Source organism: Rhipicephalus sanguineus, chromosome 3 (genome assembly GCF_013339695.2).
Source record: "Rhipicephalus sanguineus isolate Rsan-2018 chromosome 3, BIME_Rsan_1.4, whole genome shotgun sequence".
NCBI classification, from domain to species: domain Eukaryota; kingdom Metazoa; phylum Arthropoda; class Arachnida; order Ixodida; family Ixodidae; genus Rhipicephalus; species Rhipicephalus sanguineus.
In genome coordinates, this window is record NC_051178.1 from 136,146,256 (window position 1) to 136,218,344 (window position 72,089).

The 72,089-nt window shown below is 47.0% G+C and overlaps 2 protein-coding genes across 2 annotated transcripts; both read right to left on the reverse strand.

The window, feature by feature from the left end:
* Nucleotides 1-24,886: 24,886 nt before the first annotated feature.
* Nucleotides 24,887-28,308, reverse strand: LOC119387231 (sepiapterin reductase). Its single transcript, XM_037654554.2, has 3 exons — nt 27,599-28,308; nt 26,509-26,655; nt 24,887-25,005 (listed from the first exon to the last, which is right to left on the reverse strand). The coding sequence occupies exons 1-3, from the start codon at nt 28,140-28,142 to the stop codon at nt 24,887-24,889; spliced, it is 810 nt and encodes a 269-aa protein (XP_037510482.1). The 5' UTR covers nt 28,143-28,308.
* An 11,989-nt stretch (nt 28,309-40,297) lies between these two features.
* LOC119387230 (sepiapterin reductase) lies at nt 40,298-45,433 on the reverse strand. Its single transcript, XM_037654553.2, has 3 exons — nt 44,549-45,433; nt 43,457-43,603; nt 40,298-41,110 (listed from the first exon to the last, which is right to left on the reverse strand). Exons 1-3 carry the CDS (start codon nt 45,090-45,092, stop codon nt 40,992-40,994), a joined length of 810 nt encoding a protein of 269 aa, XP_037510481.1. The 5' UTR covers nt 45,093-45,433; the 3' UTR covers nt 40,298-40,991.
* Nucleotides 45,434-72,089: the final 26,656 nt, after the last annotated feature.

The following is a 72,089-nucleotide window of genomic DNA, read 5'->3' on the forward strand; positions in this document are numbered from 1 at the left end:
AAGATTAATCGTCATCAATGTCCGCCTTTCCATTAATCGAATTAATCGATTAAAACTGTTCGATTAATCGATTACGGCATCCCCCGCCCCACCCCCAACTCCGCCCCTTGGCCGGAGCGCATGTTTGCGAGGCGAGCGATGTCGAGACGCAGAAGTCAAGTACATCTCCTCTTTTTCACTGCAGCGAATATTTGTACGCTAGTAGAACGAGCCCGGAGCCGGCGGTGGCCCTACCCCATAGAGACAGAAATGAACTCGCACTGATCTGTGGCGCCTACGGCGTCCACCTCCAAGCCCTCCCCAAGGCTTCAAGCCCGGAAGGAGGTGCCCCCCCCCCCCCCCCCCCGACGAGGCAAAAGTACACTCTTGACCACTTCTCTCCGGCTCACTGCCTTCACTGCCTTCACCTCCACTCGCCCTCCTTTCTTTTATCGTGTGCTGGTTAACCGTCGGCAAAGTACGAGTGGGGCTTGAGTGCTATATTGCGTTATTATTACGTTTTCGTGTGCACACTGTTTCCTTTGTCATTTCATAATGGCGAGTAACCGCAAGGTGAGCACGATGTGAACGTTGTTCACAGAAGATTCGAAAACGAAGACTGCGAAGTGCGATAAATGTGGTAAGAAGTACTCGGAACCGGCGACGGAAACTCTTAGGTTATCACCTGCTACACGACCACTTTATTAACGTGCCAGAGTCATCCTCCAAAGAAAGGTGGTCGTGACGGAAACGACACTGTTGAAGATCCCGTTCCTGAATGCACGAATCCATCTATTCAGCTAAGCGCCAACAGCCATCCACCTTTGTGCACCATGGCACCTTGTCTTGAAAATAAAGTCGCTTTTCAATTATGTAGGACATTTTCATGTTTCAAAAGGATGGATTGTTGGTAATTCATATTCATTCACAAAGCTGGGTCCTCTGCAAAGGGGCCTCTTCCTCGGTCCCTGCAGTGTGTTCTCAGCGCTATGGCTTCATTGAATGAAACAGCAAGGCGGCGCGTCAACACTCAACAGTGAAGTTTGTTCTTTTCTGTAAATTTCAGACGTGCGGGCGCATCGTCTTGTTGCTTATTTTGTTCGTGTTCGTTTTTGGCGGAGCGCTGTTTCATCGCGTTGCCGCACAAACTCAGCTCTCCTTGCCATTGACAAAGCAGTGGTTGCCCGCGCCTGCAGTGTTTATTTCAACTTTTTGGTATTTTATTTAACACTCAGCTATTACATGTTCTTTTTTTTTCTTTTTGTGTGTAACTGCACTATACAGTGGTCCAAGAAGTGCCACATTGTAATATTCGTCGTTTATTTATTGACTGGTTGCTGTTGCCTTTATATTTTACTCCTTAGCCGCGATATCGGAGGTCATGCTTAAAGGGGCACTAAAGAGAAAAAATGAATCGGTCTAGATCGATAAATTCTGCTCTGAGAACTCTAATGTCGTTAATTTCGCCATCATACGTTTATTAATAGAGGAGAAAATCAAGTTCAAAGTTTCATTTTTAAATTTTGCGCCGAAATCGCCCTGCGTGACGCCACAGATTTCAAAGTGTATTTATCGTATCTTGGTGCCATTGGCTCAACAATATTACCCTAAACCTGGTATGTTAAGTCTATGGCCCCCTCAGAGGACAATGCACTTCATTTTTACCGATTACGAACTACGCAGTCCCTAGTAGGCGCCGTCAAAACATGTGACGTCACGGCGAATGGTGCGGAAACTTCAAGGTGTCGTCGCCACCCCCATTTTCTTCTTGCGCTTTTTCTCGCTTACTTAGCTTCTACTCGCAGCAAGCGTGGTGTTTTTGGTATCGTGAAAGAGTGCTATACTAATGTGAGAAAAATCGTTTTGCTCTTTAGTGTCCCTTTAAAGCGTCTCGATACCAGCGAGGGACACTGGCCGCGCTGGCGTGTTAGCGTGCGCCGGCTCATCGGAGTATAGTGCGGCTTCCACATGCACAAACGGGATTTCTCCGCCGCCGACTGCTTCGATTGCGAGAGCACCGACTAACTAAACTGCTGCAATACGCGTTGCAGAGAGAACACGATTTCGACGGGCGAATGTCGTGGCTTGGTGGAGCGAGACAGACGCCAGCGGTACGCACGCGTTTGTGGCTCAAGCTACGAACATCTGCGAACAGCTACGGGCACCTGTGTTGCTGAAGCGCAGTGTGGTAGTGTCAAGGAGGTTAACTTGGGTAGTGTATGCATGAGCACAGGCGTCGGTTACCCATTACTAGAAAGCGCACACCGTGCCGGTTCTCTCCTTAATTGACGACGTTTTGAAGAAGTGCATATCGGATACCAATGTTGATTATGAGCTTCTTGATGTCATCTTTACGCGGGATTCACGATTCACTGTGTCCAAATATATGTTCACAACTTCAGCTACCACAACGGTTTAATCGTGATCACGGGCGTTAGTCGTCGCGATGGAGACATGCGACTAGGCGTCAACATGGGTGCATCCACGTCAAACGGTGTTATAGCTGCCAAACACGAATAGACATTGTACAAGCTTTCATATATCACTATACAATGAGCACTACTTCTGTGAAGACACGTTTCACTTTCGTGTTATACCGATTCCTATGACGGAGGGATCAGCCATGTTTTTTCAAGAAACCCGCTAGCAGACGCTGCCTGCGTCGGCGTTGTCTCTCGCGGGCGAGGGCGCGTTCTCGTTCCTCGCGAACTGGTCGTTCAGCGTTCATCGCAGAAAGAGCGTTTCCATAGTCAACGCGCGCCGTTCGCTCTCTCTCGCCACACGGCGAGCGCTCAGGCGGTGGCGCCCTCTCTTGCGCTCAAGCAAATGGACAGGACACGACGATGCACGCCGCGACAGCAGGCGACTATGCACGGCCGACAAGCCGAGACCCTAAGGTGCTTCGCCTCTAACAGACACAAAGAAAGAGAGAAAAAAAACAGAGAGCAAGTCAGAAAGAGAGCGAGTCGCGATTCGAGCCCGCATAACCACGGTCCGAAGACGAGCCTCTTAATCACTCGGCTATCCAGGCACGCTAGCAGAGCATAGCATAGCCGAGTATAGTAGAGTATAACAAAGGGGTAGAAAAGGAAAGTGATGGTGAGGAGGAGATATGTGAGGGTGAGGAGGAGGGAAATGAGAGGGAAGAGAGTAACGCATAGCATATAAAGAATGCGAAAGAGAGAAATAGAGTGAGAGAGAAAGAGATGGAAAGAAAGAGGAAGAGAGCAATAGAGATAGAGAAATAAAGGGATGAAAGAGAAAGAAAGATAGAAAGAGCGAGACCGAGAAGGAAATAGAAATAAACAGAGGCAGAAAAAGAGAGAGGGAGAAGAGAGAAAGAGAAACAAAGAAGGCCGCCCAGCCCTCCACTTTCTTCACGCTTGGCACCACTGGTGATCAGTGGTTTTCACGGGAGAAGCGAAGGCGTGTCCGCGCCAGCTCCTGCTTTTTGCGTCGTTTTGAAGTGATTTTTCTCTGAATGTGCCAGCAATTTTGGTCGCATTTGATCTGCGAAGGTATCAGGACTCTACAGATACTAAAAACCAGCTCCGTTCGCGGAATTTTGCCATTTTTCGATTCGTTTCGTCGCTGCCGCGCCGCCGCCTCGGCCAAGCCTAACAAGCAACGCCCACCGCCGGCGTGGTGCCGGGCCCGGCTCCTTCCCCAGGTACGTACGCCATCGCCCCAGAGCACGAAAGCGTGATCCAAGATGGAATATGCAGTGGAAGGAGAGGATATCACTCCGGGCGAGGTTTCTCAAGATCAGGGGTGGCAGTGCGCCGGCGCCAGAAGAACTGGCGCCAGAAAGGCGAGTGCAAACCCTACCGGGCTGCTGCCGGCCGATGCCCCGCGAGATAAACACGATGGTTCCAAGCTCAAGGCCAAGGTTCTACGTGCCGGGAGGATGCCCCATCTGCCCCGGGAGGACATCAAGGTCGTTATTCGCCCCCGTGGAGGCCTAGATATTGCCAAGGTGGGTGCCGTCGTGGTGGCTGGCGCAATCATCGCCGCCGCTGGCATCAGCAACGATTATCTACACCAAGATACCCTGTGCCCAAACATGCAGCAAAATATTATGGTGGCTAGCACTCCCAAAAGGGAAAATGCCGTCCGACTCGTCTGCGTACGTGAGATCATCGTCGCCGGCAAGACCCACGAGCTGAGTGCCTATGAGACTGCCCCACATTCCACGTGTAAAGGCGTGATCCGAGGTATACACACAAAGACGGACCAAATGTGATCGATGCCAAGATTGTAAATGAAAAAAAAAAACCACTTGCTCTCGCCGCCAAGCGAATTTCCCAGACCGGCACCGTCATTGTCGCTTTCGATGGGCACAAAGTACCAAAATTCGTCAAATACGGCCCACTTCTGGTGCGGTGTGCACTCTACCGCAAGCCGGTCGACGTGTGCTACGCGTACGGTCGCCTCGGACACCGCGCCGACGTTTGTCCCTCCCCGGGCGACGTCATCTGCCGTGGATGTGGCGCAACAAGCCCAGACGAGCAACATCAGTGTACACCCAGGTGCAGGCTTTGCGGCGGCCAGCACCTTACGGCAAGAGAAGACTGTTCCCAAAGATTCAAAATTCCATACGTCGTGCGACGCAGACGAGGCGAGCGTGCTCGTGCGGCTCGTAGCAAGTCCCTGGCAGCATCGCCACCACCTGAACTGGCCTTCGAAGGCAACCTCGAGTTCCCGGCCATGACTTCAGGGACGGAGGCCGATTCACAGTGCCGTTCCGGCTTTAGAGACCACTTTAGATCTCGAGGAAGTTCCAGGTCCCGAGGGCGTTCCAGGTCTAGAGGGCGCTCTAAATCCCGGGCTGAGGCCCGGTCACGGTCAAGGGCCCGCTCCAAGACTGGCTCCTCCACCGCTAGCCGCCAACACAAGCCGGCACTTTCCTGGGCCAACAAGGTGCGGATCGACAACGGCGAACCAGCGGAAGGTACTGCTTCCTCCTCCCAACAATCGGCTCTCTCGGGTTACGCACAGCAGTTTGAAAGACTTCGCAAGGAAAACGCGCAGGTTAAAGAAGAAATGAAAAAGATGGCAAGCGAAATCGCGGAAATCAAGAAATTCACGCTAGGACAGGCTTCCGATTCTTCCCCGGCACCGATAGCCATGCAGGTGCCGGAGGCCTCTACGGGCGTCTCTGGCGCCTCTAAGCGCCGTGCGATAGAAAGTAAGCAGTATGACGCGATGGGCAAAACGTTGGCCGTAATGGAAGAGGTCCTCGCCGCGATGCAGAGCACCTTAAGTCAAATACAGAATGCGCTTAGTGATCCACAAATAGGGCTTGTTGCAATTAACGAACGTATCGAAAGACTCGAGAGTGCGAGTAGGACAGCTCCCTCTTCCGCGACCGGACCAACTCCCGATATGAGGCTACCAAGAAATCCTCCGAGCTACATTATCGCACCTCCCACCGCTGGTGCCATATTACGCGCAGCCCAAGGCGGCCAAGCGCCAGATCAGCCTCATAATGGATAGTCGCACCGAGCACTTCAAGATATGGCAATGGAACTGTAGGGGGTTTTGAAATAAGAGACCCCCTCTTACAGCAGTATCTCAGGTCATTCACGAACAAACCACACGTCATTGCACTTCAGGAAGCGGGCGCCATCCCCAGCGCGGGACTCCTTCGCTATCAAGCAGTCTTCGGGCCCCGCGGGGGTCGGCGTTTCGATCTTTGTAGATAAAAAGCTTACACACCTACCTCGCGATCTCGGGCCGTTGAACGATGGTACAGAGTACGTCATGGTTGAGATTCTTCTCGATCCACCACGTCGAGGCCTGCGCAGGAACAGTCTTTACGTCCTGAACGTCTATAGCAGTCCACGCAGCCCTGCAGCCCGTTTGAAGTCTCCTCAAGAAGGCCGTTGATTTGGCTGGCACACGGCCGCTGATTGTTGTCGGCGACTTTAATGCCCCATATGCGCTTTGGGGATATGCACACGACACTCGCAAAGGCCGGGACCTCTGGCAGAGCGCCACCGAGGTCGACCTCACCCTCATTACTGACAACGACTTCCCAACTAGGATTGGTAATTCAGTGTGTAAGGATACCACCCCAGACCTGACGTTTGTCAAAAATCACACCATCTCCCGCTAAAGGGAACCATGAGGCGATGCGAAGCAGCGTTTCGGCATGTCGAGCCCGCGTTTCAGAGGGGAGAGGGTAAATGTGGAGAGGGGAAATTGAGAGGAGGAGGGGAGAGAGGATTGGGGAAAGGAAATGTAGAGGGAAATGGGAAAGGAGGTGTGGGGAGAGGGTTTGCGTAGTAAGGGTGGTCACGCCGCACATCACCACCACCGGATTGAACTCCGCCATAAGATGCTTCACATCTAAAAACGTAACCGGAGCCGAGTGGGAAAACACTGCCTTCGACTTTGGCAGTGATCATTACGTTTTGGGGACCAAGATACGAATAGCCAGGAGTAGATCCAGAGAATTCACGGTGACAGACTGGGATGTGTTCTGCAAACTCAGGGCTAACAAGGATCTCAACTGTGCCCCCGACTGAAAATTGGTGCAAGAGCATCAAGGAAGACGCCGCATCCGCTACCAAGAAAATCGTAACGGACCTGGACGTAGTTAAATGGACAGTAGGCTCGCCCACCTCATTGAGGCCAAGCAATCGCTGCTTCAACGATGGAAGAGCCAGAGGCTCAACAGAAGGTTACGCAAGAAAATCGCCCAGGTCAACAAGGCGATCGAGGAACATTGCCGCACCCTATGTAGACAACAGTGGGACGAGGTGTGCGAGTCTGTCGAAAACCAACTTCGGAATGCCAAGTCTTGGGGTCTTCTCAAACACCTTTTGGACGAGAACAGCACGAGGTCCAGTCAGAGACGTTCCTTGACCCGATCCCTGCACGACGCAACTGAGTCATGTACAGATGAGCAAGTCTTGAACGAGCTGATTCGAAAATATCTTCCAGTCGCTGAATGTGAGGACGAAGCCGATTACCCTGACTATGCGGGTCCGGAAGCCCCTGAGCTCGACCGTGACTTTACCGAGGCTGAAATCAGGCAAGTCGTTTTCGCCCTCAACGCTAAATCTACTCCCGTCCCGGACGGCATCACAAATAAGATACTCAAGAATCTCGATGGCAGGCCGATCGAGTACCTGACGGAACGATCGAATCAATGAAGTTTGGCGCAGCGGACGCGTCCCACCCCAGTGGAAAACGGCCTGCACGGTCCTCATTCCCAAACCAGGCAAGACTCCCAGTATTGACAACCTCAAACCAATATCACTCCTGATCTCCTGAAGTTGGGAATTCACAACACCCTTGAAGAGATTACCGAGGCTCAGGAAAGAGACCAACTACAAAGGCTCTCCGATACACAAGCCGGCAGAAAAATACTCGAAGAAATTGGGTTCAACTCCATCGCTCACAAGTCGCGAGCTACGCCCAGATCCCCGTGGAAATCAGAAACAATATTTACGTCGCCCCCATCCCACGCAACGTCTACCCGGTCCACAACGCCGGGAGACGCAAGGCCCGAGCTGCCGCAATCCTGGGAAGCTTGCTCCGAGACGGCACCGATGCCAGTTTCGTCGATGCAGCAGAATGTGTGGAACAAGATGCCTTCTCGGCCGTAGTAGTCAATGCGCAGTGTCAGGTGGTCAACTGTGCAGCGGTGCGAACCTCCAATCCCGAAGAGGCCGAGCAAGTTGCGATTGCGCTCGCCATGCTCGATGATCGCAGAGAGACTGTGTATAGTGATTCAAAAGCAGCAGTTGGGGCCTTCCAGATAGGGTGCATCTCCCGTTTAGCGCTCCGTGTACTACAAACCACCCAGCACCTTTCCTCTCACTCTTTACACTGGTTCCCCGCGCACATTGGGGAGGCACAGGGAATTCCCGCGAAACCCAACGAGGCCGCGAACGAAGCCGCGCGAGGATTGACGGACCGCGCCGCTTCCAATGCCGTCCCTCACCCAGGCCACAGGGACGCGCCGTACTTGTATAACGAAATCACTAAATTCTTTTACCTGGCACGAAGGGTTTACCCTCCTCCGCACCCTAACCTCAACAGACCCCAAGCAGTCTGCGTATCTTCACGTCAGTGAAGCAGTCAGGATACGCAGACTTCAAGCAGTCTGCGTATCCCAGTCCTGCGTATCTTCACGAGACATACCCGGACGTCATCCCGAACGGACTATGCTCGGCATGCGACGAGACAGCCACATTGGAGCATATCCTCGGCATGTGCCAAGCCATGGACTCAAGATTCACCTTGGAGGAGGGGGAGACGCTTCTACGCAGCCCCGCTCACAATGGTCAGCTCATGGCTGTCCAGCGGGCCCGCGAGGTGGCCGGCAGGCTCGGCTTTCCGGTCCCTACGTGGGACAGAAGCCGGGTGCGCGACCCAGTCGCGTTCTGCAGGACCCTTCCTTCCTTGGCACCACCGGTGCAAAGCTGATTTTTTGTCTGCTTTGAGCCAAGCGTTGCGAAATGGGTCGACGTCTTTGTGCCCTTTGAGCAGTTGTGCGCATATCGTGGGCTTACTAGGCACGTCGACTATACTATATATAGAACCCAAAGGTTAGCTTATGGTCCGAAGTAACGTCGTCACTCACGTTAGAGCACATCATCTAAACGAACTGTGCACGCTGCGGTGCGTGAACCTCGTGTATGTATTCGCCATCCCTGAGTTGACATAGAATATGAATCACGTATGACGCATACCCGCATTCCAAGGGCTTTGGTAAGTGGGGTATGTGCCACACGTGACTGAAGGAAAGGATTTCATTTCGCTCTACCAAAATTTACGGCTTGTTTCGGGTGGTCATCCCAGCTCATAGGGTTTCAGTACTACCGCGTTCTGTGGCTTATCTTAAGTCTTATACGTCATCTTCTAAAGAAAAGTGAAGAAAAACTGAAGTATAGCGGGAGCCTCGGCAAAATGTGTAAGCAGTTCTCTTTTTGGACGGCCGATATATTTTTGACGTACGTGACAGCCATGTCACGTTATTCATGTCATTACCTGTTAATGTTAATCGTTAGATAGATAGATAGATAGATAGATAGATAGATAGATAGATAGATAGATAGATAGATATATAGATAGATAGATAGATAGATAGATAGATAGATAGATAGATAGATAGATAGATAGATAGATAGATAGATAGATAGATAGATAGATAGATAGATAGATAGATAGATAGATAGATAGATAGATAGATAGATAGATAGATAGATAGATAGATTGTCTACAAGTGCTGCATAATGCTGGCAGTCCGCTTTTCTAACATTGCAATAAATTTTATTTGTGCACTACAGCGACTAAAAGTTCCTAGCGTTGCTCGACCCGCAAGAATGCGTGAACGAACGCTGGGCGTCAGCGCGTAGGAGTAGTTGACGTCGGCGCTCGAACACGAATACCGATGTTGCGTTGGACTATAATCTACTCTTCAGGCGTCACAGTGCAATCGACGTTCCTGGCAAGCACACGCCATGCACACTTGTCTACTCGATTTACGCTAAGACGTCGATCTGCCTTGGAACCTTTGGCTCGATCTAATTCCAATATTTCTTTTACGCTTATATTTTGCTGCTAATATTGTATGTGTTTATTTCTGTTTGATTTTATTTATTTATTTCTGGTTTTGTTCCATTCTGTTTATCTTTTATTCGCCATATTTAATACGGCGCTAATATTGTATAACACGTTACGTTTAATACGTCTGTTCATTACTATTATTTTCTGCTTCGGTTTTGTGTCATTCTGTTTAAATATTATTCCAAATTTTCTAGCGCTATTTTTGTGTAATACTGCACGTCTCTTCGTGTGTGTGTGTGTGTGTGTGTGTGTGTGTGTGTGTGTGTGTGTGTGTGTGTGTGTGTGTGTGTGTGTGTGTGTGTGTGTGTGTGTGTGTGTGTGTGTGTGTGTGTGTGTGTGTGTGTGTGTGTGTGTGTGTGTGTGTTGTAACCCACTCCCCTCTACAATGCTTCGGCGATTGGGGGCATGCAGATTAAATAAACGAATAAGTAAAAGTCAAACAATGTGGCATTGCCCTCGTTGTTGACTGCTTCGCATGACATCGACTCCCGCAGTGTGTGGAATCTGCCGGAATTTTTTTCTTCCCGCTATCCTTCGAAACTTAATGCTTTAGAAAGAAAAGATAAACCGACTGTAGGAAGCAAAACCCTTATATATAGTTTCGTATACGTATTTAATTCTGCAAAATTTGGCAAGAATCGGTATAGTTAATTTGGAATGAATGTTGCACGTCAGTGTCGATGTGTGAGGAACTTGAGAAGAGTGTATGTATTAAATCGACTATTAAAATGTGGTATTTATTGAAATGAATTTCTGTTTACTGTGTGCTTTGAAATCGCCAGTGCGATTGAATTATTTTGTTTGTCTCTTTCTTCCTTACAACATACACACGCGCACATATCTGAAACACGTACGCTCATATACGCACGCACAAACATAAAGATTTGCACACAATGCTCATAAACAGACGCACATACAACGATAAACGCGCATGCACATACGCACAAACATACTAACGCATTCACTCGCAGACGCATGCACATAAAACACGCACGACAAGGTAGCTGAAAACGTATTGATGAAAGGCATGCGGCAAACTGTAACAAAACAGCAGACGAACGTATACCAGGGGGAACCAGGCGTCAGCGCTTTCGAGTGTTGGCGAATACTTTTTCAAAGGTGGCTGTATGCATAGGCGTGCGCAGGGTTACTCATCGGGGGGGGCAGGTTCATCGCAGTGCCGCCCCCCTTCCGCACGCCTATGGCTATATAAATTGAACCAGTTCCTGCTTATATATATATATATATATATATATATATATATATATATATGTAGTTTTCATTTAAGTTTACGCTTACTTTACTTTCTGATTCCCAACTAGCGCATTTCGTGCTTGACCGACGTCAATAAGTTTTCTACGTTGACTCGCCTCACGTAGCCAACAGAAGCGACACCGCGCCCGGCACGGTGGTCTAGTGGTTATGGCGCTCGGCTGCTGACCCGAAGGTCGCGGGATCGAATCCCGGCCGCGGCGGCTGCATTTTCGATGGAGGCGAAAATGTTTGAGGCCCGTGTGCTTAGATTTAGGTGCACGTTAAAGAACCCCAGGTGGTCGAAATTTCCGGAGCCCTCCACTACGGCGTCGCTCATAATCATATCGTGGTTTTGGGACGTTAAACCCCAGATATTATTATTAGAAGCGACACCGTGGACGAAAAATTGCGCCAGAAGTGGTGCACCTCAGAACGCGCTTTTAAAGCGATGTTTTCACATGCATAATTTTTACCAATGTTCTTTGCATCCTGACCACTCTCGTCGTGTATTGGTAGACCCAAATGCCAGAAGGAAGTTTATGATCATTTTATCAATATGATGATGATCAGTTAGGCTATGAAACAGGTGGTATTTACCGAAGAAACAGTAAAGCAGTCAACGAAATTTTGGTCTATACAAAATAATCTTAATGCTAACAATAAATAAAGAAAATCTCGCTTGCTTTGTTGTTGTTTTTCCCAATACGTATGATGCTGCATATTTGTTCTTCTTGCTTCGTTCATGCATGAATGGCTCACACCCGCTATAGCAAACTGGCGAAGAATACAGATTCTTGGTCAAACCAAACCTAAGATAATTAAATGAATGCGATATGTACCATTAATGAGATATATGTTGGATGTATACATGCAAGAAATATGTAAACATATAGGTCTAAGAATTTAACGAGAACTTAGTCGTGATTCAATTAAAATATCTTTAACAGCTCAAGGCTTCCAATTCAGAATATCCAAAATGGAAAGGTTCAATTCAATGCGAGGAAGTGAATATTTTTTTCTTAGTGAAGAGTAAATTATGCTTCCCTCTCTTCTTCTTTTGTAATGCACCTGTTTTTGCACCAGCACGCACGCGTATACATACAGTGTGACCAACGACACAAATCCGTTATCGAAATTACAAAGCTTTTTGTTCGTATGAATCGTTTCCGGCCGCCGCGTCTGATGGTATCGGTAGTCACCAGTGAAATGATTGGCGTTGCCATTGGCGTGACGTTAGCATGAGACAGGAGCGCAGTCATGAATTTTTACAGCGAAAGCTGGCTGCTTGTTTTTTCTAGGCCTTAGCTATAGCTAAGGCCTAGAAACAACCTGCAGGTTCTATATGTTGCTTCTAAGTTGTTGCTAGGTTTAGTTGTATCTAGGTTGCTTCTCAGCGCAGAGAGGTTCGACTTAAAGCAGTCACAAACACGACACGGTTGTCCAAACTCCAGGGACAGAAACTCGCGCTGACACCAAGCTTTCGCACTTCTCATGGATCTACGGGCACGTCGTCGTTGGCGTATAGGCCTTTCATCGCTTCGGGGTCTTCTCGCAGCCGCCGTTGCCTTTCCCGTTCCTTAGTATTCTCTCCTTGTACATACTCGGGGTCTTCGGCTCGCCGCCGTCGCTTCGCAGCCATTTGTTCGATGGACTGTTACCTTCTTCATTTTTAGTGAACCAGTGGTGAATAGTGGGATTTACCCAATTTCTGTGGCACGTACCCGTTTATGAGGATGATAGTTTTCTGGATCGACACACAAGGAACGATTTGCTAAACAGTTTCGCCGTTGAAACGAAGGCAGCCATGCGCGGGTCGCGGGCCGCGTGCTTGAGACCCCTGGCATAGTGGGTGCTTCCCTATTTCACAAAAAAATATGATTTATGGCGTATTGGCTACCTTGCAAGTGTACTTGTATTAGTTGCCCCAAGAGAGTTTACAAGGATCGATAGGAAGGCCGCTCTTCCAGCTTTCGCTGTGACTGTGCTGTGTGTTCGACGCAGGCCTGGCAAATTTTTTCGGGAGGGGAAGGGGGAGCAACCACCTTTTATGTAGGTTCGTGCGTGTGCTTGGTGTTTGTGAGTGTATATATGCACATGCAAAATTGAAAAAATTCGGGGCAAGGGGCCTAACCCCTCCACCCCCCCTCCCGCCCCATGTGGAGACAGTCAGGAGTAGAAGAGGATGAAAAAAAAAAAAAGAATTGTGTGATTTCACATACCAATACCCCAACATGATTATAAGGCAAGCCGCACTCGGGACACCCAGAATTTAATAAACGCGCGTCTAAATCAAAGTACATGGGTGTATATGCATCTCGAAATGCGGCCGAAATTCGGTGCGACGGTTGTTCAATTGCGCTACGAAGTTATTACAGTTGACTGCGTACAATAACATAATTTCTGAACACCTCACTGAAGCTTTCGCGCGACGATGATTGCCAATATATGTGTACTTGAACAGCATGGTTCAAGTACATGCGCTTCCCATATATGCAGTGCAGTCATGATGACAGAAGACAGAGAGGAACAAAAACGCAGGGAACGGGACAAAAAAAAACGATAGAATTGCGTTTTGTTTTGTCAGCTTCTCATGGTGCCGCATGTCTATCGGTGTATTGTTCTTTTTTTTTCGGCGTGAATCTTCACCAACTATATATTAAATTCAGGCGCTTTTGTAACGTATGTTGTGCTTTATATATTAAAACAAGTCAGATATTTTCAAGCAATTGCCCTTGAAAGTGCGAAACGTTGTGCTCAGGTGGATTGATCTGAAAATCTGGACATTAATTACTCGAGAGATTACAGCACAAAGTACGCGATTAAAAAAAGATAGCTGACTAAAATGTTCGATTACTCACGTTGGGTTACGTGTTGAAATCGTAATGGTCGGGCAGCGGCGAAGTCTCGTCTGATTAAGCCAAAATCTTAAAACTATCTCCACTGGTACGAAATATCTGTAGCCAGGGGTCTCGCGTACGGCGTATTTTGCGGCAGCCACCAGATGGCAATAGTTGTCATGCGGCTTCGTTGGCTTTGCCACGCGGCGCTATCTGTGAGCTTCGGGCACGCTTCGGGAGCGCGGCATTATGTCGCTTTTCTCGCCGCCGCCATTGATCCTTCGTACCGCCGTTCATTTTGACGACTGCCTATAGCACAACCACTTGCGACTGTGCTGTAGGCAGATATGTGGCAGGATTAAATGGGTTTTTCCATACGTGGATCGAAAATTGAACAAAATTTTCACACTTCCGTGGAAGGACCGCAACCCATTAAAACCGCGGAAAAAGATGTGCGGCCCTTACGCGAGTGTGTACGGTACTTAAAGAATGGTTGACCCCCCCCCCCCCCCCCCCCCAAAAAAAAAAACAAATTCTGGCTACGCACCCCTGTTAGAAATACTCTAATTGTGCTTCTGTCAACGGTGTCTTTAAGGTCTTCCTTTAACATTTCCGAGCGTCAACGCATATTTTAACCCATGTTTTTAATGACGTTCGTAGTCTGAAAAAGATTTCTGCTTAGTTGATACAACGTCAATGGTGAATCTGTATGGCTAATGGAACTTCCATTTTGTAGTGAACGTAATGCATGTTTGCATGTTTAAGTCGAAGAAATGTTTTTATTTGTTCGACTTGAACAGGCCTGCATACAGGCCTGTTCAAGTCGAACTCCGCATACTGGCGTACATGCACATTTCCATGTAAACATGCTAATCGCTACATTGCCATTGGCGATGGTTGAACAGATAGCCTACAACACGAGCATATAGAATAACTTAATTTACAATTATCAGCGTTTTAAAAATATCGCCTCTGGTATACGCCTATACAGGACAAACCTAATTATTGAACTGGATTACCTGACGATAATGACGCTATGTAGTTGCACTGAAGATTGAAATGCACAATTGAACAATAATCCGAGCATCACTAACACACTGCTAATCTTATTATACACGTATGAAATGACGCCAGTGATTTCGCAGTGCGAATCTACTTACACTGAATTCTGAGCCCCCCCCCCCCCTATTTTTTTTTTAATGTGATAAAAAAGGTTCTCAGAGCAACAGTAAAAACGCACGGTTCTTCGTTTATTTGTTTTGTGCAGAAAACCGTCTTTCTGCGCGTTGGAGCTCAGTAATTTTTCGTACATTAATACATTGTCGCAAACTTTGCGAACGCATATCTTGAAACTGGTGTCATACTCAGAATTCCTTTCAAGTTGATGATACACGTAAACTTTCGAATTAGTTGGCAAGCATTCGTAAATTACATTTTATGCCGCATTGAGTAGCTAGTAAAGGGTAGTAAAAGTATAGCGAAACTTTGTTGCGCACGTTCCAAGCATTATTTCTTCTCCAGCTTTAACGACAGAGATTTCTTTCTTTCTTTCTTTCTTTCTTTCTTTCTTTCTTTCTTTCTTTCTTTCTTTCTTTCTTTCTTTCTTTCTTTCTTTCTTTCTTTCTTTCTTCTTTCTTCGTACTCAGAAAAATCTCACAGCATTTCTTACAGATGTCCTCAACTCCTTGACCAACAACAGACGGGACGACGAGCAACAGACAGGAGCAGTAACGGCGAATATCCAACAAAATTCGCCCGTCGTTTTATGACGGTGACAGTTACAAGCGCATTGTGATCATTTTTGACGCCCTTTTCAACTCCCCTGCGTTCTCGGGCGCCATTTTCTGACGTGAAAGTAGTTTGCTGACGTGAAACCAACTTCATGGCTCCACCACAACATTTTTTCCCCCTGTACCATTCAGACATACCGTTAACGTTTCGGCTGCCGTAATGGACAAACTCTCACAACAATGCGTTTTGCTTTCATGCGCTCTGTTCTTTTTCTGAACAGGAAGTCGCGCAAGGCGCCGATAATACAAAAATGGCAGTATAAAGAATACGATTCGCGCGTTCGAGCTTCGCTGTGCCAGCGTCAAAACAAGAATAAATCTGTATTCGCTATTTATACGCCCCTTATACGTATGCCGCACATGTGGCGTCCGTGGCATTGCGCATTGCTGCAGCTTGGTGGTTCTATACCAAACGATCCTGCATGGTGTCCTCCGGATAGGAACAGCGATGTCTCCAGTGTTCGTATTCGCTGTAATTTCCGGAGCACAACCCGCACTAAGTATCTATAGTCGGTTTCTGTCAGTATCACTTAAATACAGACATTTTCTTTGCTGGCTATAGAGTACGCGCCTGTTATGCGTACACTCTGTGGAGCAAAGCCTGCGTTGGGCTGATATGGGAGTCGACATCTAATCACGGCGCAACCACTGGTAATGCCCCAAGCTATATAGAATATATAGGCCCATTCCGCGACACGCAAGCGCTGAGCAAAGTTGTGTCGTGATCGTACTGCAGTACGTGACTTACTGGTGGTGCCACCTGCCCTTTTGATACGTCATTTATGTAAATAAAGGTAGTCTTCGTTTTGGTCTCGAACTGGCTGGTCGCTTCTTATCTCGCTTCCGGCTCGCGCCTCGTTAAGCCTACACGTCATCGTACCCCACGTCCCGACAAGTTGCATTCTATTAATTCCATGGAACTACGCTCACCGATACAGGTATAAAAAATGAGTGCCACTGTGACCACAACAACGTCGATTTTTGAATACCCAAATCATACATAGCCCGCGCAGCGTACTATGTATTCGACATTTAAGCGTGTATGCCCTGCGTACTACAGTCCGGAAAATGCGGAATATTTTGCCAGCGGCGAGTGTGCATTTAACGAGCACCATTTATGGCTCCATCTATACCGCATAAATCAGCTCACAACAGTTCGCGAACCATGGAACTGCAGCTGTTGTGTATCAGGGAGGAAAAAAAGAAAGACATGTTCAGATTCACTTTCGTCGCTCCTGTTATTTTTCTGGTTTGTTCTGCTGTGCAACCAAACGAGCAAGCTCGATCCCTACCTCGAAGCCACTAACGTCGCATTAGATTTAAAATTGCATACACGTCTCAGTAGGGAGTTTTAGAAGAGCGTATACGCAGAGCTATGCGGTAGCGTTTGTCGCGCTACTGCGCATGCGTCGAACGCTATCCTCTTGCGGGCCCCCGTTGAGTGACGGAAATAGCGGGCGTATACGTATCTTTGCCTACGCTATCCTAAAACTGCCTAATAATTGGGTTGTTTATTCCAACAGCAATGGCACACCGTTCGGCAAATGGCACGTGTTGGAGAGTGCGATCGAACATTAGGCTCTCGCTCGTTTCTTCGATATTAATATCATGAGGATGGGATAGCCGGCTCTAACGTAGCCTACATTCCCGTGGTTTAATAAATAAATAAATAAATAAATAAATAAATAAATAAATAAATAAATAAATAAATAAATAAATAAATAAATAAATAAAAATTAGCGAAACTAGCACTAAGCACTAGGCACTATCCTTGAAACCGCGAAACTGGACGATTCTGAAGACTAATCAGGTTGCTTTTAGGTTGTTTCTAGGCTTTAGCTATAGGTTGTGAGGGTTGTTTCTAGGTTCCTTCTAGGTCGTTGCTAGGTATTAGCTAGGTGATGCTAGCCCCGGCACGGTGGTCTAGTGGTTATGACGACTGCTGACTCGAAGGTCGCGGGATCGAATCCCGGCCGCGGCCGCTGCATTTTCGATGGAGACGAAAATGTTTGAGGCCCGTGTACTTAGATTTAGGTGCACGTTAAAGAACCCTAGGTGGTCGAAATTTCCGGAGCCCTCCACTACGGCGTCCCTCATAATCATATCGTGGTTTTGGTACATTAAAGGGACGGACAACCAATTTTCATGTTGCCCATTTTCTTTAGCGCAACGGAAAGCTTACCGGTGAGAGTGTGTAATCACGGAACGGTAACGTGGAAAACGCCGTGAAACATTTGTAATGACAATTTTTCAATCTGCGGCGAATATGAAGTCGTAAACACAAGTGACAACCCATGCTGCAAACAATGAGAGCGAGAGCGGTTCGTGTTCGAGCGCGGCGGTTTGTTGCGCATGCGTGCACTCCGCGCGCATGCGCCGCGACTCTACATGTTCCACTGGTTACCGCGAAGGCAGCGCCGCTTCTCACCGTGCAACTACTTTTACCTCGTAAGCAGCACAATTTAAAATAGAGCGGGGACAGATAGTAATACACATAGTCTAATTTTCAGGACTTATTATGGCGCGCATGACAGCATGAGACTACGTGATTAAGTACAGCAAAAAGTGATCGACTCCATAATCCAGCTTCAAGGCTCTTCCGCTAGGCTGCGCGACATACCGGATTTTGTTACTTTTAAACACGATTTTAAAATATAAATTCTCCTGACAACGCAAAAAGGATGCTGGAATTTGTCACTATGTTTTACTGTCTTTTCATTTTTACCAGGATCTAATCACACGTTGTGATCAGTCCATTTAAACCCCACATATTATACTAGGTGTTGCTATAGGCTCATTCTACATTGATTCTTATCGCAGAGAGGTTCGAGTTAAACCACGCACAGTCACAGACGCGGCACGGATGTCCAAACTCCAGAGACTGAAACTCGCGCCGAAACCGAGCGTTCGCAACTCTCATAGATCTACGGGCACGTCGTCGTTGGCGTAGGCCTTCCATCGCTTCGGGGTCTTCTCGTAGCCGCCGCTGCCTTTCCCGTTCCCTAGTGTTGGGCGAACTGTTGTCTGAGAGGTCGCACAAATTTCTGCGGCACATACCCGTTTGTTGGGCTAACTGTTCTCTTCTTCATTTTTAGTGGACGAGTGGTGAGTAGTGGGATTTACCCTATTTCTGTGGCACATACCCGTTTATTATATATCCGTTTATACCCGTTTATAGGGTCGCACACATTTTGGATGTATAGCTTCGCTGTTCAAACTTCATCTTCTCAGAATAGTAACTCGTCGTTCTTGTTGTCGTTGTTGTCTCAACATTGAATTTTGTTTACGATGCCCCAACAGCGTTTGTGGCACCAGGAACCATGAGCGTATACCCAAAAAAAACTAATAATGTTTGTGTTTGAAAACATGCGTGGGTGCATGGCGATCTTGAACGACTTCGTCCATTTCAAGCGCTTTTGATCTTAGCATGACGTTGCTCCCATTCTAATTGCGACAGTTAATATTGCTTAATTACCGAATGAGGAAACGCTGCCACAGTACACGAGTTGAATACCGACCAGGGAAACGAACCCGTGTCAGTTGTTGCGCCTCTGAACATAGCGGTTCCATCCACAATGCAAAGCCAGTGACACGACATATAACTGGAGTATAATACAATGTGCGCTATACATCATACGCTGTCTCGTGCGGTGTCGCTTGTATAAGTAAATATGCGCAGGTGTGGCGCGAGCGATCCTCCTTGCGGAATAAAAAAAATGCCCCCACCTCCCCGAAGGGAATCGTGAGGAAATGCGAATGCATTTCTTGCGCCGAGAGTACGCGGCGTAGTAATTTTAATGACGTAAAGCTGGACACATCGACGCGCTCAAGTGTCTCCCTTTTGGGCGCCTCTTTCAACGAACGCTTCCTACGTGCGTTCGTAATCACCTCAGGGATGTTGCCACCGCCTTCAATGCAGCACAAACGCGTTTAGAACGCGCTGTTTTCAGGCTGTGTCAAGGCAGCACAAACGCTACAAACGCGTTTCAAACGCACTGCATTGAGGCGGTGGCGCAGGGAGGAGAGAGAGCGAACGGCGAGAGAAGGAGCGGCGAAGCGCTGCACCTACCCTCTCCTATACTCTCTCCATCACGCGGGAGCTCCGCCGAGCTTCCGCGATGCGAGCGCCCTCACACGCCAGAGCGCGCTCCTCCTCTCCACTCACTCTCCGCTACTCCGCCCGCACCACCTGCTCCGGTTGCTAGGGGCGAGGATAAGCGCGCGCGCCCGCAGCTGTTGCGATGGCAGAGGGAGTGAGAGCGGAGAGGCGCGCGGACAACGCCGGATGCCTCACATAGCCCGACTAAGAAATGCATTCGCATTTAAAACGAAAGAATTCGTTCGTGGAAGTGTCGTTCTCCGGTGATGGAGATGTTTAGCAGCGAGGTGTTATTCGGCAGACATTCTCGAATTTCGCCATGCTGTCATCTCGGATTGACCCTGGGGGCTTCTTCGGTTTGTCCAAAATGCCGCCGTTACATAATCTGGCAATATGAAGGAATTTGCCAATGCTCTGTATAGTGTATACCTATGGGCGTCGTATGCATGCTACCAGCTCACCCGCCATACTTTAATGTCTCCATCATGTGGATATTAATTTATTTTCAATTAATATTTAGATCTTACGCCACGTTGGAATGTAAATGACGCTGACCTTAATTTTTTTAAAGGCGAAGCTGCTCTAGCTCGGCGTAAAATGTCCGTCGTGACTCAGCAACTATCATCATCATGAATCGGCACGCACTCTCGACATCCTCTCCTACATCTTCGCCCTCTTCTGCTTCACTACCAGAACACGTGCGCCGGTTTCTCCGGCGTCGCCTGTAATAACATTGACGGGTGAGAGAACGAGTACTGAGAGAAAGAAAGAGAGAGAGAGAGACATAAAGAAATACTTTTTACGGGCCGAGATTCGAACCCGCGTACCCTCGATCCGAAGGCGAGCGTCCTAACCACCAGGCTATCCAAGCACGCTAGCAGGGCATAGCATATCCTTGTATAGTATAGTGTAGCAAGGGGGTGGGAAAGGGAAGCGAGCGTGGGGAGAGGAGATGTGATGGTGAGGAGAGACTAAGGCATAGTATAGAAAATATGAGAAAGGGAGAAATAGATCTAGAGTATGAAAGAGAGAATCAAAGTAAAAGAGAGAAAGAAATGGAGAGATAGAGTGAACAAGGATAAAAAGAAGGAGGATAAGAGAGAAATAGAGAGAGGCAGAAAGGGGTGAATGAGGAAGAAAGATAGAGAGAGCAAGAAAGAGAGAAAATAGAGAGAAATAAATGTAGAAAAAAAGACATACAAAATACAGAGAGAAGAGAGAATAAGAAAGAAATAGAGGAAGAAAGCAAGAGCAAATTTGCAAAACTTAGCAAAACAGCAAAATCCAGGACTACATAGGTGCCCGTCGAGAGGAGGCTCCCCTCCTTTCTGGGCTGTTGCACGGGAGTACAAAAGCTGACGTCACAGCCTCGGCAGTGTATTTTTGGGGGGTCACGCATGTTAACAGCCCAGAGAGGCTTACGGCGGCTATTTGTTATATATATATATATATATATATATATATATATATATATATATATATATATATATATATATATATATATATATATATATTGCAAGATATATCTTGTTGGCACTGACCGACAGTCACCCGGCTCTGCTTACTTCTCACTCAGCTATCCGCCTTTGCATGTAGCTGAGTGAGTAAGCAGTAAGCCCTGGTGGGTTATCTGCCAGATTAAATTTTGTACGAACGTGGCGACGACAGAACACTCGGCTCGACGGCACGGCCGAATTTATGTCACAATTTTGAGGAACAGATAAAAATATTAAATGCGAAGCATTTCATAGCGAACCAAAGGCACTTTGACCGTTTCTATGTATCTATCTAGCCGCCTACGTCTGGGCACTCTTGTGGTCGTCGTCTTAACTTCGTATATACCATAATTGGCACAGGAGGATGTGAGTGTATGACGAACACGATTCACACAGGTCGCGACGTGAATAACATGAACTGCCTGCCGCGTACGTCATAAAACCCTTTCCACCTGTCACGCGTGGCACAGAGCACTGCACGGACCGTGACTCTCGGCCCGGGCCCGTTACTCCTTCAAGTTTACCCGCCCGAACACGGCCCGGTGACTCAAAACGAGACCCGGGCTCGGCCCGACCGCAGATCGGGCCCGACAGGGGCCCGAGCCAATAATATAGGTGGCGTTGCCCTAACATAGAATCGACAGCAAGGCGTTTTAAGTGCCAAATATCTACGCTTTGTTGGCGCATGATTCTCTATTGTACTTTAACCTACGGTAATTTCATGTAAAAAGGGGCTCACGGTGGAAACAGTTGAGTGGGCATACTAGGTACCAGGAACGTTTGCTCGGCAGTGGTATACTGCACCTATTTATTCAGCAAATGCAATGGGGGTCATCAATGGCATTTTGTAGCAGATATTGTAGCAAGGAAAGCGATCTGCAGCGCATTTTCAGTGTCGATAGGGAGCGCAATAAAAACAGAGGAGACAGAGAACAGAACGCTCTCTTCACATTGTTTTTATTCCGCTCTCTATTGAAATTTAAAACTTGCTCTAACGACAAAGCCAATCGTGCACCCTTCTGGATATGTAGCACCTGTCTTCAGCATATTAGCACCTTGCCACAGCAAGAGAAATAGAGGAAAAAAGCTAAATTTGTGACCTTTGTTGTAAATACAGTAACCTAGATAAAAATTATAACGAACCGCGTCCACGACGTGTACTTTCAGAAATACGTATAAGCAGCCGAAAAGAAGGAAAAAAATCTATTTGTTATAGCATTCTTGTCATTTATCACACCACTGCTAGTATATACAGTCTATAAGCTTTTCGTGGCAGAGTTTGTAGTTTATTTCTTCATGTGTTATTTTGTGAAAAATCAAATTATCAAGAGATTCCTGCTTTAAGCACGCCATGCGCTGTTGCATCACATATCCGGCCGCGCGGAAGCTTCTTGCGCTGCTTGCGCTAGCCGCAGGGGCGCACAACATCTGCCTTGCGAATCTTGAAGGCGTCTTAACTTTCACTACTGGAACAAATATGGAAATATGGAAATGTGGAATATGGTTCATAATAAGAGCAGAGAATAAAACAACGCGAGGAGATCTAGGACAACAAAGGAACGAAGCTTTTGTCCTATCGTTTTCGTTCCCTTGTTGTCTTTGTTCTCGTCGTGGTGTTTACTCCTCTGCCCTTGCGCAGTTCACCCAAAAAATCGTTTACCGAGGAGCCCAGCTTAAAATTGGATTTCGGGGGGACACACCTATTTTCGTGTGGTTTTCATACCAAACGCGGGTTGGCATGTATTAGTTCATGCTGGTTGTGTCGTTTATAAACGCCTCTCTCATATGCAAACACGTTTTGAAGCAGGGTGACTAATTCGACTTTTTTAGCCTTTATTTTCATACAGAGGTCGCAGAAGTTCTCGTCATAAATGTTCTGCATGATCATGGTGCCATTTCTTTTCGCCATTCTAAAAGCATGGCTCACTAATTTATTTTCAACCTTTCATTTTCTCGACCATCTTGGCATTACCGTCGGCAAAACGGTGGCTTTCTTGGCCAGTCTCTTGACAAACGTGCTCTACACCTTCTCCACCGACCCCGCGAGACCACGATCCATAGTTCAGTATAACGCTAGAGCAAGCGGCGCGCTAGGTTAGCGCGCAAGCACGCTCACATGAGCACCGCGAGCATGAGCACGCCCGCTGCTGCTCAGAACGCGCGCACGAGCGCCTTGCGTAGCGCGAGCAGAAAACGAGAGGGGGAGAGAAAGCACACGCGCGCGTTCAGCGAGACAGAATGCATGCAGCCAGGGGCGTAGCCAGAAATTTTTTTCGGGGGGGGGGGGGGGGGGTTCAACCATACTTTATGTATGTTCGTGCGTGCGTTTGTATGTGTGTGTCTATATACGCAAGCAGAATTGAAAAATTTCGGGGGGGGTTTGAACCCCCCCAACCCCCCCCCCCCTTTGGCTACGCCCCTGCATGCAGCCGCAATGTAAACAAACCTCCGGCGGAGCGCAGTGCGCGACCGCATAACGAGATTTCCGAAAAGGGAGGCGCTTTTCAGAAAGGCGCAGCTGTGCCCCATGGCCCAGGTTTTTTCGTCTATAGCAAGGGGGTGCGAAATGGAAGTGAGGATGAGGAGAGCTGTGAGGGTGTGGAGGAGAGAGTAAAGCATAGCATAGAGAGAAATAGAGAAAAATAAAGGGAAGAAAGAAAGCGAAAAAGAGGGAATTTAAGAAAGAGAGAGCGAGAGAAAGAGATAGAAAGAAAGAGGAAGCGAGAAAGAAAGATAGAAAGAGCGAAAGAGAGAAGGAAATACATAAAGACAGAGGTTAACATAGACAAAGAAGACAGAAAAAACAGAGAGATAAGATAAAAATAAAGAGAAACAAAGATGGCTGCCCTGCTCCGCACTTCCTTCAGGCTTGGCACATCTAGAGTGAAGCTGTCATTCTTTTTTTTTTGTTCTTCCTCGGAAGAAACAAACAGGCTAATTTCAGCACGAGATAAATGCTCAATTGTGAGGTCATTTGAGGCAACCTGCAACTTGAAATTGACGTATTAGCGATTCATACGTAATTAAAAAGTGGACCTATTAAAATTAATCTATAAATAATACTGCTTGTAGGTACACACGACTACCACTAATAAGCAGTTGGTACGATTTTTTAGAACTACAGACTTTGAAATAATGGCCAGTATGCAAATAGTCGTCCACATGTTTAACACATGCACGCAAGTTCACATGCATTTAGACCGCGAGTAGGCATTGGCACAATTTATTCGCACAGTCAACAAGAACACTGGAGGTAACCCCAAAGCAAGCTGTCACCTGTACAATCACAAGTAAGTCAAGAAAGTGTAGCATTGAAGAAACAGCGGTGTAGCAATGGCAGTCTGAAAGTAGCTAAGTAGCACAACAAGGTGTGGCCTAAAGCTCCCAATTGCATACAGCAGGGAGAAAGATTACACCAAGCAGGACTGAAAAAAGAAAAAGCGGTTCCGGCCCTTTAGTATTCACTCCACATAAAAACAGAAATGTGACTTTGGTCTATGTGCAAGATGGATATTCTTGAATTTTTAAAAGCAAAACAACAAAACAAAAGCACACCTACTTGTAAAAGACTGCTAATAAATGTTGCATTGCAAGGTTAATAACAATGTGGGATAGCGATCGATTAATAATGCCACTTCATACTACATGGAAAGAAAAAAAACCTGGTATTGCTTTTTGAACACGGCCCATGTTGGTGAGTATGCTTCTAATGCTTCATCTTGCACTATCAATGTGCATAACAGGATTAACGCACCTGAAATTAAGTTCAGAAACAGTGCTATAAATTTTAACCTTGCAAGAAATGCCATGCAAAACAAATGGCTGCAGAAAGCACATGCTTGCAATTCGCTAGGTTCGGTCGAAGTAGTCAACATGGCCACCAGAGTGGAAGTTCTGATCACTAAGAATTTTAACCAGCTTAAGAGATGTGGCCTCCGGTGTTAGAACCCTACCAGCCTCAACCGAACCTGAAAGGTAAAAAACAATAAAAAAAATCAAACTCATCCATTCACTACATAATCACCATCCTTTTATACATCAACCTAAGTACAAGTGCCTCTCCCAGTTACCCCAACACATGTTAAATTGTAAAAACAGCACCAGAAGACACAGACAAAAAAAAGTGGACAAAACACCGACTCTTATCTGAAGTTTACGCATGGGATTACGCATGGGCGCATGTAGGACATATACGAGGTATATTGTTTTGTACGTAACAGAGAGGCTTATTACAACAGAATCTAAGATAATAATAATTGTTGGGGTTCAATGTCCCAAAATCACGATATGATTACGAGGGACACCACAGTGCAGGGATTTGTAAATTTTTTCCACCTGGGATTCTTTAACATGCGCCTCAATCTAAGTACACAGGACTCAAGCATTTTCGCCTTCATTGAAAATGCGACCGACACGGGCGGGATTCGATCCCGCGAACTTCAGGCAGAGGCGTAGGCAGAATTTTTTTTTTTTGGGGGGGGGGGGGGGGCACCTTCTTGATCTGAAGAGGGGGCCGGGCAGGCAGATGTGGTCGAGTGTCATTTTGCGCTCTGTATGCCATGGCAAAAAAAAAAAAAAATCGGGGGGGGGGGGGGGGAGGGGTGGCACCGGCCCGGTGTGCCCCCACCCCAGGCTACGCCACTGCCTTCAGGTCAGCGTTTCAGCAACATAATATAAGAAAATTGTGAGATGAACGAACAACAAAAATTATATATAGTTGAGAACCTACATCACATGTGTCAGCCGTCCATATGGGGCAAAAAGGTTGAATTCTTTTCCTTACAAATCAATACCCAACAATACACCTAACCGAGCAACATCTTCACAATTTTCTCAGTATATGTCATTTTTGTTGTTCTTTTATGCCATGATTTTCTTGCAGTATTCTTCTGAATTTCGGCAATAAACCTCAGTTGAAGGTCAGAGCTTCGCCTGTCATCCTCTCTTGTCCCTGTTTATTTTCTACGCTGTTGATAAGATTTAACATATATCACCAACTCGCCCAAAGAAATAATATCCTAACACACATTAAAACACTGGGCATGCAAACACGGACGCAATAGATAAGTCAAGACACCACAAACACCACGGCGTTTGCGGTGTCTTGACTTCTCTCTTGTGCCCGTGTTTGCACACCCTGTCTTTTAACATGAATACTTACATTGCATCTAGCTCAGATCTCTGTTATTCTAATCCTAACACCTCCTAGTGCAGCCTTGCTTTATGTCGACCACACCCATCCTACGAACTCAATTTCATTATCTCATCACCCTGTCTAATCATCATTCAACTGTGTTCCCTTTCCCTTAGCACCCATTCTTCTTAACGAAGGAATTACTGCAGGCTTCACAATAAGCATAAATTTTAAGCAAACCTAAGTTGCATGCCGATATCCTTTAGTTAGCACAGATGTCAGTGCACATGAATGCGTTGAAGCACGTTTCCGTGCGTGGATGCATCCTTTCTGTTACCTCTTGCCACTTCAGCAAGCTCCTTTACTCCGTGGTGCAATTCTCGCTGCATTGCCGTGTCTACAGGGCCCGGTGAGTAGTTCAGCACCGTCACTGTAGGATTTTCTGCAGCGATAATCCTCATGTACATTTGTCGAGCAGCTTTCCCTGAAAGCATCGATATAAAAGAATATGTTAAGGAAGACACACACACGAGCATTGCATCTGCTTGCACGGGAGTACTAAGGCAAAGAAACAGGCTGCCCATGTTTCAGCAGTGTTACAAAAATCATTCACTGGTTTTGCAGCACCCGTATTTATTGAAGCCCTTTTACACAGGTGTACATAAGTTTATTTACAGAAATACAAAAGTTTTAATGAAAATCCAGAGAAGTAGGCCGACGACCCAATTGAAACCATACACATAACAAGGCAGCCACGTATATGATACTCAAGGTAAAAATAAACTTTCGGCTGCAATGTTGTAAGCGCACAGATGCATACAAAGATGCAAGATTGCATTAAGAAACATAGGTGTGTATATGCAAGGACAGAAAAATGTGACTTCATCGCTTTTCCACTGCAAAATAACAGACTTCAAGAAAATCGAGAATGCAGAATTTTTTCACGGAGACCATAAAATACACAAAATTAAAGAAACTTAACAATGATCACGTGTTGATAAAATGCAGGTGATACTCCATTGAAGAAGTGTATTTTGCAGATTGATAAGGTTTCAAAATGTGCGATAATATGTTTGAACAACTGTAATTTACAATTAATACATAATTTTGGGATGCAGTATTACACACTCTGTGTCAAGGATGTGGCAGCTATTAGTAGATTCTGCGAAGCACTATTTGAACAGTGAAATGAAGTCAGAATAATTTTTAACAATATTACGCTTTAAGCATTACTGTTAAAAACCATGTAATTAATTTCATAATTTATAACTACTGTAAATAATTTTATTTCGCTATGTGAATTGTCTTCGTATTCATCTTGTGATATTACAGCTAAACAGTACAAATTAAATGTATTCATTATGTTACCAAATCTTATGCTAAGCGTAGTATGGTGAATTCCACATGATAAAAATGCCTTTTCTTACCAGTGCAGTAAATGCCCGCGCCAGCCATTGGCTTGACAGCGGCAAGTGAAGATATGTTGATAATGGTCCTAGAAAGGTTGGAGCTGTTCGGGAACTTTTCAAGAAAGGCCGAAGTCAGCGTCATAACAGACGTTACGTTGAGATGAAAGTAGTCATCGATTTCTTTCTCGTCGGTGAATTGCGTCGCATACTTGCGCACATCACCGATCGTGCCTACGTTGTGAACCAGCAAAATGCCGTCCGCTGCAGAAATCTTGGACCAGGTGTCCGTTATCAGCTTTCGGTAATCGTCAAACGTGGCCGTGGAATGATCCATAACTTGCGCGACGACTTCAACGCCGGGCGCATCTTGGGCGACGAGACGCTTGGTTTCATTGAGATTCTCGGCGTTGCGACCGGTGATGACAAACACGGAATTTTGGGCGACTTCTCGGCTGAAGGCCTGAGCTAGAGCTCTTCCTATTCCGACGCTCGCCCCAGTTATGATAACGTAGTATTTCTTCTTCCAGAATGCGCTCGCTGCGTCACCTGTTGATTCTGCCATCGCAGTAGTTACCGCGAAGATCCGACGGCTTCAGTGAAGAAATGCTGCGCCGCCCAATCAGTTCGTCTTCAATGTCCGAAGCTTTCTCCTTTCAACGTGCAGCGGCGTAGCGACCTCAAGACCTTGAAGTCACTCAAGAAGCACCGCCCAACACCCGACACAACGCTAATCTAACACCCCTAACTTTCATCGGCTCCGTGGTCGGATGGTGTTATCACTTTTAACAGCCGTTTACAACAGCTGAACGACCGGAGAGAAACACTTGCGTTGCCTTCTTCAACTGTGCCCTCAATGGATGTTCTTTTATGTTCTCAATTCTCGCTTCAGGCATTCTCTTTTGAATGGAAGGCACAATCGCCGGCTACCGGACAAGCAAAAAAAGAAGAAAAAAAACCGCGACCATGCACTGTGCCTGGCATGCCGGCCAAAATAACGAAACCAAAAGTACCTGCTGCGAATTAACTAAACATCGCAGAAGATGCAGTGTAGCTGAGCTCGTTATGTACCACGATGACCACAGTCGTGCTCTGTACGTCCTGTGGTTATCTTTCGTCTCGTCCTTCGTGCTGTTCTATTTTGCAAATGTCGCACCAAGTTGCCCAGACAAAGTCTCTGCCATGGACTCTGCTAAAAGAAAAAAGAAGACCTTACTGGAACTCCCGTGATCTTACGTATTATGATGCACTGTCTGCAAATGTCTCAATTTCGCACAACGTAATTCTAAGGCACTCAATATTACATTCCAAGAAAGAAAATAAAGTAATGTGTTGTTTTATGCGAGTTTTGCTAATTAATATTATTCAGATGATAATTGAATATTTATTTACTCCGCTGTCAGCGATGTTCCATTTTTTATCAGAATTAGGAAATTGCTGGCTCAAAATGCATGCGCAATTTGTTTTTGGTCGTGTTCATTTCGTGCAGAGAAAAGTAATACTTATGACGTTGGTCCTAGAACGTGGCATGTTGAGCGACACGTCGATCACGTTAGTGCCTTCACCAATGTGATCAGTTATGGTCATACTTAGCACACTGAGGTCAAGTCAAGACACGTTGACTATGAAGAAGGTTCAATTGATGCTATGCGCAATGCATCTTGCGCTTTCTTTCCGACTCGTCCGAAAAACTGGCAAAAACAAGTTGCGTCCACATATGTGGACGTTGCGCCTGAAGAAGATATACAAGAAGCAAAATAAGTTCAGTACTTGTCCCTCGTAAAATTTCTCCAAATAGCTTGCCCCACATAAAAAAATGCGTTTTTTTTTCGAGATAAAATGTGGGACATATGCAGGGTAAATTTCTTTTTTAGACAATACAATATTTTTGTAAAAATGCTATGACAGTCAGGCCCCTGTCATCTTCGCAGAGGAACTCAACGCCGAGGCGGAAAAATTTTACCGCACCGAAAGTTACATTCATATGAGTAATTAACGAAAATTAGTTAATCAACTTTTTAATTATTGTCTTGATTAAGGGCGGTTCTTTATATCGAAAAGTTGTGGAACGTGACAATTTATGACATGCCTATTTCTTTTAAATGGCGAAAAACGCACGTAATTTGAGATACTAACCACTGAAATTCAAGTTTAGGCGAAACCGAAACTGAGCGCACCGGGCGCGCAGGAAACCGTCATCCCGGTTAGATCAGACCAACGTTACTAGATGGAGGTGGATCAGACCCGAAGATGCACGCGACAATTTTTGAATAGGGGTGACGACGCCACCTTCATTTTTGCGCGCCGAACGCCGTGACGTCATAGATTCTGATGGCGTCTACTGGGGCCGTAGTTTCTAATTGGTAAAAATGAAGTACATTGACCTCTGAGGGGGTCATAGATTTGACATACCAAGTTTCAGGAAATTTTGTTGAGCCAATGTCCCCAAAATATGACGAATACAGTTTAAATTCGTGACGACACGCGTGGAAACTTCAGCGCGAAATTCAAAATTGGAAATTTGACCTCGACTTTCTCTTGTATTAATAAACTTATGATGGCGAAATTATTGACATATCGACGAATGCTGCTTATCAGTAAACATCGTCCCACCGTAGCGTGCACATTGTTGCGATAAAGCTTTCATCTCTGCTCTAACGAAAGTGCAGACGTTACGTCGGACCATAAGCTATCCTTTACGTGCCAGTGTGTTCGACGTGCCTTGCAATGCCTTGCAAGCCGACAATGTGCTTCACAACTACTAAATTTACACAAAGACGTCGATCCACCTCGTAACGCTTGGCTCAAAGCGAAAATCTAGCATAGGCTACTCGCCGACTGCTTCGCATGAAATCGATTACCATAATGCGCGAGATCTGCCGCTATTTCTTATTTAGCGTTCCTACAAAACGCTGAACTTCTGGACATGGCTTCTTTCAGATTAGCGGAATAGTGTTCGCTTAAAAATTCATTCTCTCTCTCTCTTCCTCTGTCTTCCTACCATAACCAAGTCGCAAGGTTATACGAGAGCATACAGGTTTTTATAGATTTCGTACGGCCATTTGGGATTACGCATGGGCGCATGCAGGACATATACGAGGTATATCGTTTTGTACGTAACAGAGAGGCCTATTACAGTCGCACCATAGAGCTTCCATTTTCTTGTATCTCCCCGTGTCCAGCTGTGTATACGTGTTTGTGACGGAGTAAGAACGGCGACAGCAAAGTAGGACGATGCTTTTATAGGCACCAAATACTGTATATATACTTATACGAACGACGCCACGGGACGTCAATCAGCTAAAACGTCAAATGCAGTGAGCTCAGCACTGAAAAACTAGCCAACACACTTGTGTTCTGGGTTCATCGGGTCGTCGCTAGAACAGTTGTACGAAGCGGAAAAATCGTTACTGTTGCGTAAGGCCACGAGCCACCCGTAACCGGCCTCGGTGCGCAGCTCATGGCTGGCGCTCTTCCTACACGCCTGTAGCACGGCCATGACGAAGAAGAGCTCGTCTTCCGTAAGCACACGGCCGTTCTTCAGGCGAAGTGACATGCCATGTGCCTTGTCCTGAAAGTGACTGCGCGCGGCACGAAGAGCCAGTACGTCGCGGAACCGATCGAATCCGGTGACATCCGACGTCTGCACACCTGTTAGGCACGACTCGGCGTCCTGGAGCTTGACGCGCGTCGATGGCGTGAGCCAGTTATCGCCTTCCTTTTCCGTTGCGTCGTCGAGGGTTACGTCGGCTGGTAGATGCAGCATGAGCATGTCGAATAGACATTTGCCCACGCGGGGATCAGCCCGCGGGATCTGCAGCGGGTTCGTGCCTTCAGAGAAATCTTCCAACACGTTGAAAACCAGCAGAGGCACGTAAAGGGTGTTTGGCTGGGGCTCGTACCAGCAGTCGAAGGCGAAGAATGACCTACGCCAGCGCTGCGCGGAGCCACGCGCCAGGGAGTCCAGAAAGGTGTACTCGTGGAGGGCCATGTACGTCTCGAGCGCATTCGCATCTTCCTTTATGGCCGGTAGGCTGTGTTCGTAGGCGGTGACGAGGTTAGGCTCGGTCACCCATTGCGGGCTAAAAACGCGCATATCGGTGCCGGCCAGAAGATTGCGTACGGCACCTTTTGAGGCGACGTCTAGGTACGGCGATGCGTCGGTGGTCCGCTGGAACGCGGCTTTTATGCCGCGAGCAAGGTCGTCATACTTGGCCACGGGCGTTCGCAGCTGGGTCAGGAGGGACGCGGCGACAAGCGGAAAAAGCGCCCTGTCCACGACGCGAACGCAGAGCTCCCAGCGACCCATAGCGCTCCGGCGTGAGCCGTAGACTAGCGTCGCGTAGAAATTCGTGAGATCCGAATCTGGAATAAGCGCCGACGTCTGAATCATGAGTCGTACGCACAGGTAGTTCAGAACCGTGTGCGTCTGTTCGCCTTTTACTAGCTTTATAACATTGTTAACGATGCCTGGCGACTCAATCAGCACGTCCGTTCCCTCCCCGGTGAATATCGATGTATTGGTGTCACCGAACACTTCGGTCAGAAACTCGAGAAGCGGCGACTGCGCATTTGCGACGTCCATCTTGGCATCGCCGCCCGTGTGGGGCCTCCACTCGCCGAGCTTTTCGAGGTTTGTGGCGAACCTGACCACATCGGTGGCATACACCGGCGGCACAAATTGCTTGCTCAGCGCTCTTTTCGCCGAGAACACGGACGAGGTGTAGAGGCTTATCGCGTGGTTGATGTCAAGGCGAACGGCGCCGGACGTGAGCATCTCTGGTGGCCCTACGGACACCACGTCCTTGGCGGCTTCCGTAGGATGCGAGGCGACTCCAACGCTAAACAGCGCCGCGGTGCCCGTCTTCCGAACCACTTTCGCCGCTGTTCTCCAAACGGAGATTTTGCGTATCGGTGGGGTGAGCGGGAATCCCTCGAGAGACACGTGGAACAGCAACTCCAACAGTGGCTCCCAGCCTACGTCGTCGATGAGCTTATAGTTCATACACTTGGCATGCAGATCGCTCATCGGCCCGCGCTTGTTTTGGATCAACGCGTGCAGCCTGCGTTCCATGTACACGGCATAGTCGTCATCGATAGAAACATCATCGGTGAAAAACGAGCTGACGGCGAACTGGCTGGTCCAGCGACTGCACACGAAACTATAGAAATCGTTACATGGCTTCTCTTCTTCCCACGACAACAGATTGTCCAGGTACAGGGCATCTCGAACACAGCTGGGCGAAGAGCACGTAGGTACCAGTTTTTCCGTTTTACCCTCAAACTGCCACAGCAAAATGATGAGCGCCAGCATGAAAACCATTAATACGCAGAACGCCACCGGGTAGAAATAACGCTGCTTGTACAATACACTAGTGTCCTCTTCCGGCTCCTCCTCGACAGCTTGAAGCTGTTGCGGGGTGCCGGTGACAGGACTACTGGCTTCTGGCATTTTTGCACCAATATCGGCGCTTTTCGGCTGCATCATCCAGTTTTTACCCTTGAATGACTGCGCCATGTCTGCCAGCGTGATGTTCCCACTGATGTTGCCCTTGGCGGTTCTTGGTTTGCGTACGTCCGCCGAATATTGTTGAATCATCTGACGTCCGGGGGTCGCGAGCATCGCAGGTTGCGGTTGAGAGTCCGAAGACGGCATGCCTTGAGGGACTGCCACCTCACGGTTGTTGAGGTCGAATTGCTCCAGCAAGAGGCGAGAAGTTTCGACAGACCGAGGCGTACTTTCAGCAGTCAGTGCTCTCATCGGAACTTCGCCTGTGTGCGGCTGTGTAATGATCTCTTGCGCGGCCGGCGGTTGAGCTTGACGTTCGCTGGTTGAAGTCCTTCCTGGAGCCTCTGCGGCGGACGGTGCGATGTTCGGACCCTGCTTTTTCACAGGAAAGCCCATGGCAAAGACGTACGACCGAGCAACGCTAGAGGGACCCTCTGTCTGGTTGGCAGAAGACCCGACCTCCGTTGGCAGTGGATTGGGTCGGACTACCAGCGGCAAGGGCTCTACTTGCTGGCTTTGAATGAGTGGCGGTAACGTGGCTTGTTTACAGATGGTAAATGACCTGGTATCTGGTATGTAATAACCCACCGAAGAGTCGCTGCGCGGAGCATCGGTCACAGCTGGTACAGGCTTCTCACTAGGCTGATGGGAATGTTGTTCTGGCGGTCCATGGGGAGGCTGTTTCTTGGTGCTGGCCAATGACAGCTCCGGTGCCGACGTCGGTTTCTTCGACTCCGTACTGGCCGTCATCGGCCAGGTGAAAGCGTGAGACGGTACGCGCGCTGCTGGTGGCGCAAGCGGCGCGCTTCCTCCGCTCTGGGTCCGGCTTGAGTCGTTCGGGCGATGAACAAAGGATAGAGGCTCCGCAGGCGGTGCACTTTCCACGCTCCGAGTCTTACTGACGTCGTACGTGGCGTCGGACGAGTGCCCGATGCTGCCTATGAACGGCCTCTCTTTCGGGGTGCTCGAGGGATGCTTGGCGCCAGAGTCAACGAGCTTTTTGTTAGAGCCATGCATCTTGCCTTGGTGCGCGAAGATTATCCAGCCTTCACGGCGTCCTTCGTAAAATGGGTTAACAGCTTGGTGCCGCGAGATCGGAACGTGCCAACGCGCAAAGCACGTACGCGAAGCACGTTCCTGTTCTTCTTCTCGTTCACCTATAACTATGGCTCACACCCGCTGTGGGTGATTGGCCAAGAATTGAGCGGTTTTATAAAATGTTATGGAACTTTAGAATAAGGGATGTTACAGAAAAGAAGCATTACCAATTATATAGCAAATGTTGGTGCTCGATCAAATGTGTGAAAAAAAAACGAAGCTCTTTTTCACAGCTCGCGCTTCGTCTTCGATTTTTTTTTTTCGAACTTGCACCTTACACGTACGAGAGCCACAGAAGCGCTGTTCTGTTATTATTATTATTATTATTATTATTATTATTATTATTATTATTATTATTATTATTACTACTACTACTACTACTACTACTACTACTACTACTACTACTACTACTACTACTACTATTTGGTTCCCACACATAAGGAAGCAGAGGATATATATTAGGGAGGGAACAGGCTAATAGTTGCTACTTAAAGGGGCGCAACGCCTGCCGGCTCCTTCGGGAAGGGGGAAACATAGAGGAAAGGAAGAGAAGATAGGAAAGTAAAACAAATAACACAGACGGGGACAAAAATAAGCGCGCTCGTTTGTACGAGACGCTTACGTGTGAAGATAAATCAAATTATTAGATGTCATTTTTTTTTTTTTTGGTGTGGGTGAGGGAAGGGAAGACAAAGATAACCATAGAAGGAAAAAGTTCGCCCCTTTGTGGGTAAGCGCCACTAGTAAGAGATCATCATCATCATCATCAGAGATGAAACGAATACACATAAGGAAGAACACAGGGCAAGACCGCAGCGGTGGGCGTCCGCCTTCAATTCAGGTTCGATCCCCAGTGCCGCGGGCATCTTCTAATGGGGAGAGAGGTACCCCGGCGTGGTGCTCGGTATTGTGTACTCATTTCTTCGAAAAGGTGACCTCTCCTTTCCGCTTTATTCTCCTTCCCCTCTTCGACAACGCTGCGCTGCACCGTGCTCCCCTTATCATTTCAAGGGATGGAGGGACCACCTCCTTTCTGGACTGTTGCGCGTGGGTGCAAAGGTTGATGCACGCCGACGTCGCTGCCTCGGCAGTGCATTTTCGGGGGGCTCACGCGTATTTACAGCAGCCCTGAGGGAACTGTGGTGGCACCCGGGGAGCCTTCGTTAAAAAGGTGCATAGGTTGCAGAAATATGCGTCTTTCCTCTCCTGAAAACCACTGACACAGGGCAAGTAGCAAGCGTTACGAGGACTCACGAGTACTACAATCTGTATACTTGGATTTTGCCGAAACCCATATTCGCGTATGCACCCGTTCGCGTTACCGCGCGTGATAGAAAACTACCAATTCATTCACCCATTCTGGCATTCAAAAGCAAGACCACGGGATTCAAAGGGTGCCATATTCGAAAAATCTCACGTAAGTTTCCATCACCTGGGGTTGTTCGACGTGACCTAATTCTAAGTACCACAGACGTTTCTAACCAATAGCTTATAAGCGCGCGGTTACTAAACGCAAGGGACCAGCTGTAGCTCCAGCTGTGCATCAGGCGCAAGCGGACGAAACGCATTCTCGAATGATTATTTCCCGTACCGCAAATTTTCGTTCGAATTTGCTCCCAACTGTTAAATGTCTAAGTGTCCCTTGCATTCATGCGCACTTGTGAACTGCATTTGCGCTTTATTGTTATTTTTAACGAGAAATTCGTAACAGAAGAAAGTTTCATTTTGGATGCGATAAACTTTGACGTTTGTAGAGCATCCTCTTTTTTTTTTTTCTTAATGTGACAGCATTATATGCGAGCTACGCTCACTTTGGAAACACCAAAGAGAAGAGACTTCTGGGCTAGTTGGTTTGGTGCATTAAAATAAGCCATAGTGCTGAACACGCAGGGACCAAGGAAAAGGACAGAACTTTTTTTTTTTTTTTGCTGTCTTCATCTTAGGTATAAGTACAGCACGTTTCGGCATTAAAATCAGTTGTGAGAGCGCACGTCCTGTCCTCTTCCTTGGTCCCTGTGTATTCAGCGCTAAGGCTTCATTGAAAACATCGTCTGACCTCCGCCCCCCACCCCACCCCCTTTTAGGGCTGCGAAGTATGCGTTCCGACGTCGTGGTACAAGGAATATTTTAGTTATATGTAATCATATTTTTCTTTAAATCTTTAATATATTCAATGGCCTCCTCGTGCTGCGTTTTCTAAGTTCGATGCCATTTTTCGTGGCGCGAGCACCGAGCGACTACATTCTCGTTTCTTTCGCAGCACTTTCGCTTCACCTGCAGACTTCCGGTTTAGGCAGCGTTTCTGCGAAAAATAGGAGCGTATAAAAAAGGTGGCAGTGTTCATAGGCGTGCGCAGGGCTCCCCTTCAGGGGGGGGGGGGGGGGGGGCGAAGGTAGAGTGCCTCGATGCGCTCGTTCGCCTCCGGGGGCGCGCGCATCGAGGCACTCTAGGCGAAGGTTCGTCGCAGCGCCCCCCCCCCCCCCCACCTCTCTATTATGTCAATGTGTGGGGCTGACTTCGCGCCCCCCCCCCCACTCTTAGGTGAATAGCCCCCCCCCCCCCCCCCCCCCCCGTGCGCACGCCTATGGCAGTAGTTAAGATTCATGATAGATATCATAACAGAGCATAAGTTTAGTTTGAAATAGTTTCAAATATAGCCGACCAAGTGTCAGGAATAATTAGAAGAAAAAAACACCGGGGGATGCAGTTTTCGTCGCATGACAACTCAAAGTAGCAGCCTCCCCCCCCCCCCCCTCAGTCAACCTTTCGGACTAAAGCATCCCAGATTTTGCGTAGGGGTAAATGACTGATATAGGTCGTGATATCAATACCATGGCATGCTCGTCAGTTAGGTCACGATTCGATTAACGATGCGCGCATGAGCCACGTGGAAATATGCAAAAGAAAGAAAAATAAGCACGTAGGGAAAGATAATACAAATAAAAAAGATAATAATGATAATAATAGCTGGGGTTTACCGTCCCTAAACCAAGTGATTATGAGAGACGCCGTAGTGGAGGGCTCCAGAAATTTCGACCACCAGGGGTTCTTTAACGTGCACCTAAATTTAATACACGGGCCTCAAAACATTTCGCCTCCATCGAAAATGCAGCCGCCGCGGCCGGGATTCGATCCCGCGACCTTCGGGTCAGCAGTCGAGCGCCACAACCACTAGACCACCGTGGCGGGGCTACAAATAAAAAATAAAAATAAATAAAAACTAAGAAAATATGTTGCAGTGGCTTAGCTCGGCTATGCCAGGATAACGTACCGTTAGCAAAGGTTCAGCTAATTATTTTTAGTTTTCCTGATTGTCTAGGATTACCTTGATTATCATGCTTATACTGCTGCTCCAATGACACACACACGGTATACGTATTATGTGGCACATGTATATTTATTTTGCCAGGCAAATATACTTCGGGATCCGATGAATTAAGCTTCTCCGTTCTTCTGCGCCGTTGAGCAGCATTTGCGCTCTCCTTCTCCATAGCTATACCACACTGGCAAACGCTAGTTACTTTAGTAGCAGAGTTGCGCATCTGTCTTCCAAATGCCGCTAGCAACCATGCATTGCGGAGAAGCTGCCGCTCGGGACAATTTCTGTATTTCTCGACGCCGCCGCGGCCGCGAACTGAATTAACACTAGTCATCGACAGTCATTGATAATTGCCGGTCTTCAGGGGCGTAGCCAGAAATTTTTTTCGGGGGGGGGGGGGGGGGTTCAACCATACTTTATGTATGTTCGTGCGTGCGTTTGTATGTGTGCATGCCTATATACGCAAGCAAAACTGAAAAATTTCGGGGGGGGGGGGTTTGAACCCCCCAACCCCCCCCTTGGCTCATAGAGTTTCCTACAATACTTACTAGAGGGAACTCTGGCGCTAGTGTCTATGGGAGCTGCAACGCATGACGCTTCAGCCAGCATGGGAATGATGGGTAGTACACAAATTTGTCTAAACTTCGTTCTTTCGGCTCCGTTTGGCTCCGCGTCGGCTGCATCCGCTTTGTCGCAAAACTAAATTCAGCAAAAGTCAGCAGTTCCACTTCACCACTCTAACTTTTTTAGGCTAACCAAATCAAACCTGGTCACGAAGTTCACAACGGTCTATTCTTTATTCCGAAACGAACGCCAAAACACAGCAATAAACAAAGCCACAAGTACGTTTGAAGCCGCAAGCACGAAGACTAGGCAAATTTGTGTACTACCCATCATTCCCATGGTAGCTGAACGATCGCAGCGTCAGAGTCCCCTCTAGTTAATTTTAGGAAACTCTATGCCTTGGCTACGCCCCTGCCGGTCTTCGACACGCCAGACATGTCAGTCGGCGACACGGTAGGCATGTCCCCCGCAAAAACGGAGTGAGACTTCACCGCATAGCTGTGGTTGCTAGCCAGACCTATGCGCAACTCTGCTACCTAAAGGTAGCATATACAGTGACTCTAGCAAACGCCAGTCAAAGGCGCTATCAAGCGGCTCCAGCGCAGTGTCAGACGGCGACTGCACAGCGAAGGCGAATAGCTGCGCGCGCGCCGGCGCCAATACGTCTGCCAAGGCTACGACGTCACTCCTCTGGAAAGCGCAGACCGGCGGCGGCGGAGGGCGCGGGAGCTGCCGGCTCCGGTGCGTGACATCACTGATCCTCGCGCATGCGCAGCACGGCTCTTGAGGATCCACGCGAAACTGGCTCGGCTAGGCCAGTGTAGCTAATGCTACAAAAAGTGTGGCTCATTCATGCATTCAGTGCTCACGCTGCACGAGAAGTCGAACATTATGGTCGTCTCGATTTTTTTTCCTATTGAGAATCAAATGTTCAACTTTTAACGCTACAAATCTCAATATCGGTGCAGCAAATGTCCATGAAAAATATTTCTTCGGGATGCTCCTGACAAAGAGCATCCTCGCAAACGAAAACTGCTCGCCAGAGGAGGCACGTGGCGGTACACGTCGACATTTACCAGCGAAGTTTGTTTGGACTGATCCTGGCTACAGGAAGAAGCCGCTGTCAAAGTTTGCCCAACCGGCGACAGTAACCTATTTTAATTATTTAGCTGCTTAGAGGTTACGTTTCTCCGTCACTCAGATGCGTGACGGCATTTACACAATAAATAAATACATGCATATAAATAAAAGATTATCACAACTGTTCGTGCGAAAGACAATCTCGATTTTTCTCGTCGAAGTTCGCTTGAAAGCGCTCGAATAGCGGCGCCTTAGCTCGCGTCTATTTCATATTTCCCTGCTTCGCTCCCAGGACACGTGCGCCGATTTGTCCGTCGTGGGATGCAATAACTCTGATGGGCGAGAGAACGAGTACAGAGAAACAGAAAGAAAGATATAAAGAAAGAGAAAGATTCTTGCTGAAAAAAAATCCTTCACGAGGCGGGATTCAAACTCGCATGCCATCGATCTGAAGGCGAGTGTCGTAACCACTCGGCTATCCAGGCACGCTAGCAGAACATAGAACAGCCATGTATAGTACAGTATAGGAAGGGGGCGTGAAATGGAAGTGACGATGAGAGATGCGATGCGAGTGTAAAGCATAGCATAGAGAGAAATAAAGGAAAGAAAGAAAGAGAAAGAAAGGGAATTTAAGAAAGAGAGAGCAAGAGCAAGAGATAGAAAGAAAGAGGAAGCGAGAAAGAAAGGCAAGAAAGAAAGATAGAAAGGGCGAAAAAGAGAAGGAAATACATAAAGACAGAAAGGAATTATAGAAATAAACAGAGATGAAAAAGACAGAAAAAAGAGAGAGAGAGGTAAGATAAAAATAAAGAGAAACGAAGGCCGCCCAGCTCCGCACTTCCTTCAGGCTTGGCACATCTAGTATGAAGCTGCCTTGATTTTTTTTTTTTTTGTTCTTCCTCGGGAAAATCAACCAGGCTAATTTCAGCACGAGATAAATGCTAAATTCTGAAGTCATTTGAGGCAACCTGCAACTTCGAATTGACATATTAGCGATTATAAATAACTGAAAAGTTGACCTATTAAAATTAATTTATAAATAATACATAGTGATAAAAATACTGCTTGTAGGCACACACGACTGCCACTAATAAGCAGTTGGTACGATTTTTTAGAACTATAGACTTTGAAATAATGGCCAGTGAGCAAATAGTCGTCCACAGTGTTTAATACATGCACGCAAGTTCACATGCATTTAGACCGCAAGTAGACATTGGCACAATTTATTTGCACAGTCAACAAGAACACTGGAGGTAATCCCAAAGCAAGGTGTCAGCAGTACAACCACAAGTAAGTTAAGAAAGTATAGCACTGAAGAAACAGCAGTGTAGCAATGGCAATCTGAAAGTAGCGAAGTATCAAAACAAGGTGTGGCCTAAAGCTCCCAAGTACTTACAGCAAGGAGAAAGGTTACACCAAGCAGGATTGAAAAAAGAAAAAGCGGTTCCAACCCTTTAGTATTCACTCCACATAAAAATATAAATGTGACTGTGGTCCGTATGCAAGATGCATTTTCTTGAATTTTTTAAAGCAAGACAACAAAAACAAAAGCATACCTGCTTGTAAAAAACTGCTAATCAATCTTGCATTGCAACGTGATTAACAATATGGGATAGCAATCAATTAATAATGCCACTTCATATTACATGCAAAGAACAAAACCTGCTGCTGCTCTTGAACAGGACTCATGTTGGTAAGTACGCTTCCAATACTTCATCTTGCAATACCAATGTGCAGAACAGAATTAACATATCTAAAAGTAGGTTCAGAAACAGTGCTATAAATTTTAACCCTGCAAGAAATGCCATGCAAAACGAATGGCCGCAGAAAGTACACGCAATGCACTAGGTTCGGTCGTAGTAGTCGACATGGTCACCAGACTGGAAGTTCTGATCCCCAAGAATTTTAACCAGCTTAAGAGATGTGGCATCCGGTGTTAGAATACTACCAGCCTCAACCGCACCTGAAAGGTAAAAGACAATAAAAAAATCAATCTCATCCATTCACTACACAATCACCATCTTTTTATACATCAACTTCAGTACAAAGGCCTCTCTCAATTACCCCAACACATGTTAAATTGTAAAAACAGCATCAGAACACATAGACAAGAGAAAAAAATGCCAGGCCTGCGCTGAAACTGCAGCACAGTCACAGCGAAAGCTGGAAGAGCGGCGTTTCTAGAGCCCGTTAAGCTCTCTTGGGGCTACAATACAAGTACACTAGAAAGGTACCCACTACGCCATAAATCACAATTTTTGTGAAGTTGGGAAGCACCTAATAAGCCATTATTCGTCATTCTGCGGAGAAGCGAGGCACCAGCTACACGTCTGTAAGGCATTATGTGGACTTTGTTGACACGACGACTGATGACGATGAAGAATTATGGCTCAGCCCTTTGTAATGGGTTGGAATCTTTAAACAGCCCACCAGTTATGTAATTTGCATTGGGTGACGCCCGGTCGCTATTTCCCTCTCCCGTCATGCTGTATAACATACGTTGACGTGGGAGAGAGACGGGGGGGGGGGGGCGAAGAACTTTACTGAGACCCCGAGGAAATGGATCATGTGCTTATGGGCTTCCTTGGCAACCAATACAAGTGCACTTGCGAGGAACCCACTACGCTATAAATATTTGTAATTTTACTGAGACCCCGAGGAAGTGGATCATGCGCTTATGGGCTTCCTTGGCAACGAATACAAGCGCACTTGCGAGGAACGCTCTATGCTATAAATCATTGTAATTTTTTAGATGTAGGGCAGCAGGCACTGTGCCATTTTTCGTCATTCTACGGAGAGCGTTGGTACCTGCTAAACGCATGTAAGGCATTATGCGCACTTTGTTGATGCTGTGCCTAATGACGATGAAGAATTATGGCAGAGCCCTTTGTAATGGGTTGGAAGCATTCAACAAACTACTCGCGCAATTCGCATTGTGTGACGTCTGGTTACAGAATTCGCGTTGTGCGACGCTTGGTGCTTATTTTACTCTTCTACCACGCTATATTACATATGCTAATGTGGTTCCTTCCCAACATGAAGCCTGTATAGGACCTTTTTGCAAAGCAGTTTCAAGCACCAGCATGGCTCAGAGGTTGAATACTGGGCTCCCACGCAGAGGGCCCCGGTTCGAACCTCGTTCCATCCTGAAATTTTTTTCTTATTTCGTTTTTTTTTTTTTTAATTTCGAGCGATACTGGTTACGAACACCGGCGGCGGCGGACAACTACGGCGCCAAAAACGGCCGGTGAAATGATCTCATAACAGCTTTCGCTGTAAAAAGCGGACAAAAATCCGACTTTTAACTGAAGTTTACTGTGAAAATACAACAGAATATAAGATATAATAATTTCTGGGGTTTAACATCCTAAAACCACGATATGATTATGAGGAGACACCACAGTGGAGGTATCCGGAAATTTTGACCACCTGGGGTTCTTTAACATGCGCCTAAACCTAAGTACACAGGACTCAAGCATCTTCGCCTCCATCGAAAATGCGGTCGCTGCGGCCGGGATTCGATCCTGCGACCTCTGGGTCAGCAGTCAAGCAACAGAATATAAGAAAATTGCGAGATGACTGAGCAACAAAAATTATATACAGTATGAGAACCTATATCACATGTTTCAGCCGTGCACATGGGGCAAAAAAGGTTAATTCTTTTGCTGACAAATCACTACCCAACAATACACCTAACTGAGCAACAACGTCACAATTTGCTCAGTATATGTCATTTTTGTTGTTCTTTTATGCCATGATTTTCTTGTATTATCCCGCATCTTGACAATAAACCTCAGTTGAAGGTCAGAGCTTCACTTGTAATTTTTTCTTGTCCCTGTTTATTTTCTTTGCTGTTGATAAGATAACACACATTAAAACACTGGATGTGCAAACACAGACACAAGAGAAGTCAAGACACCACAAGCACCACGGCGTTTGTGGTGTCTTGACTTCTCTCTTGTGCCCGTGTCTGCACACCCTGTCTTTTAACGTGAATACTTACCAACTAGCTCAGATCTCTGTTATTCTAAACCTAACACCTCCTAGTGCAGCTTTGTTTTATGTCAGCCACACGCATCCTATGCACTGAATTTCATTATCTCAACACTCTGTCTAATCATAATTCAACTGTGTGCCCTTTCCCTTAGCACCCATTCTTCTTAACAGAGGAATTATTGCAGGTTTCACAATAACCATAAATTTTAAGTAAAACTAAGTTGTATGTCGATATCATTTAGTTAGCACAGATATCAGTGCACATTAATGTGTTGAAGCATGTTTCTGTGCGTGGATGCATCCTTTCTTTTACCTCTTGCCACTTCAGCAATCTCCTTCACTCCGTGGTGCAATGCTCGCTGCATTGCCGTGTCTACAGGGCCCGGTGAATAGTTCAGCACCGTCACCGTGGGATTTTCTGCAGCGATAATCCTCATGTACATTTGTCGAGCAGCTTTCCCTGAAAGCATCGATACAAAAGAAAATGTTAAGAAAGACACACACACACAAGCATTGTATCTGCTTGCACAGAAGTACTAAGGCAAAGAAACAGGCTGCCCATGTTTTAGTAGCGTAAAAAAGAAAGCATTCACTGGTTTTGTAGCACCTGCATTTATTGAAGCCCTTTTACACAGGTGTACATAATTTTATTGACAGAAATACAAAAGTTTTAATGAAAATCCAGAAAAGTAGGCCGACGACCCATTTCATATCATACACATAACAAGGCAGCTACGTATATGATACTCAAAGTAAAAATAAACTTTTGGCTGCAATGGTTGAAAGCGCAAAGATGCAAGATTGCATAAGAAACATAGGTGTGTAAATACAAGGACAGAAAAGTGTGACTTTATAGCTTTTCCACTCTGCAAAATAACAGACTTCAAGAAAATCGAGAAAGCAGAATTTTTTCACCAAGACCATAAAATACACAAAATTAAAGAAACTTAACAATGATCACGTGTTGATAAAATGAGGGTGATACTCCATTGAAGAAGTGTATTTTGCAGATTGATAATGTTTCAAAATGTGCGATATTATGTTGCAACAACTGTAATTTACAATTAATACATAATTTTGGGATGCACCAAGTATCACACACTATTTTCTGTGTCGAGGATGTGGCAGCTATTAGTAGATTCTGCGAAGCACTATTTGAACATTGAAATGAAGTCAGAATAATTTTTTAACAATATTACGCTTTAAGCATTACTGTTAAAAGCCATGTAATTAAATTCATAATTTATAATTAGTGAAATAACTTTATTTCGCTATGTAATTGTCGTCGCATTCATTTTGTGATTTTACAGCTAAACAGTACAAATTAAATGTATTCATTATGTTACCAAATCTTATGCTAAGCGTAGTATGGTGAATTCCACTTGATAAAAACGCATTTTCTTACCAGTGCAGTAAATGCCCGCGCCAGCCATTGGCTTGACAGCGGCAAGTGAAGATATGTTGATAATGGTCCTAGAAAGGTTGGAGCTGTTCGGGAACTTTTCAATAAAGGCCGAAGTCAGCGTCATAACAGACGTTACGTTGAGATGAAAGTAGTCATCGATTTCTTTCTCGTCGGTGAATTGCGTCGCATACTTGCGCACATCACCGATCGTGCCTACATTGTGAACCAGCAAAACGCCGTCCGCTGCAGAAATCTTGGACCAGGTGTCCGTTATCAGCTTTCGGTAATCGTCAAACGTGGCCGTGGAATGATCCATAACTTGCGCGACAACTTCAATGCCGGGCGCACCTTGGGCGACGAGACGCTTGGTTTCATTGAGATTCACGGCGTTGCGACCGGTGATGACTAACACGGAATTTTGGGCGACTTCTCGGCTGAAGGCCTGAGCTAGAGCTCTTCCTATCCCAACGCTCGCCCCAGTTATGATCACGTAGTATTTCCTCTTCCAGAATGCGCTCGCTGCGTCACCTGTTGATTCCGCCATCGCAGTAGTTACCGCACTGCTCCGACGGCTTCAGTGACGAAATGCTGCTCAACGTCCGGACTCCGAAGCTTTCTCAGCTTTCTCCTTTCAACGTGCAGCGGCGTAGCGACCCCAAGACCTTGAAGTCACTCAAGAAGCGCCGCCCAACACCCGACACCATGCCAATGTGACAACACCCCTAACATTCGTCGGCTCCGTTGATGGTGTTATCACTTATAACGGCCTTTTACGACAGCTGAACGACCGGAGATAAACACTTGCGTTGCCCTATTCACCTGTGCCCTCAATGGATGTTCTTTTATGTTCTCAATTCTCGCTTCATGCATTCTCTTTTGAATGGGAGCAGGATCGCCGGCTTCAAAAGAAAAAAAAAGCACATGACCTATCCGGAACTCACGTGATGTATTATGCGACATCTTCTTGTTGGGCGCGCGTATTTTGAAAACAAATAATGCGCAGAAGACCGCGGACCATGCACTGTATCTGGCTGAACTCGTCCAGAGCTGAGCTCGTTCTGTACCACGGTGACCACAGTTGTGCTCTGTACGGCGCTCCTGTCAATCCCTATCCCCAGCAGTGAATTCCTGGTACCACGCATGAGGAGGGGCGGCGCCAGAATTTTTTTACTGGGGGGGCACCCACGACAAGTGGGTGCCTTCAGGGGGGCAGGGAGGCTGGGAACATATGCATTGTATTTTGACTATGCTTGCTCTTGGGGGGGCAAAGGGGGCATGAGCGTACGTGAACTGCTCCTCGGCAACGTGCTCCTTCATTGAGTACATGGAGAAAGAAAAACTTCGAAGACACTTGAGCTTCTCCTTCAAGAGTAGAACGCGTAAGCGTAATAGGACCCCGTGCGCATCGCCGTCTCAAATAATCACTAGATTCGGTTCTCGGTGCATGCCTCAACCGCGCCGTAAGGAAACGAACGACTGTGCGCATAACGTTGGCCGTGTCAAAGTTTGTTCGCTTGTTTGTTTGCCGCCTTAAGGAGACTTGCTCATACCCACGAGGGGGATTGGCCACACTGACAATTATAAAGGGAAATGTAAATCCTATGAAACTTCAAAAATAAATAAGAACGAAACGCGATGTAAATAAAAAGTGAAAGAGTTAAGAAATTAACAAAGCCATAAGATAACGATTGAAAAAAATATATAATAATAAAAAAAGGGGGAAAAAGTTGGTTTCAGTGGTCGGTAGTGTACTCTTCCTGTTGCTTGAATGAACTTCTGTAGCGCAGTCATAATAGCACTGCGGCTTGCCCCCAACCTGATTCGCTCCAAACGACAACAGGCTACAAGTAGTAAATTGTAAGCCCAGCCAACCAGTCGGCATTGTATCCGGTTCTATTGTATCCGGTTCATTGCAAACTGCACAGAGATTAAGCCAGATTTATGCAGGTAATAATTAAACCGGGGAACTCTACAGCGAAAGCTTGTGAGGGTCACCTCGCATTAACATGAAAGACATTTGGTGGTATCCTAGAATGCCTACTGCAAGTACAGTTAAGTGCCCACTACGCCATAATTCTTCCTTTTGCGAATCAGCGAAGGGCCCACTACGCGTTCGTATAAGACAACACGCGAACTGACGCACTTGCTCACTTTGTTGATGCTTTTGCAGCTGATGATGATTAAATATGTCTGAGCGCTTTGTAATGGGTGGGCCTTTAAAACACCCAGGCGCTGCGCAATTCACATCTTTTGACGGCGCGATTCTAGGCTTCTGCCACGCAGTAGTACATGCGTTAACTCCTTACCCTACATGTCATTCCGAAGCACTTTCAAGCAATAGCTTGGCTCTGTGGTAGAACACCTGATTGCCTCGCAGTAGAGCACTGCACGGGCCGCGATTTCCGGCCCGGACCCGGCCCTAGCCCGACAGTCCTTGAAGTTTACCCGCCCGAACCCGGCCCGGTGACTCCAAGCGAGACCCGGGCCCGGCCCGAACCCGAGAAAAAATTTCTCCTACCCGGCCCGGCCCGGCCCGACCGCAGCTCGGGCCCGACATTGGCCCGAGCCTGGAATCGAGGTGGTGTTGCCCGCATATGGAATCGACAGCAAGACGTTTTAAGTAGCAAATACCTAGGTTTTTCTGGCGCAAGCTTTGCTAACATGTATACATTAACCTACGGTAATTCCTTGTGCAAAATGGTCTCACGATGGCAATATAGTTGAGTGGACATACTAGGTACGATGAACGTTTGTTCGGCAGCGGCATACGGTACCTATTTTGTTCTGCAAATACAGATCGGAATCGTCATAAGCGTTTTGTAGCAGATATTCTAGCAAAGAAAGTGATTTGCAGCATGACTTCAGTTTCAGTAGGGAGCCCAATAGTCTGTTCAAACATAGTCTGTTTCCTTTCTGTTTTTATTGCGCTCTATATTGAACGTTAAAGCATGCTCTACGAAAAAACCCAATGGTACACACTTCTGTAGCACCTGTCTTCAGCGTAGTAGTACCTTCCCACAGCAAAAGAAATAGAGGAAAGAAAAAGGAAATTTAATAAAATATGCTAACTTGGATAAAAGTTATTATGAACGACGTGCACCACGTGTACTTTTCGAAAGTCGTTTACACCGCCGGAGAGAAAAAAAGAAAAACACTATTCGTGGAACCATTATTTTCATGCATCACTACACTGCTATAGTATTTAGACTATAAGATTTTTGTTGTGTAGCTTACAGTTTACGTCCTCATGTGTTATTGTGGGAAAAAGCAAATTATTGTGAGATTCTGGCTTTAAGCACGCCCTACGCTTTTGCATCGCATATCCTGCAGCACTGAAGTTCTCTCGCTGTTTGCGGTAGCCGCAGGGGCGCACAAAATCAGCCCTGCGAGCTGTGAAGGCGTCGGCACTCGTTTTTCTTAGACTTCACCACTGGAGCGAATTTCAGATGTCTTTGCGGACCTTTGCAGAATTAATATAGCTCGTTCCCGAATATCATGCTACTCTTCAATATCACCCATAGAGCTCCTCTTTGTGGGTTTGTCGTCGTAGGTTCGGTTGTGCACGGATTGTGCCGTGCTCTCTTTTCGGTGTTTAATGGTGTATGCCTTCATAACGATGCTGTACCGGCAGAAGGTAGCTATTGGACTACACGGGTAGGAATGGCAGAAGGTGAACGAAGAGACTTCGATCTATTTTTGGGGTTCGTTCCAGATTGGTGATATAGGCGTAAATAAGCTTCTCGGCGCTTTTTCTCATTGGGTGCATTCGGTTCGAGGTAAGGGACATCACCTGGCACGAAATTCGTCATTGTCTTTTTTTTACAGCGAAAGCTGTTATCAGATCGCAACGGCAGTGGGGTAGATGTCCGCCGCCGCCGGTGTCCGTAACCACTATCGTGCGAAATAAGAAAGAATAAATTAGAAAAAAATATCCAGGATCGAAGGAGGTTTGAAACCGGGCCCTCTGCGTGGCAGTCGAATGTTTTACCACAGATCCACGCTGGTGCTTGAAACTCCTTCGCAAAAATACCCTATACAGGCGTCATGTCGGGCAAGGCATCGCGTTAACCTATGTAATATAGCGTGGCAGAAGAGTAAAATAACAGCCAGTGATCACACAATGCTAATTGCGCAACGAGTGGGTGGTTTAGTGCTTCCCACCCGCTGCAAAGTACTCGGCCACAATTCTTCATCGTCATCAGCTACATGCAGCAGCAACGAAGTGCACATAATACCTTACAGATGCGTAGCGGGTACCTCGCTTATCTGCAGAAAGACGAATAATGGCATAATGGGTGCTTCCATACTTCACAATAATTATGATTTATGGCGTAATGGATACCTTGCATGTGTACCTGTATAGTTTCCCCAAGATAGTTTTGAGCGGGCTCTAGAAAGTCCGCTCTTTGAGATGATGATGATGATGATGATGTCCTCTTCCTGATGGCCCTCACCCCCAAAGGGGAGAGAGAGAATAAAACGTTTATTTCATGTTCTTGAGAAGATCGGTGAGTGGGATCCTTAGTCCGGGATCCCATTGGCGCGGGCCGCTGTCCGGGCCCGGCGTCTTGGAACCACAAACGTAGTCGTGCTCACGTTCGAACACGCAGACATTCCAAGAAATGTGCTCGTTTTTGGAGAAGACCCTGACCCCCAAAGGGGGATGGGCAAGAAGCGGGCGGCAGGATGCTTAAGGTAAACACATATGAAACTAAACAAATCTGGAAATTTTGATTAGAAATGAAACATCGAATAAATGAAAAGGCTTAACGAGCAAGCGGTCAGACTATCGTTTGGGATTTCTAAAAGAAATAATGACAGATTTCAAACCAAGATTATGAACACAGAAAAACAGACTAACAAGGTAATCTTTTTGTTTCATTGATGTGACCGAACACAGCAGAGCAGACACCCCTGTGGCTATATCCTAACGAAGTGCCGCCCAATGATAAAATTACTGGAGCATTTATTGCTAATCCTAACTTCTGAAATGAAGCTACAAGGTATCTTTTTCTCTGATTAGAACAGCGGCGACAAAATAAAAGCAATGCTCTACTGTTTCGATTTCGTTGCAAAACATGCATGACGAGGATGCCTTAAGTCCAGCTTTATGGAAATAGTAATTCAATTGTGGAATTCTACATCTTAAACTTGTGTAAGAACCTTCCAACTGGCGAGAGTTCTCGCTGTGACTGTGCTGCGCGCTCCGCGCAGGCCTGGCATTTTCTTTAAGCCAGATATTACGTCCAATGAATACCACAAATTTGCTCACACCTCGTTTAATGAACCTATGTTATTCCTGCAGATTCCAACGCTGTTGCTGCAGCATTATGTAGCTCTCACACCATATAGGGGAACAAGACGAAACCTCGGACGTTAGCAATGTGGGCACACAAAGCAGGCTGTGCATGTGCATGTCGCGTCGCATGACCACTGGAAGCCGTGACGGAGCTACGGAAAAAGAACGTTTCTCGATAGAGACTCTATGTAACGAGACTCCGCGCAGACCTTGTTTTAGTGGACGGCTGAAACATCCAAGAACGTTTCCCGCTCTGCAGCTCTGTGATCGCTTTTGCAATGATAAGTTATAGGTATAAATTAATTTATTACATTTAGTACTGCGATTACAAAATAACATTTGGGATATAAAATGATAACCAATGCAAATAAAGCACATATTTGTGAGATGTTAACTGTATAAGCGTCTGGTCTATTTACGTTTAGCTAGTTCGTTTCACATCAATCAAGTAGCGCCGTGCAATAAGCGAAGAAAGTTCTGTATTTGTCCCTCAGAAAATTTCTCTAAATAGCGCGGCACACGTAAAAACATCGTTCTCTTGGGATAAAATAAGAACTAAGTCCAAGCCCGGCCCGACCCGACCCGAGCCCGCCACCTGAAACCCGGGCCCCGCCCTAAGCCCGGAGCTTCAGGCCCGAGCCCGGCCCGGGCCCGCCGTTAAAACTACTTTAAAGGCCAACTCCGGCGATTTTTTGGCCATGTCAAAGTAATGGTGCTTTTATGTTCCTGAGACGCTCCTGTTACGGGCCCGATAGCAGAAATACTCGGCAAATTGGAGAATAATTTTAAATAAGCAAAAAAGCGCAACACCGAAACCGAAACCCAACCGAGTGTACTGTCTACGTATGACGTAGACGTTGTTACGAACGAACCGGAAGTCGTGCAAGGCATGCCGGTCACGCTGGCGCGGAGTATGAAAACTGTGACAGCCGGTACGACCAGCGAAGCGCCGGCCAAACCAACGCTGTCTGTCGCCTTGTGCACAGCAGACGCTCGCTGTAGCGGCCTAAGCGCCGAAGTTAGCGGTGCCCTCGGCTGCGTCACTTTCGCCGCCTTGCCAATACTGACGTCACAGACGCAATGTTGCCAATAATTGTGGGAAGCCAGGAGGGCGTTTGCAGACAATCTTTAAAATTAATTTGCAAACAATCTGCGCATGTCTCAAGCCTGTAATTTGGCATAAATGATGGAAACGTGCAAAGGAACGTACCCAGCGAATTTCACTGAGATCCATCGACCTCCAAAAATCGCCGGAGTTGGCCTTTAACCGGCCGGGCCCGGGTTTTCGGGTAGGCCCAAGCCCGTGCAGTGCTCTACCTCGCAGACGGCCTGGGTTCAGTTTTCAACCTAACATTTTTACTATTTATTTTATTTGCATGCAAATAAAATAATGCATCTTTCTCGATTTTTCGGTCACAACCAACGACGCCGACGCCGGAATTTCTCCAAAAAGAACTCTTTAACGCTGTCGCGTTAAAAGATTTATTGGGCCCAAGCCCCAAGCGTTCCTTCCTTCGCGATTGAGCTACAGTGACACCGTGACATTGAGCGCTTGCTGCCGCGGCTACACTGTACTGCCGCGGCCCCGCGGCGCTGCAAGCGCTGCTCCAAAAAATCCCGCTGCAGGGCAGCACCAGCGGGACGACGTCATCATTTCCGGTGTGCGCTTCCGGCAGGCCCCGGAAAGTCTCAAGTTCCAGTAGAAGTGTGCGCCGAGACGTCGGCGCGCCGCCGCCGACACTTATCGCTGCGCCGCCGCCGCCGAGGCCAACTGATCGGCGCGCCGCCGCCGCCGCCGCCGACGTATCCTCTCGGCGCGATCGGCGCGCCATTTAAGTACGATTAATCTTTTTTTCGGCAAATCTAACTTTGTTTGGCACCTTCTGCCCCAGTAAAGGCTCGGTTCTTTAATTCTGCCCACTAGGTGTACGAAACACACCTCAAATGATTCGCCTGCCGCTTCAAGTTAAATCACTGGACCACTAAAAGTTGTGAAGTATTCCCAATAATGCGGAAAGGTAGTGTTGCATTCAAGATCAACGGGAATGTCAAGTAAATTTAGTGACAGCGCCAACGGTGGTTTTTGGCGAGGACTGTCGACATATTCTGGCTGACGATCTGCTCCCTCAAACAAAATGTGTTACATGAGGCGGGATTTGAAGGGTAATATAAGGCGGCGGAGAGTAAAAATAAATATGTGAAAGCGAGTCGAGGAACAGCGGCAGTTCAAGGGGGAAGGGCGGGGTGTAGGAATGGAGGCGGGCGGGGTTAACCTATTGTACAAGCTTGACTTTGATTCGATGCAGATGGAAGGAATTAATCGCTTATATTGCTCAGCAGTCTAAATAAGCCATAGCTGTTTAGGGTATATATTTAGAAAAAAAAATCAGTTAAGAAACTGGAATATATGGAGGATAAGCCTTTAATGAAGAAAGAAAGAGAAAAGGACAATAGACGAAATGCACAACATATTGTAACAGAACAGAAAGGATCCCCAAGGGTGGCAGGTTCAGCAAGGTCGACAGTTGGACGATATGGTGGTCACCATATAGTTCGTGTGAAGTAACGCACAGAACAGGACAATGCGGACAAAACACTAAAGTGTGGGTACGGGTGTATAATGTCTTGTGTTTCCTCCGCTTTGTCCTGCATTCCGGGCGATGCTCCACGCCAGGATATCAAACTGAGTTATCTTCTGCCTTTCCTTCGTCCGTTTCCTATCTCGGACTAAATTCAACTATCTAGATCTGATAACAGGACATCACTAACGGAAACAGGACATCACTAACGTAGCTTGCTGGGCGAGTTGGTTCATAATATTCTTAAGAGGAAACAACAACAACAACAACAAAAAACACGAAGACAGCGAAGGAGAGCAACACAAGCGCGCGCTGGACTTACAACTGAATGTTTATTGAAGAAAGCCCTCACACACATGAACCAGCAGCGCATGCGTAAATAGGCTATCTGACTGATCACGTTGCGCAAAATTTTACACATCTAGGACAGTTGAGAAGGGACGAACACGAGCGCTCGTACGTCTTCGTCCCTTCTCCTGTCATGTACGTGTCAAATTCTGCGCTACGTTATCAGTTATGCAATACCAACATGCCCAACTTCATACATCTTGTAGGCTACCTGAGACGTGTCACAGTTGCACAACTAATTACAAAGCCAAGAAACGTGTCAAAGTGGTACAAACAGCCCGTTTCCACGAAATACCAAAATATCAACGTCCCGTGCACCCGCTATCTAGAAATGCGAATTGTTTATCTGTAAGGAAAACTGAGCGGTCACTAGATCACAAAACACGTTGCCATGTTTTTTTTTTTTTTTCGAAGGCTTCACAAATGTTACGTTCAATCTCATTATTCCTTTGCCAATGACACTCACTGATTTGAAATCAGGGGCGCAGCCACAGCCTTTGCAGTGTAGAGGTAATTAGTTTCCACCAGTGCCTGTGGGGAGTAGATTTCGGCGTCCACGCGATCTGTCATTCAGGCATCTCCTTCGGCCCGTCTGACCGATGTAGACGCGGCCGCATGACAAGGGAATTCGGTACTCTACTGAAATTTAACCTCTGCAGTCTGCACTGCAAAGGCTGTGGCTGCGCCCCTGATTTCAAATCAGTGATTGTCATTGGCAAAGGAAGAAATAAGATTGAACGTGAAATTTGTGAAGCCAAATATAAACATTTAGTTGTAAGTCCAGCACTTATTGTCCTGTCTGGTTGTTATCCTTTTGTTGTCTTGTTCCCTCTTAAGGACATCACTAAATATCATCAAGATTATCGTCAATCGGCCGCATTACAACCCCCGCCCCCCACTTCTCCCGCTATTTTCCCATCATGCACAGGCACGTGCGGAAGGTTTTCACCATCGCGCGAACTGAACGAAAGAAGTGTTACACCTTTCGCGCCCACAAATTCTACAGACAGAGCCTTCTTTCACCACGTAGAATTCAGATTTCAGGAAGATAATTTCGAATAGGTTAAGAGCCACACTTCACTACGCGTAGCCATCGCGGCACGTACCCTGCTCTGATGCTGACCCAACAGACGCGTGTTCGATCCTACCCGCGGTGCTCGCATTTTGACGGACGCTAAATGCAAGATGCCCGTGCGTGTATGCATGCGATGCCAACAGTGCACGTCAAAGAACCCCAGGTGGTCGAAACTTCCGGAGCACTGTGGCTTGCCTCGATCATGTACACATCGTGGTCTCGGTACGTGAAACGCCAGAAACTACTGCTACACACTGTACGTGACTTGAGATAAATCCATATTGAACAGCGCAAAAAACGAGACACAAAGAAGAGACTGCACAACACGAGCGCTGACTGACAACTAAATGCTTTATTCAAGCACAAAGAAAAGAAAAAGAAAAGAAGGAAACAGAAATGCGCGCGCACCCTAAGCACATGACAAGCGATTGCAGGCATACAGCAATTTTAAGTATTGTCCAAGTAAGCCATCTCACAATCGAGCAACGCAATCGATGGAGTGCTGACACACGTGTCACCATTTTTGCTGATAGCAAAAGCTTCAGCTATCTCTCTGATTCGCGCCTCATTGTGTCCAAAAACTTTTCTGCCCTAACCAAATCTTGTGTCCACAAAATGTCCTCTAGCCTCTATCTCAAGTTCAGCGTCTGAAACACGCGGCCTTCCCTCTTGACGCCATTGTTTCTGCGTCATTAAAAATTATCAACAAAGTTAGAAATAGAAAGGGTCCAGCAAAACCGCTAGATGACAAACGGGGAAAGGGTAACGAACTGGCGGTGATCCCGTATATTCATGGCCTTTCTCACCGTATTAAAAAGATTGCACACAAGTTTAATATTGACGTCCACTTTTCCGCTAAGAATAAGCTGAATACCCTGTGTGCCAGAATTGATAAATTGTCCTCAGCTGCGAGTGGGCACAGTATCAAGAAAATTTATTTCCGACATAAACTTGGGGGTCACCCCAGGCGAAAAGCGGCGAAATGCAGCTTGAAGGTGCCTGGGGGCCCATACACAAGGCAGTGTACACATACATTTCTAGGCAACATAGGGTACTTAATGAAGAAAGGATATTTAAAGTAGTAAAAAAAAAACAACTAAGGACATAGAATACTGGTAGACGTAAGACATACATATATACACTGTATACACGTGCATACATAAACGGAAAGGTAAGTATACTAAAAATGACGTCGGATCATGATACGTACATTTAAAACGTGCTTGCTGTGAGCAGATTTATATCGAAACATTTTTTCCGCACAATTGTTTAAAAAAAATATTACATTGTACGGTGTAAGAAGTGTGTGGTGGTAAGAACAGGTACCACTGTTCAGTACAGTTCAGACATAAAATAATCACGCAACTTTTTTTTACAAACATTGTTGAAATCGATACCCTGCTTCTCATATTTGTTTAAAAGATACGGTACATTGAAAGCCAGTGATTGCTCGCCATAAGTTGTGCGCCATCGCGGTATGTTATGAAAGCTTCGATTACAATTAGAACAAGAAGTTTATTTACAGAATTTACAACTGCCTTGAGACGTGATTCTTGGTTCGTGGCTCAAAAGTATCTGCCTCGTCTGAGTCGTCTCCGAAGTTCCCCCGCACCGGCCACTCTCTCACCCTCGTGGTATTTCTTCTGTTTTGCTTCCATTTTCACTTGTTGAACGCCACGTGCGCAGTCCAGATGCCTTTCCAGGAAAGCCCCCCAACCCCGTCGCGCTGTTTCTGCCGTGCCTGAGAGGGCGGTGTGGGGTACAGTTACGTTGACAGGAGGGTAGGACTGCGTGCCTGCGTGGGGGGCTGTGAGAGACAACCTGCGTCCCAATGCTGAGATATGTTTCGTCTTTGGAGACCCGGGGTGAGGCTACTGGTGGTTGGGGTCCCCGCGTGAGGCTAGGGGAAATCCTTAACACGGTACTAACCATTTCTCGTGGCCTCTGGTTCTTGGATCGCTTATCTGTTTTTTTAACCCGCAGTTATTACTTAGAAAGTTCATAGTACTTTGTTTGAAAAGAAAAACGAATGCAATATGCGGTACTGATACATGAGAGTGGCATTTATTACTTGATAACGGAGAAAAAATTCTTTAGTGGGATGAGCGTAGGAAACGTTAGCGATGCATCGTAATGCTTAAATTCTTCTGTAACAAGAGGATTCTACGCAGATTTGTTTGCGTAGTTGTTCCCCACACAAGTGTACAAAAGTTTACACGAGCGCTAAACAGAGCGTTATATATTTGCGTTTTGATCTTGCTAGGAAAGAAATGGCGGCACCGCGATAGCGCTCCCGTAGCTGAAGACAGTGATTTAGAAAGATAGTCAAAGTGAGCCGTCCACGTCATATCAGCAGAAAGGACGACGCCAAGCGAAATATGCTTTTCCACAAGCTCGATTACACTCCCACCAAGACACAAGTCTGCTGGTAGACGTGCATGTTTGTTTTTGGCCCTAAATAAGATGGCTTTAGTTTTGCCGGCGTTGATTTTAAGCAAGTTAGTATTCGACCTGAAAGGGCTTTTTGAGACTTAGTAAAAACTTCATTAATATAATATCATGGCCGGTTACGAACAGACTTGTGTCATCCGCGTACGTTACAATGGAAGAGTCATTATTTAGTTCAGTCACATCGTTTACGTACACATTAAAAAGAAGTCTGTTATAAAAGGAATGACGTCACATATGGCGCGTGTCATTGGTGGAAGGCAATCGTTCGATTTAGTGCGGCGACGTACGCTAGGGGAGCGTTATAATAAAACCCCGCTCGCTCTTGCGCGCTTTCTCTTTCGCTCGGGAGCGGACACTTTCCCTGCATTTCACCGATCACAAAGTGGTGATAATGAAGGGAGCACGTAAACACCGCATGCAGTTCGTCCCTTGCAAAAGCAACGTACGCATCAATCAATCAATCAATCAATCAATCAATCAATCAATCAATCAATCAATCAATCAATCAGTTTTATTGTGTAACATACATATAATGACTGGTTATTATTATACAGGTAGGACCCCAGAGCCCAGTGAAAGGCAGTTGCAGTTGTAGTTGTAGTGTACTCAATTCCGATGTCGTGCGGTAAAGTGTACGTGGGGCAAACGGGGCGCTGCCTCAACATTCGCCTGCGCGAGCATCTCCCCATTAGGGAGGGCAAAGGTTCGTCGCAGCGCCCCCCCCCCCCCCACTCTACTAAGTCAATGTATGGGGCAGATTTTGCCCCCCCCCCCTCTTGGGTGACTAGAAGGGTCAATGTACCGGGCAGATTTTGCGCCCCCCCCCCCTCTTAGGTGATTAGGGGGCGCGGCCGCCCCCCCTGTGCGCACGCCTATGATCATAGCTCTCTCAAGTGTGCGCCGTATTCGCATTTGGCCGCCCGCTGTGCCGCTTGTGGCTGCTCACCGGAGTTCTGCCGCACGACCACTGTTTTTGGACACAATGAGGCGAATCAGAGAGATAGCTGAAGCTTTTGTTATCAGCAAAAATGGTGACACGTGTCAGCACTCCATCGATTGCGTTGCTCGATTGTGAGATGGCTTACTTGGACAATACTTAAATTTGCTGTATGCCTGCAATCTCTTGTCATGTGCTTAGGGTGCGCGCGCATTTCTGTTTCCTTCTTTTCTTTTTCTTTTCTTTGTGCTTGAATAAAGCATTTAGTTGCAGTCAGCTCTCGTGTTGTGCAGTCTCTTCATTGTGTCTCGTTTTTTGCGCTGTTCAATATGAACCCCAACCAACTAGCCCAACTCTCCCTTTTGCTGAGATAAGTCCCTTCTTTTTTTTTTTCAATATCTAGGCTGAAAAACAAAACATTTACGAAACGTTTTCCAGTTCTCTGACTTTCAATACATCTCTCTGTGCGGTTTTCTCAGCCCTTAGTGTAAAGTCCTGAATTTCAGCCAGTTTGGCAAAGAGGATGCAGTGAAATATAGGCTTTAGGACTTGTGGTTTCGGTTTCCACGCCGCCGCCGCCGACTCGGAACGACCCCCACGCCGCGGCCGGTCGAAACCGCCACGGCGCACACAGTGCGAAGCTCCGCGTTTGTATGGAAGGTATACGTGCGGTTGCAGTTGCAGTCGGTTTTTTTCGTTCTGGCGTGCTGAATTTCGTATCAAGAGATGCGGTCTACGTAGCAATGAGTGTGAGACGTCCTGAAAGGTTTGATCCGTTGAAAGTCAATGATGTTAATATATGTCGGCGCGAACGTGTCGCAAGTGGTCGATGTCATATATTTTCGGCACTGCCTGTTGGAAAGCCACGCAAATATTTCGACTCGTTCTAGCAGGGCAAGCAAGTTCCGCCACTCTTAGGGTATACGATGAATTTTTTTTCTTGGACTGTAATCTTCTAGTTAGTATTTTTTTTTTTCATTCACAGTATGTTTATGCTGTCGCACCGACTACCGCTCGTACATTTGGTCGTGCGTGAACACGCACTCTCGATTTCATGGCGCGGCATCTGTTCGTTGCTCACAAACAGTTGCCTATCTTGTTGGTCAACTTTTAACTGACTCGCTCGTTTACTGCGCACCGGTGTGGACGAAGTAGAGCTGTTTACAGGGAGGTGCTGGTACATAAAAACGATGCTGATGTTTACATGCCGGCGCGCTTCTTTTTCTTTTTCCTTTAGGAGTAGTGATATTTGATTGTATCTACGCGGCGATAAGATGAAGATGGTTTGAGAGATTCTTCTGCCGGTAAGGCACGAAGCGCGCCCGGGCTCGAGCCTTTGATCGGCATCGGAGGTGATTCGCGTTTTTTTTTTTTTTTGATAACTTCGTATACCAGATGTACTGTTCTTGCGAAATTCTTGCTCGTTTGCAAGGCTAAGCAGCCAAATTGGCAGTTCAAGAAACACTAGACAAGCGTAACAACGTGGTTTTTGTATCGCGCTTTGAAGAGAATTAACTATGTTGTATATTATTGCGCGACTTGTCGGACACGGCTCGTGACCACGTAAAAATTTGTCTTCCTGAGGTAGTTGTTCTACACACGGAGCGACAGTTTTTTTTTTTTTTTTTTACTATTCGGCTTTCATACCGCTCATCGTATCGATACACCCGCTGTCTTACGGAAAATGCAACCTCACTACAAAGATCTCACCACGTCCTTTTGATGTAGTGTTCATTAATGTTCGGGTTTTACAAGGCTGGTACGGAGCAATAATTAAATGTGTGATGCCGGTTACCCCGCTGCGAAGTGAGCGATTTCTCGTCCGTGCTAATACCGGTATACATCAACTCCAGCGATCACAGTGTTGAGTCGAGCTACGAACCTAAATGTTAGACAAAACACATCATATTAAAATATAATAATAAAAGGAACCAAAAACAACTCAGGTGGCAACTCGAGTGGTACTTAGATGTGTTGCGCTTAACCGGACAGGGCCGTACTTGACCGCTTATGTTTGTTCGCAAATCTGTATCCGATTGACATTTGACTGCGTGGAACACTGGGAATTCCGGATATATTGCGGCATTTGCCGATTTAGAACCTATAACGTAACACAAACGATGTACCTTAAAGAGTGCGCCCAATCGCAAACACTCCGCGTTTTGTGATGCACATAGCATACTTATTCTGACAGCAGTTCCCTTTATATAGTTGTTAGAGGAACCAAAAACGGCACAGTGGTTTCCCGTTGACCTTTCGCTGACTGACATTGCAGTAAAAGAGAAAAAAATCCGGAGGTAGACCTAAAACACGCAAAAATTGTTCGACAACGCCACTCATCCATGCATCAGCCCGCACACTCCGCGCCGTCGCGCACGAGCCAGAAAGGAGGAAAGCGCTGGTTGCCAGTCCGGTCCTCCTCGCCCGATGCAACCTTCATGTGTGCGCGCCCCCTCCGTTTTAGGGGCGAAGCTCCTTAAGGCGGCACCCGTTCGTCCCTCGTAGTCGTCGTCATCGTAGTAGTCCGTAACGAGTCTTACGCTTTGACCTCCAAGGTGGTGCCGGTGGGAGATTTCTCCTGTGCGTTGTTGAACAATAAAAAATTCGCAGCGTGCGCGTTAACTAAAAGCCGAATTCTTCTGTCTCTCATTCCCCATTAGCAGCCATTGGCATGTTCCAGTAGGAAACGTTAGTAGAAGTAGAAGTATAAGTGTTAGGTAAAAGCCGACTTCTTCTGTCTCTCATTCCCATTAGCAGCCATTGTTTACCTCCAAGGTAGTGCCTGGTGAGATTTCTCCTGTGCGTGATTAAACAATAAAAATTTTGTTCAAAACGCCGTTGATTGATGAAATAAACCAACGAAAGACGCCAGATGTTTTGTAAAAGCAGAACGAAAGAACGCCAGATGTTTTTCTTAAAGTGTAGTAGTAGTAGTTGTATGTAGCCACCTCGCCCGATCGTCAACGGGCGAGGTGGACCGGCAACGGCGCGAGGACCCTGCCGTACGAGAGTTAAATCACACTAAAAGACATACTTTGCGGGCGATACACTCTAGTGAGCTTTCAACTTTTCGTCTTAATGTACATGATAAAGAAATTATTTCTACGAAAAACGCAAGGCACACCTTGAGCAATATATTTGGTTTTGGGACGCTAAATGGAACCATGAGGCGATGCGAAGCCGGAGCACTTGCACGATCGCGTTCCGTTGGCTTTCGTTGGGCATGCTAGCGACCTCGCGTCGTGGAACGCGCGTCCTGTCTTCCCTCTAGCCTTGCCTTTAATTCTCACAGGGCGAGCGGGGAATGCGGTCGCTCTTGGCGCTCTTTCGCTCGGGAGCGGACTTCTTCCTTGCATTTCACCGATCACAAGTGATAATGAAGGAACCACGTAAACCAACAGTACAATAAAAGTTTGATGTTTAATATATACACGATGTTTCACACTCTTTATATTATGTACTGGGCGCATTTCACGGAAGAGTTTCACGGTTTACAGATGATTCCCTCCGTAGCTTCGCCCAACTCATCATCATTCACCCCGTGGATATGCTGTGATTTTTTTTAGGGTGATGTCAGCCTTTGACCCACCACCTGCCGCCGCCCGCCAAAACACAATGTTGCCGGTCCAGGTTTCCATGGCAACGCGACGACGCGAGCGCCATGTTGGTTCTCCCGGCCACTCGTTGTTGCTCCGTCGTACTGCACCGACTGCACGTTGGCGCGATGTGCAAGCTGCGGTACGCGCTAAGTGCTTCTACAAGAACCTTGGAGTGAGAATGCCAGGGTGCTGCGTGCCGCAATGCACAACCATCTGGAGACGGGGTGTGAGAATGTTCCGGCTCCCGACTTGTCCTAACCGACGGAAACGCTGGATTGCGCAAGTTAAGCGAGACTGCTGGGAGCCGACTGCTTCCTCCCGTGTTTGTGAGGTGAGTACGCGTTGTATTGCGACTCGCGAGCGGATTGAGTTTATCACCGCATATTTCGTGAAATGATTTGCTTTGTCGTGTGACGAAAAGCAGTCCGTGCAAGGTAAACGCGACTTCTCCTGGCTGCAGCTTAGCTCGGCTAGGCCTGGTTATGCCAACGAAAGCGTGTTTAATGGTTATACTTGTTTATTCTCGTAGCCGAAGCGCAGTTTGCTAACCAAACGAAATGGCTAGTTAAACGGGCCGTACTGCGTGCACTCGCTATCTTCTTTTCTTGAGTTTCCAAAGCCGTCGCCGCATTCGACGCGAGAAACGCCGTGCCCGTAAACCACCGACAGACGCTCGCGTTCGCGTGTTCCTTTGCTGGCAGATGTGCGCGCTCCTGCAACTTTCACCTCGGACGCTCAGGAAGTACAATTGGAGATGTAGACAGACAAGCCGACGAACGCGTTCCCTGTAGATTTACGGCTCGCGTGCCTTTCCAGTCCAGCCGTGGTAGAGTCTTGCACAACTGCAACGCAACAACTAAATTTTGAGCGTCTTGCCACGGGGTATTTGTTCTTTGCTTCAAGGCCACGCGAAAATAACACCTTAACTCGCTCAACTATGCCAGTAAAGTTTTTGTTTTAATAATATAGAATGCGACTGATTTACTTTTCGCGTCCGTCCGTCGTACGTCTGCTTGTCTGTCTGTCTGTCTGTCTGTCTGTCTGTCTGTCTGTCTGTCTGTCTGTCTGTCTGTCTGTCTGTCTGTCTGTCTGTCCTAAACACTTCTGTTTCTGTGCACCAAGGATTCCGGTTGTTTGCTTATAACTCAAATATGCCGCGTGGGAGAGTGTGGTGCAGCGTCGGAATTTTTTGTCCTTTTTTTCATAAACTGCCACAACGATGATTTTATGTCGTGATATCAGTTTTATTTAGTGTTTTATAGACTACGTTTGTCTGTTTCGTGCCCTCTATGACTTTTCGCATTATTGCTTTGTTCAAGGCCCACTTCGAAGACACAAGCTTCGAACAAAGGAGGCAGGACGGTTTGAAGAAACTAAGGCCAGATGCTATCCCGACTCTGTTTTCTTTTCGCCGTAAGTGAGCTCAGTTGAATGTGCTTGCTAAATTGTTTTGACTATTCATTGCTCGCGCATGCGTAAAATGCTTGTAAACTACGCATGTGACTTTGTCCGAGCTTTGTCAAAAAGACTTACCTAAAGGCCAGAGTTTGAGTGCGATTTTTTTACAAACTCAATAATGGCTTACTTCTTCCAATAGTGAGTGGGAAATCTTAAATGTCACCTTTGTACTTGTCAGCAATAATACTGCTACGATACACGGTGCCTCGTGGAAGGTTTGGTGACGTGCGTGAGGCCCCTGTGTGCTTCTACTGCGGTTTCCGTGGACATGTGGCTCGATTCTGCGCTCAAAGACGTCGCGCACCACAGCGCCACTACGAGGGACCACCGCCTTCTCCTCGACAAAACAGCTGGCGTGGTGGTATGCGCTCAATGCGGGACACGTACGTCGGCAACGGCTTCCAGCAAAATGCCCGCAGTGACACGCACGTCGGTCGCAATTTCAACCAGAACTTCCGCAGCGACTCGCCCTCCTCCGTACGAAGCTTGACGCCCCCTACTGCGCGCCGGCGCCGTTCCCCGTCTCCTGCTCGCCGCGTCACTTCCCACCGCCGGGAAACTAGGTGGTGCGGCCGATGGAGGTGAGGTCGCCGAACATTTGTCACTACATCCACCTATGCCTCCCCCCGTTTCTATGACGCAAAATAAGGTCCCCGTTCTCGTTGATGGACTACCTACGATGGCTTTAATAGACACTGGAGCAGCTGTTTCGGTCATGAGTTTTAACTTTAAACTGCGGCTAGGACATAAAGTGATGTTTCGCTGGAACAGCAGTGCAACATTTCGTGCAGTGAGTGGGGAGACGCTAAGCCCTATCGGCGTGTGTGTTGTGAGTGTTACTTTGGGCGACAAGGTGTTCAAGGTAGAATTTGCTGTCCTGGCTAGCTCCACACATGACATTATCTTGGGGATCGATTTTCTACGAGACTGTGGTGCCACCGTAGATTGTGGCGCCGGTGAAATTTTGCTGTCGGCATTTACTGACGATTCCAAGCGCTGCCAAGGGTCCATCACCGTCATTGAGGATGTCTTCTTGCCACCCAAATCGATGAAGAACGTACCCGTTGACACCTCTGCCTCAGACGCCGGCACGTTTGATGTTCTTGTGGAGCCGGTTCCTCTTAATTGCGCCAAGAAAAATGTGCTCGTGCCGCGTTGCGTTCTTTCCATCAGCAATGGGCGATCGGCTTTGTGGGTGTTAAATTATTCTACTGAACCTGTCATGCTGCCCAGTGGAATGCGGCTCGCCCTCTTCGAACAAAATGTGAACAGTTTGATTGCGTCTTTAAGCGACCAGAGTGTAGACCTTGTTCAGGCAACTCACTATACAGAAACCAACTTTCTAAGCATGATAAACAAGTCGCTGTCATCAGAAAAACGCCAAGCCTTGGTCAAAGTCCTTGCCAAGCATGCCACTGTTTTCGACTTTGCACAGAATGAAGAGCAAACAAGTGTACCCGATTCGCGGACTCGTCACGTGATCGACACAGGATCCGCTCACCCTATCCGGCAGAAACCGTACCGTGTGTCATCTGCAGAGCGCAAGATCATTGCTGAACAAGTAGAAGAGATGTTAAAAAAAAGGTCATCCAAGAATCATGTAGCCCTTGGGCTGCCCCTGTGATTCTTGTCCGGAAGAAAGACAGTACATGGCGATTCTGCGTGGACTACAGACGCCTCAACTCCGTTACTAAGAAGGATGTGTACCCGCTTCCCAGGATTGATGACGTCATTGATTGTTTGCATTCTGCGTCGTACTTCTCATCCGTGGATCTCAGGTCTGGATATTGGCAAATTCCCATGCATCCGAGTGACAAAGAGAAAACGGCATTCATAACCCCAGATGGTCTCTTTGAATTTAATGTAATGCCTTTTGGCCTGTGTAACGCTCCAGCCACGTTTGAGCGCTTCATGGACACTATTTTGCGTGGACTAAAGTGGGAAGTTTGTCTATGCTACCTTGACGACATTATAATTTTTGGCCGTACATTCGATGAGCACAACCGTCGTCTAGACATTGTTCTAACCTGCCTTGAGAAAGCTAAGCTCACCCTGAATTCTAAGAAGTGTCACTTTGGCAACCGTGAGACTCTGGTTCTCGGTCACCTGGTTGACAAGCATGGAGTTCGACCCGACCCTCAGAAGGTTGCTGCAGTTAGCAGCTTCAAACCACCTCAGTCTGTACGAGAGTTGCGAAGCTTTTTGGGCTTATGCTCGTACTTCCGTCGCTTCGTGCCTAAGTTCGCCGACCTCGCTTTCCCTTTGACGTGCCTACTCAATAAGGATGTGCCTTTTCGGTGGTCAGCAGAATGCGAGTCATCGTTTTCGCAACTCAAGTTTGTTCTTACCTCAGGGCCCGTGCTTCGCCACTATGACCCATCTGCTGCCACAGAAGTACATACCGACGCCAGTGGTGTAGGTCTCGGCGCCGTCTTGGTCCAACGCCATGGAGCTACTGAACACGTCGTTGCCTATGCCAGTCGTTGTTTAAGTAAACCGGAGCGCAACTACACTGTCACAGAGCAGGAATGCCTCGCGGTCGTATTCGCCGTCCACAAGTTTCGCCCGTATATCTACGGACGCCGGTTTTCCATTATCACAGACCATCATTCTTTATGTTGGCTCACTGGACTACGTGACCCATCCGGCCGTCTTGCTCGTTGGGCGTTACGACTGCAAGAACATGACTTTGAAGTTCGTTACAAGAGCGGTCGTCGTCATGCCGACGCCGATTGCCTCTCGCGGCTTCCCCTTCCGACAACCGAGTGTGACGCAGACAACTTCGATGAATATTTAGCAGTTGTCGATGCCCCATTTCCTGACCTGACCACTTTTCGCGCAGAGCAACGCAGTGACAACAGTCTCGCCCCTTTCTTCATCTCCGGAACGAACGGTCAACGCAGTTTCGTCGTACAGGACGACGTTCTTTACAAGAAGAATTATTCCGGCATAGGCGCCCGTTTACTTCTAGTTGTGCCAACAAGTCTGCGACAACGCGTCCTCCGAGCTATGCACGACGACCCTACGTCTGGACATATGGGTTTTTCCAGGACATATCAGCGCACACAAGAACGCTTCTTCTGGCCGAAAATGCGTCAAAGTGTGACTGCATACGTTGCGAGCTGTGAGCAATGTCAACGCTACAAGCGTCCGACAACCGAGCCAGCAGGACTACTTCATCCCATAGCACCCCCTGGTTCTCCATTTGAGGTCGTTGGTGTTGACCTGCTCGGCCCTTTTCCGCGATCAACGAACGGCAACCGATGGATTATAGTGGGCGTCGACCACTTGACACGCTATGCCGAAACTGCGGCAATTCCTACAGCAACGGCCACTCAAGTTTCGCAGTTTGTGCTGTCTCACATTATATTACGCCATGGATCCCCACGTGTTATCATCAGTGATCGCGGGCGGCAATTTATTGCCGATGTAGTTGAAGACCTGCTTCGTCTCGCTAAGTCTCATTTTCGTCACACCACTCCGTATCACCCGCAGACGAACGGTTTTAACCGAAAGAACCAACAGAACTCTCGTCAACATGATTTCCATGTATGTTGATTCCGGACACAAAACGTGGGATGCCGTCTTGCCCTTCATAACCTTTGCCTACAATACTGCACAGCACGAGACGACCAGATACAGTCCATTTTATCTGCTCTACGTACGCCAACCCCGCACAGCTCTTGACACTATTCTTCCGTTTTCTGAAATCGACCAACCTACTCTCGCCGAAACCCTTTGCCGTGCAGAAGAGGCCCGGCGTATCGCCCGCCTTCGTACTCTCGCTTCCCAGAAACGCTCTAAGAACCGTTACGACGGACGTCACCGACACGTATTGTACGAGAAAGGCGATTTGGTGTGGCTTTGGACGCCGCTTCGCAAGCGCGGCCTATGCCAAAAGTTCCTAGCCAACTACACTGGCCCCTTTGTTGTCATGGAACGTCTCAGCGATGTCACGTACGTGATATCGCGGCTCTTGTCTACTGGCCGCCGCTCAAGAAAGACCAACGTCGTGCATGTTGCCCGCCTCAAACGCTTTCATCGTCGCAACGAAACCTGACTCGCCCGGTGGGCATCGTCTGCAAAGGGGGAATTGCTACGATACTGGGAGAACGCATGGAAGAAGAGGAAAACGACGCAGGGGCACGAACTGTGATCTGCTCGATCCCTGGACTCTCGCATCCATCATCTCTTGTAAATAAACGCATCTCACCGTAACAATACTAAAGTGGTTTTGTTATACTAAAGTGGCTTTGTTAACTCTTTCAGCTCCTCCAAAGCACAGATTGCCCCCAAAGAATCGGGATGCTGTATCAAACGTACCGCCTCGGCATCCAGATCTCTCAAGTGACAGAGTCGCCGGCGTACAACCCAAGACAGCCAGTGCTCAGGTATCAGAGGTGGTTCCAGTGCCGAATGTGATGTTTGCAGCAAGCAGTGCTGTGGAGCCAAACTGTGCCTCCGCAGATGTAGACACTGTTCAGCTAAGTCTACATTCTGGTGACACCCCAAGCAACGCCGCTGACAGTTCTGGTAGTGCTAGTTCTGCTTGTGAATCTTTGGCTGCTAACTCGGTTGATATTCCAGCTGACATGGGCGATGCTCGTGACTTACGTATGCATTGTGCATCATTGCCAATTGCACTTGTGAGCGCACCAGCATCTGTTCCTACGACAGCAAAAGATACCAGAAATTGTCAAAGGACATCTCAGAAATTTCTTGTGCCATCTGTCCCTCTTGATAACGTTAAAAGTGGCAGTGCTGATAAGTCCTGCTGCACACGAGAATCGTTAGCCTCTGCGCATCAGTATTTTCACTTCAGTGACACTTATGTTCAGAATAGAACACAGATGTCTTGTCTTGAAGCTTCTCATAGCTTTGTATCAAGTGGGACACCCTCTCTTGAAAATGGTACTTCAACACTGCAAAATCAGCCTGAGTGTGGAGGAGTAGAAGCGCTATCCCCACACCTCTTCACAACTGGAAAAAGTGCAGCTGTAGGTACGACACTGATTCATCGAGAGAACGCGGAACTTCGAAAAAAAAAAAAACACTGACCTGATGCGCAAGTACAAGAGCCTACAAAGACTGCATGAGAAAGCAACATCACAGCTCAAAAGTGTGAGGAAAAAACTGGCATCTGCTGAAAAAAAAAATACGCGAATTAACTACTGCAAGCTTTCTGAACAATGACCAAGCAGCTGCTCTGGCGAGAAAGACTACGAAAGGATCAAAATGGTCTGATAAGACTATCAGAGTAGCACTTCAGATTAAACATGCATGTGGCACAACAGGATATGAACTACTGAGGTCGTTGTCGTATCCATTACCTTCGAACAGGACCCTCATTAGAAGACTTCAGAACATCCGCCTTTTGCCAGTCATTCTTCATGAGGTACTATATGTTTTAAAGCTCAAAAGTGAGACAATGCATGACATAGAAAAGGACTGCGTGTTATTCATGGATGAAATGGAAATCAGCCAGGGTTTCGATCACGACCGCTCTCTGGACTGCCTTTTCGGGGGTACCACGCTGCCACAGTCAAATGTGCAAGTTGCCAACCATGCCCTTGTGTTCATGATCGGTGGGCTAAACACGAGGTGGAAGCAGGTCATAGCCTACCACTTCACTGGGCGATCAGTCGACGGGGCACTCCTGAAAGATCTTGTGTTTCAATTAATTGAGCTCTGCTTTAATATCTCGTTGCGAGTGCTTGTGGTAACCAGTGACATGGGATCAGCTGGCGCCTACTGGGATTCTCCAGCAACAGACAAGCAGAGACCGTGTGTTCTGTACCACACCCGCACCTTGCAGACCAGACGTTTTTTATGGCTGACCCAGCGCATGTTTTGAAAAACATTCGGGCCCAGCTGCTTCGTTCATAAACATTTACACTAGGACAAGAAACCGTTAAGGAGCACGAGCTTCCTGGAGAAATTGTCAGCGTTGATCACATTAAAGCAGTCCTAGAATTTGACTCTGACGATGACCTGAAGGTTGCGAACAAGTTGTCTGACATCCACATTGGCAGTGGGCACTTAACTAAGATGAAGGTGAATGTCGCCGTTCAAATGTTTCGCGAAGCCCCTCCTGCTATCAGATACCTGGCCAAACAAGGAAAGCTAAAGCCTGAAGCAGAGGCAACAGCTTGGTTCCTTGAATTAGTGAGCAAATGGTACACACTCATGTCATCACGGCACCCAGTGGTTGCTTTGAGCTATTTTGATCCCTCAAAACATGAAGATGCAGTTAAAATCCTTCAACTGGCTTGTACAACTTTCTGCCGTATCAACATGGGCAAAACTGCTCACTGGAAACCTTCCCAAGCCGGTCTCTTGATATCAACGACAGTTGTGCTGTGCCTGTCCGACGAACTGTTGAAGAAACGTGGCTACCGGCACCTGCTTACAGGTAGACTGATACAGGACTGTCTTGAAAATATTTTCTCTGTTGTAAGACTCAGGAAGCCCATCCCAAGTGCGTATGATGTGAAGTGTGCTCTAAAGATGTTATGTGTCAGCCACTACTTGCACACGCCAACGTCATCTAGCTATAACGAGGATGACAGCTTGCACGTAGCTGACCTCCTGGACCCCAGTATCAAGGCACAAGTTGCGCAAGAAAGTGGGGAGAACGAGGAAGCAGAAGAGCTTGAAAACGTTCTTCTGTATGCAACCACTGCAGTAGAACGTGACATTCTTGCATATGTAGGAGGTTTTCTACTGAAGTCCATCTTGAAATTCATTGACGAGTGCCAGGACTGCAAAGCGGCACTGGTAGGAAATGACGATAAATACAGCACTCTCGTTAAGCTTAAAGAATACGCTCAGGGCGCTGGAAAGCTCATTCAGCCTAGCCGAGCTGTCATGGAAGTGCTCACTGAATGCGAAGAACACTTCAAGGCCTTTGCCGACGAAGACGGAATTTTGGCGCTAAAAACCCCATTCGCGAGCATTTTGAGTGCATTGCGCAGATCAGTAACTGTGCGACTGGAGAGCTGCGAAATCCATCGTGCACAGGTAGAAAAGTCGCTGCTGGAAAAGTATGTTAGGACAAGGCTAAAGATTCACCTTCGGCAAAAACAGGCACAAAGGGTGAATGGTCAGTCAAGTAAGACGTGTGCTGCCGTGAACCTTGAGTAGCAGCTTTTTAAAAGGCTCCAATCCAATTTAAAAATTACTGCTTATGAAAAGAACGCATTTCTGTGAGCATACTGTGTTGAATCTGTTACTGCGCAAATGAACATTCGTGTAGCTGCCTTCATTTGTTCTTTTTGATGAGCTGTCCTTGTGCAGGAAATGTGTACGCACCAATTGTTATATGTTTTATGTGTAATCAACCTTGGATTTCCGATGTAAATAAATATTCACTGAAACAAGCAACTTACCTTACGTATCATAACGTGAAGGCATATGTCGAATTCGCTAAAAAGGGGGGAAAGTTGAAACCACAATATGACATTTTACAAATTTTGTGTGCCTCTTTTTATGTAATGTTTTGCTTTGCTCTGATCTGTCTTTGTGCACATTGCTGCTTGTTTCAATCGCTAAAGTTGTTATGTTGTTATCATTACTATTAAAACGTTCCTTGTTGCTCCCGTGTCTTTGTCTTCTGTCAAGCCTAATTTACTGGCTTCTTGGCTGAAGGGGGGGGAGGGGTAGTTGCGATATGACTGAGTGCTCTCATTTTCGCCAGTGCTAAATACCTGTAAGGTCTTTAAGCAGTCCATTGTATAGATTTGCACGCAAGAAGTAAACTTCCTGCAGGGAATTTTATTACGCATAGAAGCAACATATAGGGTGTGACAAACAGGGTGCCGAAGTTATTTGGCGTGGAGAGAACATCGTGAACTACGCGATTGTTTCATCCGCCTTTCCCGTGGTCACAGGCACCATCATAAAATATATCATGGACTCCTGCCCTGCACCAGAACACCTTTGAACTGCCTGCAGTGACAAGGTGACTTCTGCTTCAAGAATGCCGCGCAGACTTTTAGTTGCGTTCACCGTCATATCAAGGTTCGCCGCATCGCAAATATAGGCCCCTATAAAATCGTCACCACTCGCCCGATGCGGTGGGTTCACTGCGAGAAACGAACTGTTTTCAAAGTATATTACACGAACTCGAGTCAACGAACACAATCTTTCTATTCCAGAAAATGGCGAATAACCTCAGGGAACAACCCCCCCACTTTCAGAACTTGCTACATAAAGAAACCACCCCATTCTTGTAAAAAACCATGCTACCTTCAATGTAAACTAGCGACCGCTGAGAACCAACATGGCGGCCCGCCATGTATAGCGGCCGCCAAAGCCCGTGGTAGGCAACTATGATCGAACTTGTGGAGGGGGTGCGCACACATGAAGGCTCCCTAACCCCCTTGCAGATGATGCCGCGCCGGCCGCGCCGTAGACAGCCGCAGATGTGCTTGGAAAAATGCACATTGGACATCGTGCACGTAGTGACTGGAATCAAGTACGCTGTTATGTATTCTTAATCGTGCTTTACACAGTGAGTGTTGTTCTCTGTAGCATATTACGATCGAGAGAGAGCCAAGCAGCGTGCTTAGACGACTTTGTGTGGCGCGGCGCGTTCATATGCAATGACCACGGCCGCTACATAAGTGCCATGACATGTATTCTGCCGAGTACGTAATTTGCCGTGCTTCTTATTCTTTGTTTTGGCGCTCGTTTCTCACACGGCCGCCTGGATCGGCACGCGCCATGCTTCTTTTTAAAGGAAATGCATTTCGTCGCCGTCGACACTGCAACAGCTATGTTCTACGGTCGAGCGCTGTAAGAGCATCACGTTGCTCGAAAACTAAACTGCGGTAATGATAATGCTGTAGTCGTTTTCACCTTGCCGATGATAGGCAACATTTTGTTGTGGTCACGTCTCTTTGCATTCTGAAGTTCCCACGATACAACAGTGATGTGAATGCGGCTAAAACACGTTGGCGGGCTAGTTGGTTTGAATCCATGAAGAGCGGCAAGCGCGACAGACAGGGACGAAGAAAGAAAACAGACAAGGACATGCACAGCACTACTTTCAACTGATTTTATTTTCGCTCCACCGATAACTATATACCGAGCGAGCGGAAACAACAGAAACAACAAATGAATAATCAGTGGGTATATATCGCTGAACCGAACCACGTGTACAGGGCAATATCACAACATAGCAAACGTATCAACACGACAAAGTAAGATATTGCAACTCTTTTTGAGAAAGCGAGAGGGAAGGCTGGCTAACGCACATTTCTTCTAATCTATTAATTTCATAGGCCTCAACAATTTCTCTGGTCATTTTACTATGTGCCTTATACTAACACGCCATGCAAACCAGACGAGGCCCCATTCGTGCACATACGTTCGCCAGTCGAAACGCCTGCCGCCTAAATGCTAGCCTATTTGAAATAGCTTATCCTTGTCATCGTGTCCTTATTTACACAACTTATATTGTCCAGATGGGCAAGAAGTGCTCTTTGCTGCGATGCATCTCGGGCTACAAATCGTGCACGGAGAAAATTTGCTTTTTCGCTGCTCCGAAGGATAGTGACCGCTTGAAAATGTGGCCACTGCTTTTCCACGGAAAAATCGCAAGTTGCAAACAACAAATTTTGTTTCTCAAAAACATTTTGATGCGCGATTTGTCACCAAATCATGGGAAGCGCTATTTAAAAGGAAACGTTCTTGTGAGGAAACATTCTTTCGTATCATTTAGCCGCACCATACAATACTCGAGCTAAAGCAGCTTTTTCAGGCAAAAATATGTAAAATTCGTAGATCGTGCCA

Excerpts from the sequence above, each read along its gene's own strand:
- LOC119387231 (XM_037654554.2), bottom strand. The coding sequence starts at position 28,142 with ATGGCAGAATCAACAGGTGACGCAGCGAGCGCATTCTGGAAGAAGAAA. Across the intron at positions 26,656-27,598 it reads CGCGGGCATTTACTGCACTG|GGAAAGCTGCTCGACAAATG; the intron begins GTAAGAAAAGGC and ends CGATGCTTTCAG. Across the intron at positions 25,006-26,508 it reads GCTTGCTGAAGTGGCAAGAG|GTTCGGTTGAGGCTGGTAGG; the intron begins GTAACAGAAAGG and ends TTTACCTTTCAG.
- LOC119387230 (XM_037654553.2), bottom strand. The coding sequence starts at position 45,092 with ATGGCGGAATCAACAGGTGACGCAGCGAGCGCATTCTGGAAGAGGAAA. Across the intron at positions 43,604-44,548 it reads CGCGGGCATTTACTGCACTG|GGAAAGCTGCTCGACAAATG; the intron begins GTAAGAAAATGC and ends CGATGCTTTCAG. Across the intron at positions 41,111-43,456 it reads GATTGCTGAAGTGGCAAGAG|GTGCGGTTGAGGCTGGTAGT; the intron begins GTAAAAGAAAGG and ends TTTACCTTTCAG.